Source organism: Nicotiana tomentosiformis, chromosome 5 (assembly GCF_000390325.3).
Source record: "Nicotiana tomentosiformis chromosome 5, ASM39032v3, whole genome shotgun sequence".
Lineage (NCBI taxonomy): Eukaryota > Viridiplantae > Streptophyta > Magnoliopsida > Solanales > Solanaceae > Nicotiana > Nicotiana tomentosiformis.
The window spans coordinates 40,525,209-40,597,297 of record NC_090816.1 but is presented as its reverse complement, the minus strand read 5'-3'; the positions used below and the strand labels follow the sequence as shown (position 1 = coordinate 40,597,297).

The 72,089-nt window shown below is 36.2% G+C and overlaps 1 protein-coding gene and 1 non-coding gene across 2 annotated transcripts; one reads left to right on the top strand and one right to left on the bottom strand.

Annotated features, from left to right (window-relative positions):
- The first annotated feature begins 14,719 nt into the window (after window positions 1-14,719).
- On the top strand, window positions 14,720-22,502 carry LOC104093729 (probable protein S-acyltransferase 19). The gene is made up of 9 exons (XM_009599527.4): window positions 14,720-15,234; window positions 16,619-16,732; window positions 17,320-17,727; window positions 18,720-18,788; window positions 18,895-18,966; window positions 19,040-19,168; window positions 19,273-19,353; window positions 19,552-19,752; window positions 21,061-22,502. Exons 1-9 carry the CDS (start codon window positions 15,190-15,192, stop codon window positions 22,096-22,098), a joined length of 2,157 nt encoding a protein of 718 aa, XP_009597822.1. The 5' UTR covers window positions 14,720-15,189; the 3' UTR covers window positions 22,099-22,502.
- Window positions 22,503-28,556: 6,054 nt separating this feature from the next.
- Window positions 28,557-28,700, bottom strand: LOC117276165 (small nucleolar RNA snoR137). Its single transcript, XR_004506391.1, has one exon. It is a non-coding gene; the product is annotated as a small nucleolar RNA snoR137 (small nucleolar RNA).
- Between the last annotated feature and the right edge of the window lie 43,389 nt (window positions 28,701-72,089).

Sequence of the window (72,089 nt, the reverse complement as noted above, 5' to 3'; positions counted from 1 at the left end):
ATTCATTATTTTCAAGAACTCAAATGTTTTTTTAAAATTTTATTTAAAATTCAGACAATTTCTTTTATATAATACCTACAACGTGGCTTTTATACAGTTTGTATTCATGATACATGGTACACACGCAGCGCGCGTATCTTGAGGATCTTTAAAAATAGATTTCATATTGAGCAAAACTGTAATTTAAATTACTTTCCTAATATTTTGGATCTTAAAAGCAAATAAAATTTTAGTTACTAATTTTTTTTTAAAACATATAGAGTCCTAATATATAGGACTTTAAAATCGATTAATATTTACTGTACATAAATTCTTTTCCTAATTAAAGTATGTAACATATTTATAATTAGTAGTACCAAAATTAGAATTTTTTAAGGCTAAACATTTACTACCACTACTTGTCAAGAAGACACGTAAAAAGAGTCCTTGGGCATAAAGTTTTTGAAAAATAAGTATAATTTGTTTATGTTTTGTTTCCTCATATTTAGTATTTTGAGATCAATTAAAATTTGGTTTATTAAATTTATCCTCTTTATTTGAACTAAGTCCTTATATTTAGAATTTTGATATCAATTAAGATTTAATCAAAATCAATTAAACGTTTATCTTATGTAAATTATCTATATCTATATCTATCTATATATACTATATTAAAAGCATAAAACCCCTTAGGGGAATGTCGTTCGCTTTTTTAGTCTTTAAAAACTGATTTCACATTGGATAAAAGTATAAATTAATAATTTTTCTAATATTTAAGGAAATACATTAAAATTATGGTATTAAATCTTTCCTTATTTGAACTACGTAGAAACTCCTAATATTTAGGTTATACAAATTTATTTCTTGAATTTTTAACATTGAAGTTTACTAGACAATGTAAATCACACATGAGCACATTAGGACGAGTAAGAAAATATCCTTAAATAAACGACATGCTTACATTTAAAAAATAATAATATTTCATACTAATAATATATAACATACTTTAATTTTTTATTTACATATTGTAATATATGGCTATATTAAATCACAAACCCAATACAATATTTGATAAGTGAAACATAGATAAAATACTCAAATTTATATATTGAAATTAGCAGTAAATCATACTATAATTTATAAGAACTTTAAGATTATTTAAAATTATAACTTCCTACATATTATTTTTAAATCTATGCTTATTTAAATAATTTAGGAAGTCAAATAATATTATTCATGTGATTTTTTAAGATTTATTATCATCGATAAAGGTTCACGTGCAACTCGCGTGCTCTAAGACTAGTGGTTAAATAAATAGAAAGAGAGAATCACCTTTTTTTGTAAGTTTAAGTTCTATGTATTTACGATTTAAAAAATATTTACACATTCAAGTTGCTTATCCATACTATATTAAAAGTACGGAGACCCTTAGCGAAATGTCGTTCGCCATTTTTATCCTTTTAAAATACCTTTTATAATGGATAAAATTGTAATTCAAGTACTTTCCTAATATTTAAGACGTTGAAATCAATTAAACCTTTGCATATGAAATTTTTCCTTATTAAACTAGGTAAGACAAAAATACATAAATATTTTACCTTATATATTATACTAATTGAAAATAGATGAGAACATTTTATATGGTGCTTTGAATTGAATTCTACTTTAATTGAAATATGAGGACATGAAATCGCATATTAAATTAATGTTTTTTTTAATACAATAGCGTCTACATTAAAATTGTTTTAGCATGGAACAATTAAATGTGCATTTAAATAATTCTTATTTTAGTCATATAATATAATTAATCCATATTCAATTAAGCAACCAGAATAATTATTTGATAGCATATTTAATCATACTAAATCGTAAAAGCCTAAACCTATATTATAAAAGCATGAAAACTCTATAGAAAATGTTGATTGACTTTTTATTCTTTAAAAATAAATTTCATATTGAATAAAAATATAATTTAAATATTTTAATAGTATTGTGGACTTTAAAATCAGTTAATTTTTTTTACTTATTGAATCTTTTTATTTAAACTATATAGGAAGTATATATATTTGGAACTTTAAAATGGATTATATATTGAAAATAAAATGTCTAAACTAATATGTACATACACCCGCAGTGAATTTCAATAATGTTTCATAGTAATTTGTTCGCCTTATTAAAATTTTATGTTTTAGTAATATTTCCTTTGCCACGCACGTTTCAACAAAGTTATGTAAATCATAATTATCTCAGGAACTAAAACCTTACTACTTGCATAACATTGAAACTTTTGAAAGGAGATAAATGGAGAAGACATAAGATTTAATTTTTAAATTTATGTTATATGAAAGTTTTTTAAAGAATCGTAATAAGAGTGTTAATTAAACATATGTGTATCTTCTCGCATGAACTTGAGAATAACTTTTGAATAATATTTTCAGAAAAAGTTTTAAATCTTCAAGGCTATGTGTGTTAACTGAAACTAAAAAGGAAGTACAATAACTGATAAAATTGAACTGATAAAACTGAAAAAATAGAAAATAATTTAAGGTGAATATATTGAATAATGATTGAAGACTTCATAAGCTTACACTTTGTTTTATAATTTAAAAATAATTTAAAACTATATATGTAATTTTCTTATCAAAAATTACTTACTAATATAGGGAACGCGTACAACGCCCGTACACTAAGACTAGTTAGTAAAAATAACACCTAAAACTCATGAAAAAAATAAATTGATAATCTCATAAAAATGGTAAGTATCTACTATCACACATTACACAAATTTATTAATAGTATGCAGATATTATTTAGTATCACTGTATATAATTTAAATACTTTTTCTATTGGCTAAATTATTAACTTTCACTCCAGATCAGTTTAGCACCTATTATCAAATTGTAAATTGAGGGGCACGCCAGGTAGACTAATAGTCTGTTTGGCCAAATTTTTTTTAAGCAATTTTTTTTTTGTTGTTAAAAGTATTTTTTTTTCTAAAATTAAGGTGTTTGGCCAAACTTTAGGAAAGAAAAAAGTATTTTTTGAGGAGAAGTAGAAGCAGTTTTTGAGAAGCAGAAAAAAAATAGCTTATCTCCAAAAGCACTTTTTTTAAAAGCATTTTTAAGAAAAATACACTTAAAAGCACTTTTTAAAAGCTTAGCCAAACACTAATTGTTACTCAAAAGTACTTTTTAAATTAATTAGCCAAACACAAACTGCTTCTCAGCAAAACTACTTTTGAGAAAAGTACTTTTGAGAAAAAATACTTCTCAAAATAAGTTGACTTTTGTAGCTTGGTCAAACATGCTATAAGTAGCCAAACACAAACTAATAGTATGTTTGGCCAAGTTTCGCCAATCCTAGAAGCATTTTATTTTTCAAAAAAAGTATTTTTTTGTCAAAATTGAAGTGTTTGGCCAAGTTTTTGGAAGAAAAAAAATACTTTTGAAGAGAAGCAGAATCAGTTTTGGGAAGTAGAAAAAAGTAGTTTCTCTTCAAAAGTACTTTTTTGAAAATTATTTTTGATAAAAAATATACTTAGAAGCAGTTTTTAAAAGCTTGGCCAAACACTAGTTGCTGTTTAGAAGTGCTTTTTAAATTAATTAGCCAAACATAAATTGCTTCTCACCAAAAGTACTTTTTTGAAAAGTACTTTTGAGAAAAACACTTCTCAAAATAAGCTGATTTTAGAAGTTTGGCCAAACAAGCTATAAATTGGAAATATGTACTACAACTAGGTAGGTCCGCTATAAAGCCTACCGGCCAGAAAGTCCTTAACGACGAGAAAGCCGACAAAAAAAGGCTATTCCATAACCGACTCTTGTTCCGAGTCGAGGGGGCTTGGCTGGTACCAGGCTCTAAAAGAGTTTTCTTCGAGTGAGCGGTCTTTCTATCTTTTTAGGTTGCATGCCCAAGGTACTGCTTTTTATAGATTGAGATGGATTGATCTTCACTATCGTGCCTCCTCCTTGTACAAGTTTATGCTAGGGCAGTGCTTAATATGAGTTTTCTCCTGCCCCAGACAGCTTCGAGGTTTCCATCGATCGATTACAGAGGTTTCTACCACTGAACTTGCTTATGCTCCCTTTTGATCGAGTGTTATTTCTATAAAGAAGATTGAGTAGGAAAATATTGAATTGACTTCAATCGAGATTGCCTCGGCTTCTTAGGCATATGAGGAAGCGGCCTAACATGTTTTCAATCGAAATCCCAATCAAAGACAAGTTCTAACAAAGCCAGGATCTGAAAGAGAGGATTCACTTTCCGAAATTCCAAGTGACATGATTCCTCCTTCAGAAGCTAAAGTTGAATGATCGAAGTCTCCTTTAGGTTCAGTAGAAGAGATCGAAGCGAATTCATCAATTCAACCATTCGAATGGTCTCCCCTAAGATTGACCTCTTTTCCAAATAAACCGAACCTCGATACCACATTCATCAAAAAGATATGGCCATCTCTCTATGTTGCACAACCCCTTTAGATCGTTCTATTCGTGCTTGAAAAACGACCCCATCGTTCCTTTTAATGGACATTCTTAGCCATCCTCAGAGGGTTAACACCCTATAGATCAGATCGTGAACTCTTTCACACCCTTAGTTTCACTTGGTTGGGGTAGAGTTTCAGCCTGCCTTTCACCGAATATAAAAAACCTTAGAGCTGCCTAACTTGCTGACATCCCGGTGAAGAGAGACGTTATTTGTGATACATCTTCAAATTGAGAGAGGGCTTTTCTCTTATCTCTCAAATTATAGGCATTGAAGCGATCGAGAGAAAGTAAGAAAACTATTGCACACGCACCACATGCGCCCTTTACTAATATAATAGAAGGTAAGGCAAAAGCAAGAGTGAAACTACGAGCTAAAAGTAGGTGTGCCTCTCTTATAAGAGAATATGATACCATCCCCCACTTTTGGCGTACTTGTTTGATGAGCTAAGCCTAAGCGCCATATAAGTCAAAAGCTAGCCTGAGACCTAATAAAGCAAGGTCGAAATCCATCCCTCTTTTTCCTGTATTTGACTAGTAAGGCTAATGAACGACCCTTTGATCTATGTCGTGGAAAGTTCAGCTAGGTCTGATTAGAAGTTCAAAAATAAGTGGAGCGAGGGGCTTTAGAGGGAAAAAGGGAGGGGGGAGCTTTAATTGAAGTAGGGACGGAGCTCTTCTTCTTACAGTGAAGTGACTTTCACTCCTCATAGAGAGTTAGAGAGCGTCAGTTCTCAGAGCGAGGCTTAGGCCGACGGGGTAGGGCGCGACCCCCCAATTCTCAACCCTGACCTACACAAGTGATTTTTTAACCCACATTTTGAAAAGTTCTGTTAGATTATTAGTAGCAATCGGCGACCTTTTCTTCTTTTACTTCACATAACTTTTCATCTCCTTGATAGCTGGAAGTTCTCCAAAAGTATGAAAATCTGGAGGACTTTGTACCATACATTCCGGTGTGGTTGGATTCTGTTCAACAACCCAAAGACTCGGAGCACATATTTTGTTCTTTCCACTGCTTGAAGTGATTGTTACGACCACGAAGAAACGATAAATCCCAACTACGAATATATAAGAGCCAAAATTGCTAAGGGCATTCCATCCCGCATAAGCATATGGATAATCTGGAATGCGACGTGGCATACCTGAAAGCCCTAAGAAATGCATAGGAAAAAAGGTCATATTAACCCCGAAAAAAGTGATCCAAAAATGGATTTGACCTAAAGTTTCAGAGTATGTACGACCAAAGATTTTACCTACCCAATAGCGAAATCCTGTAAATAAAGCAAAAACGCCTCCCATAGAAAGTACATAATGAAAATGTACAACCACATAATAAGTATCATGTAAAGCAATGTCTAGCCCAAAATTAGCCAGAACTATTCTAGTGAGTCCTCCTATGGTGAACAAAAAGATGAACCCTACAGCAACTAACATGTGTGTTTTGTATTATATCGACCCCCCCTCCCCCCACATGGTAGAGATCCAACTGAATATTTTGATTCCAGTGGGGACATCTATGATCATGGTAGCTGCGGTGAAGTAGGCACGAGTATCAACGTCTAAGCCCACAGTAAACATATGATGAGCCCAAATAAGAAATCCAAAAATACATATACTGTGGCATAAACCATGCCTAGATACCCGAAAATCGATTTTCCCGAAAAAGTAGAAACGATATGACTTATGATACCGGATCCAGGCAGAATGGGAATATACACCTCTGGATGACCGAAGAACCAAAAGAGATGCTGGTATAATATGGGGTCTCCCCCTCCAACGGGATCAGAAAATGTTGTATTAAAGTTTCGATAGGTTAATAACATGGTAATTACCACTGCCAGTACCAGAAGTGATAATAAAAGTGGGAATGCTGTCACTAGAGCGGGCCACACAAATAGAGGTGATCTATGTATAGTCATTCCAGGTCCACGCATGTTGAAGATAATTATTATAAAATTAATAGAACCTAAAATGGATGAAACACCAGATAGATGAAGACTAGAAATTGCTAAATCAACTGCTTCTCCAGAATAATTGGTAATACCACTTAAGGGCGGATAGACCGTCCACCCAGTGCCGCTACCCAGTTCTACTAAGGCTGAGCTTAATAGGAGCAAGAGACTTGGAGGCAACAACCAGAATGAAACATTATTTAATCGTGGAAATGCCATGTTAGGCGCACCTATCTGAATCAGAACAGACCAATTACTAGATCCATCTATCATCGCCCGCATAACCATAAAAAAGATCATTAAAAAGGCGTGAGCCATTATTAAAATATTATAAAGTTGATGATTCCCACAAAGAATTTGATCGCCGGGTCATGCTAATTCCATATGAATCAGTACTGAGAAGCATGTGCCCATCACTCCAGCAATGGCACCGAAGATAAAATAAAGAGTCCCTATATCCTTGTGGTTAGTGGAGAACAACCATCGGACTGGATTTGTTTTTCGTCTTCAATCCTAGAAGCACTTTTTTCTTTTTTAAAGTTGAAGTATTTGGCCAAGCTTTTAGAAGAAAAAAGTGCTTTTGAGGATAAGCAGAAGCAGTTTTGGTGAAGCAGAAAAAAGTAGTTTCTCTCCAAAAATACTTTTTTCAAAAGCACTTTTGAAAAAAATACACTTAGAAGCAGTTTTTAAAAGCTTGGCCAAATACTAATTGCTGCTCAGAAGTGCTTTTCAAATTAATAGCCAAACACAAAATGATTCTCACCAAAAATACTTTTGAGAAAAACACTTCTCAAAATAAGCTGATTTTTGCAGCTTGGCCAAACATGCTATAAGTAGTCAAATGCAAACTATTTCTGAAAAGTATTTTTGAGAAAAATCCAAACACACTATAAATTGGAAACATGTACTACAACTTGGCTTTCTTCTTCTTTTTTCCGTGTCTTTCCTTCAATTTTTCTTCTTTTCTTTTTTGTTTTACCTTTTCCCATGCTCCTTCTGGTCACTAAGTGGGCGTTTGGACATAAGAATTGTAAAATTCTAAAAAAAAAGTGAGAAATTTTTTTAAATGAAAATGGTATTTGAAATTAGAGTTGTGTTTAGAAATGAATATAATTTTGGATTGTTTTTGAAGTTTTGTGAGTGATCTGAGTGAAAATTTTGAAAAACAGCATTTTGGAGTTTTTCAAATTTTCGAAAAATTTCAAAATACATCTTCAAATAAAAATTCGAAAATTTATGACTAAACACTGATTTCGAAAAAAGTGAAGTTTTTTCGAAAAAAGTAAAAACTTTCTTATGTACAAACGGGCTCTAAGATTCTCTTTTGTTATTTGAAATCAGTTTAATGATCATCTCCCCAAATTGACGTATTCTGAATTATATGCGCATCCTGACAGCGGCACACCTATGCAGTAATTAGAGGGGTCATCGAGACCCAGAAAGTTCGGCAAAAATTTCGTGTATATATATAAATATTTTTTAAAATAATGATATTTAGTAGTGACAGTCGATATACAAAACAGATTTTGATTAACTGCAAAAGTACATCCCCAATCTTCAGATATTGGGTCCACCTCTGCACATCCACTGACAAAGTAAAAAATAAAAAATATAGTGTATTACATTATCACTGCAGTTTAATCTAATAAAGTAGTGTATTACTTACTACATATTTCAAATTATCTTATTAGATTTGTTATGACAAATTACATGTAATTGTAATTTAACTTAATCTGATTATATACAAATCTATACCCAATCAATAAAATTAAACTCTGATTGTTACACAATCAATGAGCATAATACTATTGTTTTTGTAAGAACATTATAAAATATATACACTGACATAACAAAAGAAAGATTTACATCATTAGATCACTTAAAAGGTAATTAAAAGTAATTTTTACACAAATATCAATTAATAACGCGACAAAAATAAGAAGCAATCTTTTATAACATATTAAAATATACTCATTCTGCAAAAGTTTTTACACTATCAAAATATATATTCTCTCTATTCGGATTTATGTGATAGTGTTTGACCGTGTACGAAATTTAAGAAAGAAAAACTTATGAAATTTGTGATCTAAAATAAGCCAAATATGTTTGAGTGACAATAAATCAGCCTATTAAGGTTTATAATGAATATTTTAAAATTAAATTATAATTAAATATAGAAAAATATTATTTAGTATGTCATATAAAATGGCCCAAAAAGGGTAACTTAAATCCTTATAAAAGAATTAGTGTTATGAAATAAAAGCAATTTAGTAAAACATGAACAAGAACAAGTTATGAAATAAAAGCAATTTAGTAAAACATGAACAAGAAATAGAGATAGAGAGAAGGAAGAGTATTTCTTCTTCAATTGTGTGTATTTTCCTATCTATTACAAGGCATTTATATAGGCATGAAAAGTGAAGAAAAATATGTCATTGAATATGTCATTAAGCATAAAAATATGTCATTGAATATGTCATTAAGCATTTGAGAAGATCATGGAGGAAGAGTAGACATCCACCATAACTTAATTTTTCTTATAATACTCCCCCTTGGATGTCCATAGATAATGTGCCTCGTTAAAACCTTATTAGGAAAAAACCCTATAGGAAAAAAATCCTAGTGAAGGAAAAAGAGTACACATATTTAGAAATACGCCTTTTGGTTGCCTCGTTAAAAACCTTGCAAGGAAAATCCAGTGGGACAAAACCTTGTAAGGGAAAAATAGTACAACATGTATTAACTCCCCCTGGTGAGAGCATCAATTCACATCCTTGAGCCTTCGCATCCCAATCTTGTACGCTAGTTTCTTGAAGGTTGACGTCGGTAGTGATTTGGTGAACAAATCAGCCATATTATCGCTTGAACGGATCTGTTACACATTGATATCACCATTCTTTTGAATACCATGCGTGAAAAATAACTCCGGTAAAATTTGCTTTGTCCTATCCCCTTTTATGAATCCTCCCTTTAATTGGGCTATGCATGTTGCATTGTCTTCATACAAAATTATGGGTAGTTTGTCACACTTCAAACCACATTTGTCTCGAATAAGGTGTATTATAGACCTCAACCATACACATTCTCGACTTGCTTCATAAATAGCAATTATCTCAACATGATTAGATGACGTAGCCACGATTGATTGCTTAGTCGATCGCCAAGATATGGTAGTGCCTCCATATGTAAACACATAGCTTGTTGAGATCGAGCCTTGTGTGGGTCAGATAAATACCCAGTATCGGCATAACCAACAAGATCGGGACTACAATCGTTGCCATAAAATAATCCCATATCGGTAGTCCTTTTTAGATACCGCAATATATGTTTGATTCCATTCTAATGTCTCCTTGTAGGAGCAGAGCTATATCTTATTAAGACATTAACTGAAAAAGCTATGTCAAACCTTGTAATGTTAGAAAGATATATTAGTGCACCAATTGCACTAAGATATGGTACTTCGGGACCAAAAAACTCTTCATTATTTTTATGAGGTCGAAATAGATGTGCTTTATCCATATAAAATCGCGTTAAAATCTTTTTAGTGTATGTTGATTGATGAACAAAAATTCCATCTTTCATATACTCAATTTGTAGACCAAGACAAAATTTTATCTTTCCAAGATCTTTCATTTCAAATTCTTTCTTTAAATAGTCTACTGCTTTAGGAAGCTCCCTAGGAGTTCCAATGATATTTAAATCATCAACATACACGGTGATTATAATAAATTTAGATCCATATCTTTTTATAAAGACACAAGGACAAATTGAATCATTCTTGTACCCTTCTTTCAACAGGTACTCACTCATGCGATTATACCACATGCTCCCTGATTGTTTCAATCCGTATAAGGATTTTTGAAGCTTTATTTAATAAATTTTTTGGAAACCTTAATATGATTCAAAATAATTTAAATCCTTCAATGATTTCCATTATACGCATATCACGTTTTTCTTGTATTGCCAGATTAAAACCTGAAATGGTGACATCCACCACAGGAGAACATGTCTCTATATAATCAACGCTTGGATATTTACAAATCTTCTTGTGACACAAGTTGTCTTTATGTCTATCGACTTGACCTTTTTTTTCGCACAAGAACACATTTATATCTCCACTGGCTTTATACTTTCAGGTGTTGGAACTATTCATCCAACTTCATATTTTTCAGGTGAAATCAATTTTTATTGCGTATTTTTTATTTGGCCAAACTGTCCAAATTTCATGACAGATTTGATCTCAAGATCCTCGTCAATATTAATAATATTGAGCGCTACATTATATTTACAATATCGTCAACGATCATTTTATATCGGTTCTACTATTACCCAATAAAGACATAACTTATTGAGAACTTTTTATCTTATTATTTTCAGGTACCTGAACCTCTCTCATGAGGTCTTATGAAGTGTTATGTCGTGGTGCTCTTTTAGAGCACTTGCCTCCTTATTATGACCATCTTGAATATTTGCTCCTCTCCTTCTTCAAGGAGTTTTATCTTTGGAACCGATTAGTCTATTATGCTTCATGCATGCCATAGACTCTATTCATTATGAACTTTATTTTATTTGGAGCATTAGCAGCTGGATATGACATTTAGCTTTGGGTCAGCAAATACGCCTGACAATATTTTACAAATGAATTATCACTTGAACTTCAAGTTCATATTTTCTCGTACGAGGATCTAGATGTACTCATAATAATTCATTACATGCATTACTTTTTTTAGCTGCCCATTTTCTCCCATATTTTTGGGATCACCAACACATATCCCTAGCCTTATTTGGGGATCCATCTTTGTGCATTGTGGTGGAATAATTAAATCATATAGCACATTCATATTTCTAGATAGAAATTATTTGGTTCCTGACCCTGAACCGATTGTGATAGGGGAGAACTTATCATAACTTGGCTAGATGCGTACAAGTACTGTTGTATATTAAATAATACATCACATACCCAATTTTATTTTGGCAGTTTTGTTCTCATAACCAATGGTTTAGATACAATTGGAGGCATACAATTTCTGCTAAACCAACTTGGATTTAAACCAGTATTATCAAGATAAATCATCATAATTTATATTCTGAAACTGTGCTCTAATAATTTGAGCAATCAATCTTGCAAAAGCCAAACTGCAAGTTGATAACAAATGCACATGTTACCATGAAATAGATGCATCTATTAAAATCATATAATAGTAAACGGTCCACGTGGAAGGTGACTGAGCCCATATATTTATCACATTTTATTCGTTCCAAAAATCAAGGGATTCAATCCCAACCTCAACTGGTATATCATGAGAATAAGCAGCATAATTGTTGAAGAATCTTATATTTCTTCAATATATGCCAATGTAATTTTCAATTAATTTTTCGCATCATAATTGAATCGAGATGGTCAACCGGTCATGCCAACTAATATTTATTTCAGTAAACCTCTAGTTTACTTGTGGCTTGTGATTGCATCATCATGCTTATACTTGTGTAGTACAAATAGAAGAAAAGGCAGGTAACCTTTCATATTTACCCGGTATGATTATAGTAATATAAAGATATTCAATCTTCTTTTCATTTAAAGTCTCAATATGCCAACCACTTTGGCTAATATATTTGTAAATCAAAATGTTTCTTTTGAGACTTACTACAATATTAATGTCATGAACAATTTGATTCATCCTAGTAGTAACAAATTAATTCTTTCAGAGCTCTTAACTGCTTTTGTACTACCAGATCTTTTGTCACGCCATCCATATAATGAATGTCTCCTTCACAAAGAGAATCATATCATAATAATTGTCATGTTCAAAATCATCATAAGCAAAATAATTTCTTGCTTTAATTTTGCTTTTAATAACTTTCATAAGGCATGACAAAATATTTTTGGCGTATCACCTGTATGTGACCAATGATATATTCATGTAACTACACAGTAATATTCATTATCTTTCTTTGTCTCAAACCTCCCTTAGAGGTGAGTTGTAGTATGTATCCAATCATGCATTGTATGTCTTTATTCATTACTTTTATTACATATTGCTACATTCACCTTCAGGAATGAGCCTGCATTCTCAATGCTTATCACAAGTCACATTCTCTTAAAAAAATGGAGTATAATTATCGTGACATACTTTATAAATTTTTCATACCATTTTGATGGTAAATATTTCCTTCACCTTTTTGAAGGATTACATCGAGAACCCTTATTGTTCTCCTTTTATAGTTACCATAATGAAGACAAATTATTATTTCGTCCCTTTTCATGTCTTCGTACATTCATACAGTCATGAAAAATTATTTTGTCGTCTTTCAAACTTATCATATATTGTTGCCACATTCACTTCACTGAATGGAGCATATCAAGTAGGGCGGGCTTCATGATTCTTTCATCTATACTGTGCATTGTGACTCAAATCCAATACTTTACCCATATAAAGGTATGTTAGGCAAAATGTGTTGGGACTCAAACCCAACTCTTATCATTATAGTGCACCAGAACTTAAATATGTCTTAACTAGTTGCATAATAGGCCAAAGTACAAGATTAAATTATCAATTTTGTGGTCAGAAACATAAACAAAATTAGTTATAACAAGATTTAAAAATGTAATCACTTTTTAAGGTTGTAGGACGAAAACGTTTCATTCCTTCTAAGTGTTATCACTTTTAGATTTACGTGAATTCAAATAGAAGTGCATTCAAATAAATACTACATAATTTGTTAGAACACTTACCAATTTTGTAAACGATAAAGCAAATCAATAAAGTAAGAATAAAGACTAGGACTTGGAAGCATCTATATAATTCTTGTAGTACTTCCAGTATCTACATATGCGATCCAATTCACATCATAATATATGGATTATAGATGATAGTCAAAGGCTAAGATTGACTGTAAATCAGAATATCTATTATGCTTACAACTATCCTGCCACAATATTATGTTTATTTATGCATGCATTTAACCAACTATACAGGAATAGTACCAGTTTAGTTCTATTCATTAAATATTACCATAGTAACATTCATCTTAGCGTGAAAAGGGTAAAGGGCATATTGGTTGTCTGATATCTGCGCACATATATGTAAGCACTATTCAGCACGTTAAATATAAGTTAAAGAATTGAGTAGAGAGTACCTGTTTCAAAACTTAATTAGAAAATATATATTCATGCATTTTGATTTGGTTCATGAATAGATCCCTTGAAGGATAGCCAAACGATAACTAAAAATTCATATCAGACGTCAAGAAAGAATAAGCAAAAACTATACTTGCCAATGCAGGACTCGCACACTTTCAAGCTATAACAAAATGGAAATAAAATACTGAAAGCTTATTGTGAGTTATCATGGCAAAATAGAAAAATTTTGAGATTAGTGAAAGATAAAAATAAAAATATGAATAAGCTAGAAAGATGAAAACTTATCTTGTATTAGTATCCAGCCCATTGACTTCTATCTTTATTTTGTTTGATAGCCACAGAATTGTTGGTATAAGGATAGCAAACACAAAGCACAGTCTATGCCTATATGGAGGTGTACGAAAATGGGAGCACAGTCGTGCTGATAACGTGTTATGAAATAAAAGTAATTTAGTAAAACATGAACAAGAACATGATATGAAATAAAAGCAATTTAGTAAAACATGAACAAGAAATAGAGATAGAGAGAAGGAAGAGTATTTCTTCTTCAATTGTGTGTATTTTCCTATTTATTACAAGACTTTTATATAGGCATGAAAAGTGAAGAAAAATATGTCATTGAATATGTCATTAAGCATAAAAATATGTCATTGAATATATCATTAAGTATAAAAATATGTCATTGAATATGTCATTAAGCATTTGAGAAGATAATGGACGAAGAATAAACATCCAGTTTGATTTTTCCTATAATAATTAGAACCTTAATTTAAAAAGAATGTTAGGTCAGCTCATATGTGACTTCATTCACTCAATTGTAGTCACAAAAGATACTAGTACAGCACAAAGGAAGACACCAAAAAAGAAGAATTAAGGGCAGTGGGTCCCATTCACAACAGCCCCCAAATTAATGTACAATTCCACTATCTTTCCACCAAGAAAGGCACCTTCCCTTCAATCACTCTCTTTTTCCTCTTAACCCTCACTCTGTGTTTGTGTGTGTTTGTGAGGCCCTTTCCCCACTCCATAACCACTCTTTTTTCTTTAAACAACAAAAACATAGCCCTTTACAGTCAACTCTTTACCCATCTTCTGTCCCTTTGTTTTGTCCCTTTTGTCTCTCACCAAACCTCTCAATTCTTGTGTAATATTTGTATTTTCCTAACATTCTTGCCCCTTTTTTGTTTTTCTTTTTTAAAAAAAAATTGTTGTAAATTCTTGAATGTCAGAGCTAATGAAGAACAAGTGCTAACATTTTGAACCAGAAAGGTGGCAAAGTTTCTATAATTTTGAGTGTTTTACTTTTTTTTTTCTTCTAAATTGACTCATATTTGGAGAAAAAAAGTGGGTTATAGTTTTTGGGTGTTTTGGAAAGAAAGGAGAAATTTCTTGTTTTGTTTTCTCTTCTTTCCCATTTTTTGTATTTCCTCAAGTATTATTGCCTTTTTTGTGAATGAACTTTTTGATACTTGTAAATGTAGAATGTTAGGGCTAATGAAGAACCACTACTGAAAATTTGTACGTCTGATATTTGGGGGAAAAAGTGGGTTAATTGGTGTTTTTGGAGAAAAGGGGAGAAAAATTATCTCTCTGCTTTGAGTTGAGTCTAAGTGAAAGTGTGAAAAAGTGAATAATGGTGAGGAAACATGGATGGCAGCTACCAGCACACACCTTTCAGGTCTGATTTCTGTTGATAATTGCTTTCCGATTTGATAATAATTGTCCGTCTGATTGCTTTATTAGTAGTGATTACTCATTGATAGTAGTGACCTACACTTCTGGTTCATTCTATGGTAAGTTACTTGTGAAATTTGAGGAGTTCAGTTGTTAAGAAGGTGCAAGTAGCACTCATTGAGGATAGAGAGAGAGTCCTTTGAGATGGTTTGGCAGGACATCAGCCTACAGATGCACCGGTCCGTAAGTGTGAAACTATGGTGAGTGAAGGTGATAATAGGGGGCGGGTAGACCTAAAATTACATGGAAGTAAGTTGTCTTGGAAAACCTACAAGCAAAAGATCCATATAGGTTATATGTACCAGTTGGGAATATTATATATATATATATACACACACACACACATATATATTTTTCACTTTTATTTATTTGGTATTGATGATAACCTGAGTTGAGCTTAAATGAAGCAGTGACGATGCATATTGCGGACCCAAGCTTGTTGGGACTGAGGCGTGGTTGTAGTTGTAGTAGTTAAGGCTTTTTCAGCAATTATATTGTGCACAGCTATGAGGATTAGAAATTGTTTTATGGTCTATCCTTCTAAGGTGGTTTTTCTGTTTTTATACATTAATGAAATAAAGCTCATGAAGAAAGGAGATACAACAAATGTAGCTTAAGGCAACTATACTGTCAATGGTTAATAATAAGCATAGGCTATGTCTTTTGAAATTTCAGGTTGCCAACCTTCGCAAAGGACATTGATATCACTAAGGATAAATGCAAATCCTAGATGAGTTTGTTTGGATTAAGATGCTATTGAAGTTTAACTTGAGAACAACTAGGAATTTGTAATATGAAACTTGGTTAACTTGAGAACAACTAGGAATTTGTAATATGAAACTTGGTTCCTTTTTCAAAAGTTTGCAAGTTTTCCCCATAAAGAAGAGAAGGACGAATAACTTGTCAATTTTGGCGACCTCTTGGCACTGATGATCTTTTTTCGGATAGGTTAATCCCCAGCAGTTGGAAATTAAGAAATGGATTTAGGAATATTTAAATGAAGGGAAATGGTCAATATTAGTTAAGGACAACCTTTAGGTAATTCACATTCTTGAAGTAGAAAAAGAAATGCATCATGTTTCTGACATTCAGGAAACTTGTGAGTTGTGACAATGGAAAATTAGTTTTTCACCGTATAATCCTGACATTGCTCGGTAATTTAGTTTACAGATCTCAGTTTTTCTTTCTTTTGCAACCATTGTAAATGTTCAGTGATTTTCTATCATAATGTAATGGCAATGGCCTTTCGAATTTGGCTTAGTTGTGTAAAATACTTCAGTTGTGCCTGTGCAATATGTGGCCTAAATGTTGGACTCTTGATTTTGCAGGTTGTTGCTATAACTGTATTTTGCTTGTTAGTAGTCGCATTTTATGCTTTCTTCTCCCCTTTCCTCGGAGGACGCATTTGGGAGTATGCTTCAATCGCAGTTTATTCACCAGTGGTATGTGATACGAGTAATTTTATACGTATCTGCTATATATGCATCTCTTGCATCTGTTTTCTTTAGCTGTCAGTTTAGAAAAAGACAAACAAAATCTTGAGCATTTGGTCTTGAAAGGCTTTTTGGAAAGTATCGTCTAGTTGGTCATTTTTCTGAACTTCAATTATGTGTATCTGGATCTTCATCCATCATTTGGCTAAATGCTATTATTCTCATCCTAGTGTTGCTGGACATTGTTGGGACGACCGTGGAGAACCTGCTCTGATTCTATTACGTGTCTCTGATCTTCATTCATTATTTTTGCATGCTAATTTGTCCTAATCTATGTGACAAGCTCTCTGTTTTAGGACATCCCCAAAATATGACTATTTGGTCAAATTCAAATGATTCGTGATATGATGTTTCTACAATGAAACAAACTTTTAAAATGGAAAAAAGAACTTTGAAAAAAAATTCATTCTATTACTACCATATTATAAATCAAAATAGCTTCTTAATCTCCATGTCTCGTCAAATATTGGTTAAAATCAGTGTTATTTTGTAAATTTATTTAACTAAGGTTACTTGATCCTTATGTCATATTGCAGGCATTGCTTGTTTTTGTTCTTTATGTTCGGAGTACTGCAATCAATCCTGCAGATCCAGGCATTATGTATAAATTTGATTCTGGACGAATGAATAACACCAACTCAAATCATGGATTGTCTGCAAGAGATCTGCCTGGGAAATTTGATGAACATAGTAATGATGCACGTTCTTCTCTGTCGTCAGCTTCAAGAAGTTCCATTGGCGCTGCTAACGCTATCAAGAAAGGTCGACTAGAAGCAGAGAGATTAGATAAGCAAGTGGTTTCTTTGAATAGAAAGTCTTCTTGTTGTAGGATTGGAGGAGTCTTTTGCTTTTTATTTGTACATGAGGATTGCCGCAAAACAGATGGAGCTGCTGAGGAAGTGGCAGGTGAAGATGCTCTGTTTTGCACATTGTGCAATGCTGAGGTAGATAATCTTTTTTTTTTTTTTGTGATGATTTTATCCCGTGCTTTTCACCATTTGAGATGGGCATAGTTTGAAGCTTGCATGATACCCTAGTTGCGGAAAGTAATGCATGAAAAGTTGCTCTTAGTGTGTTTCATAAGCCACAAGAGCAAACATTTCCATAAGTCGATAAAGGCTTGGATGCACATTTTAGAATTCACATGTATAACAGCATAAGATTGAAAACAACCTTACTGTCGTGGATGAAATATGTTGATGCAATGGTATTATGCCGATATCTTAATATCATATGTAATATGTGGGAAAACTATATCTATGCGTGCAACTTAACATATCATTGACGATGACACTGAATGGGGATTTCAAGTCAGGAGATGGACTGGGAATTGTCTTTCTTGCATTGAACTGTGAAAATAAAGAAGAATGGAAAACTTGTCTTTAATGACAATGTACTAGAGGAGCTCCTCTAATAAGAGTCTTAGGCTACTTTATTGTAAATAATTGTTCTCAATGCACGGTAAGGTAAGCGATTATTTTTCACAAGTAAATACATAATATTCTACATCCTACCTATTCTGAACCAGACACATTTTAACATATAGTTTCATACATTCTCTCGACTTTTAACTCTTCATAGACTATTTCACAACATGATCTGCTGCACAAATTGTTCAATTATATACAAATTGAGAGATTTGATAGTTTATAAATATGGACGGGGTAGGTACATCCATGTGTATGCAGAAAAACTCAACATCACATGGCCATTTTATGCTCCTTCTGTTTCTGTCCTAGTTTTTCATTATTTTATTTTTTTAATAACTGAGAACTCTCCGAGATAATGCTAGTTCTGTTTCTGTCCTAGTTTTGTGGCTTAGGCATGTGACTCAGTGCAGATTCCCATTGTGGGATATGTAGACCACTTTACATATCTGCTTGTGGACGACGTAGGCATAGCTCCCTATAAACTCTGACTGCTTGGTGTGTTGCAGGTGCGTAAGTTCAGTAAACATTGTCGAAGCTGTGATAAATGTGTGGATGGATTTGATCACCATTGTCGGGTATACATCTCAGTCATCTATGGTACATCTTATTCTGATTTCTGTTACGGAACCCACTTTTTTATATTTTTTACGAGGAAACTAACCATATTTATTGAATGGACAGTGGCTCAACAACTGTGTTGGGAGGAAAAACTATGTTACCTTTATATCACTGATGGCCACCAGCTTGGTCTGGGTATGTTTGAGGCAAATCAGTTACAACAGAATGATTGTGTTTTCATCAGTGAATCACTCACACTTTTTTGCAGCTTGTTACTGAGGCTGGAGTTGGAATTGCTGTTATGGTACGATGCTTTGTACACAAAAGGAATATGGAGGCTGAAATTGTTGATAGACTAGGGAATGGTTTTTCCCTGGCCCCATTTGCAACTGTTGTGGTAACTTTTACATGAGATATACTTGCACTGATCACTATTCTGACTGGTTAATGAGAAAAGAGTGCATGTTCATAATTTGTGATGCACATTGACTTTTTATGCAGGCTGTATGTACAACAGTTTCATTGCTTGCTTGTGTTCCTTTAGGCGAGCTTTTCTTTTTCCACATGATACTGATAAGAAAGGTAGATTGTTGATGATTTCTTCTTTGTAGTTTGAATTGGAAAATGAAGTTTTTGGGACAATGTCAAGATTTGAGATTTTGCCTAAATGCCTATATCTTTAACCACAACTGGAGCATGTATAAAGGAGGATTATTGAGTTTTGAAGATCTGCAGTGAAAACTTATTCTGATTCTTTTTTCAAAATTACCTTGCTGTCAGGGCATTACAACGTACGAGTACGTCGTAGCTATGAGGGCCATGAGTGAGGCACCGGCGGGAGCATCTGTAGATGAAGAAATGCCGAACATTGTATACTCTCCATCAGGGTCAGCTACAACTGGCTTCAGCGGTGGAAGTTCTTTGGGCCTGCAATACAAAGGAGCATGGTGCACCCCTCCTAGGGTGTTTGTTGATTATCAGGTATTATTAGTATCAATTGAAAAAGTTTTAAGTACTGAAAGTTCAAGTCTCCGTTGGTTAGCAAAGAGGATGCCTTTATCCTTCTTTTGTTTGCTACTTTGAAACCTATACTCCTGTTACATGGAGCATCCCTTAGAAATAGTGAACCTAGGGCCCGAAGAGTGACAATTATGTCCTTTAAGATTAAAAAAAAATACATACTCTCTCCGTCCAATTTATGTAAACCTGTTTGACTGGCCATAAAGTTTAAGAAAAATGAAGACTTTTGGAATTTGTGGTCCTAAACAAATAAAAAAGGTGGCCAGAGTATTTGTGTGGTCATAAAAGCTTCTCATTAAGGGTAGAATTGTAAGTTTAAGTTAAATTGTTACCAAATTTAGAAAGGGGTCATTCTTTTTGGAACGGACCAAAAAGGAAATAGGTTCACATAAACTGGAACAGAGGGAGTATAATTTTAGTTAAAATTTATATTTCTTATCATAAAAGTAATCCATGGAGGCTAAGTTTCTCCTTGAGTAGTTTTAATCTATGTTGCCTGAAGTCTTAAAAAATGCTGTGTGGTGCGTGTTGGATCCTCCAAAAGTAATGCTTTTTTGAGGATCCGATACGGGTGCTGCAGCATTTTTGGAGAGTCCAAGCAATATAGGTTTTAATTAATGAATTACCCTGCCTGGACCCGAATGGTTCTGTTAAAGAATGAGGCTTATGAAAAAGAAAGGTTTAAATTTGGGAATTCTGATCAAACGAAATCACATAACACTGACCTCATGGATGATTGATCCAAAATCTTTCTGTAGCTCTCTCTTTTTGGTGTGATACTACAAGATATAGAAAAAGTTGCTTGTCTCTTTGTTGTCTCACAACCTTCATTGCCACCGCCTCTAACTCCCATTTATCATTATTATATACCTAGAAATTAAGTAGTATTTTTTTGGTTTCTGCAAACTCCAAAGTTTCTAGAATTTCAAAATTAGGCATTTTTTATTCTTCCAGAGTTCATATTACTCTGCTGGGTGGGTGCATCATCACTCTAGACACGGGTGCATTAGGTGCTTTGTTTGCCATTTCACTATCCATTTAGATGGGTGATAGATTTTATTCATACGAAAATCCTATGCACAGTGTTACTTTGGGACTTTCTGTGTGCCATACATTTAACAAATTACTCTCGATGGCTAAGCTTAAATAGTTATATCTGATGTAATGTAGTATCGGTGTCCCACATCGGGTAAATACAGAGCCTGATGTTCTGTATTTACCCAATGTGGGACTCTCTGATGTTCTGACTGTCTTTGAATTGATGACCAGGAAGAAGTTGCACCACAGTTAGAGCCTGGAATGGTCCCATCAACAGTTGATCCGGATGCAGCTGGTTTTGTTGAAAAGGGAAACAAGGGACCTAAGCGGCCTGTTAAGATCAGTGCATGGAAACTTGCAAAATTGGATTCCAGTGAAGCCATGAGAGCTGCAGCAAAAGCTAGAGCATCCTCATCTGTTTTACGCCCTATAGATAACCGTCGTTTTGATCCTGAATTGAGCTCCAGTGAGAACATGAGTGTCAGAAGCAGTATCAGTGCTGATACGGGAGGAAATAGGGACTTGAGAAATGAATTGAGGAATTCACTTGCTCCTAGTCAAGGTAGCCGGGATGAGTATGAAACTGGAACTCACAGTGTCAGTAGCTTTAGCAGTCCGAGCCATGTGCATGAATCAGTCACACTAAGCCCTCTCCCACAAGCTCACAGCTTAGGCCATCTCAATGCTGCCATTGCCCCAGAGAGGGCCCGGACTTCTCGGGCTGCACTCCCTAATCATAACCACCAAGTCTTACATTCTTCAGAATTTGATGAGAAGATCATGCAGAGGAATAGTACCACCGATCCGTTATTGCTTTCAGCTCCTGCCCCTGCAGCTTCTCTGCTCAGAGATGTTAAACGAACGTCTGTTGTTTGGGACCAAGAAGCTGGAAGGTATGTGTCTGTTCCGGTATCAGCTTTAGATGCTCGTACAAGGCCGTCCATGCAAGGAGGATCATCAAATCCTAATGCTGGATCTGCTAGTAATGACAAGAGGCCAGCCCCTCTCCCTCGAGAACCTTCACAGCCTCCCGCAAAGCCTCCAGTCGAGCAGTCAGAAAAGCTAACATATACTGGAGAGTCAATATTCTTTGGTGGTCCACTTTTGCGCGGTCCAATTAAGGACGGACTGATAAATGAGAGGGGCTCTGGTAGAGATGGCCAAGAGAGGCTGCCATTTAATTTGCCTCGCGAATCCAGGTTCAAAAGGGATGCTGCTTCCCATCAACTTCCCGTGTTCATTCCTGGTGATTTCGAGTCAAATAAGTAAAACTTCCGGGACTAGCAATGGATGTTCACTTTGCATTTGCCTTTGCATAGCAAGGGTTGAACAGAAGAAACCCCTCGAGCTATAGCTGGTTTTGACATTCCAGGAACCTTGCAGTCTGTTGCAGCCACTGTACATTCCGAGGTTCCGGTGGTTTCTTCTCGACGGATTGTTTAACTTAACACGACGGAAAAATGAATGTAGTGTTGAGGAGATGCACTCCTAGTTCCCTCTCTGAACCTTTTGTATGTAGAGCTGAACTTGAATGGTAGAGTTAGCTTCTTGTAGCAATTTTGCAATGAGAAGTCTCCGACTTCATTACCTTTTTTCTTTTGCCTGAAATCAGACTATATTACCTGCATGGTGCAATTTGGTTCTTATTTTATGCCATATTTATATTACCTGCACGGTGCAATTTGAGTTCCAGACCATTGAAAACCCAATCCAATTGTGTGTGTGTGTGTGTGTGTATATATATATATATATATATATATATATATATATATATACAACAAATCAGATATGGACTATGGAGACTCCTAAAGTTGCCATGATTTTTCATTTAGACATTTTAACCAGATCTTGTTCTGATTGAATACTTATAGTAGATTGTACCAATCAAACACATTTCGCATTGGCTTGAAAATATCTCAAGCTCGTATATGTAAGCGCTCGTTTAATAACTTTAGTGTGAAAGATGAACCTAAGAAATCATTTAAATGGCTAATTATTTCATGTAAAGAGCGCTTGAGGTATTTCCAGGTTAGTGCAAAATGTGTTTGATATTTGCTACTAATTTTCACCAACAAAAGTACTTAGTTTTGTCCACCAAAATTTGGACAAACGAGAAAAATCAGCCGAGGTTTGAATCCTAATCTCTCATAAGTTTAATCCCACTTTATTAGCTGCTAGACTAGAAAAATTACTATATTAACCATTAGACCACACCTTTTAAGATGCTTTTTTTGGCACCTGCCCTTTTACTTCCAAGTTCCAAGCAATTGCAGATGTAGTCATGAGTCATTGACAGATTTTCACTTGGATTATCGATCAACTAAATACATTTAACCTTTACTAACAGAAATATCTCTTTTGGTCTCTCAAATAACCAATTCTCGGAAACTCAAAATACGAGTAGTAGGAAAAAATGATACTATTAGTATAAAAGAAGATATACTTACAGATTTACCTATATCTATCAAGTCTACGATAATTTATTAGTAGAGGTTTTATTGATTGATGATTATAGTCAATTAGTTGTAGTACCAAAAAGTGATACTCTCTTAATATATAAGCACTCGTTGAGTTATTTACCCCTTTAGTAAATAGTAAAATTGTTAAAAGGTGTACAAAGCTATAATAAGTCAAATATCATAGTAGGGATGAATATAAATATATAATTATAGAATCAGCCAAGTACCATACTAATTTTAAAATAAATTCCAACACTGGAGTATTTTTCAATTTTTTAAAAAAGAAGAGCATTTGTCAACAGATAGACCAACTTCTCAAAGCTTATTTAATTTGTATAACTTCCTCACGTTCATATCTTTTAAGGAAAGATTCTTTTGAGTTGAAAGTTTTTTCCCTCAAGCTACCATTTAAAATGGTTGTTTTAATTGCTTTTATTTTGCATTTCCTTACCCAGCTTTTTTAAAATTAGACTAGGTGATAACAAACAAACTAAAGATCAAGGAAATAAAAACTAAGTAAAACAATTAAAGATAGACATTAGAATTGATAAAATAAAGGTAATAATTAGATCAAGACTTAATCACCTCTAGGGAGGGAGGGTAGGGTGTACGCAAACCTTACCCATATCCGGTGGGTAGAGATACTATTTCCATTAGACCCTCGGCTAAAGAAAAGATAAAAAGAAGCAGTGACGACAAACAATAACAAGAACAAGATATTAAGAAAACCGAAGCAAAAGATAGCAATGAAACAGTAGGTAGTGACAACGATCTAGGAATAACAAGATACCATACTAATACAAAAACTACCGATATGGGAAAGAAAAAGTAAAACGCTCGACTACCTACTATCCTTCTACTCTAATCCTCGGCCTCCACACCCTCCTATCAAGGGTCATGTACTCGGTAAGCTTAAGTTGTACCATGTTCTACCTCTACCTCTCCTCATTCCCACCAAGGACAACTTCTCATACCTCCTAACTGGGGCATATGTGCTTCTCCTCTTCACATGCATGAATCATCTCAGCCTTCTCTCCCGCGTCTTAGCCTCCACGAGGGCCACTTACTCATTTTTCCGAATATTTTCATTTCTAATCTTATCTATCATGGTATGCCCGCACATCCATCTTAATATCCTCATTTCAGCTACTTCCATCTTCTGAACATAAGAGTTCTTGACTGGGCAATACTTTGCCCCATACAACAAAGTCAGCCTAACCACTTTGTAGAATTTATCTTTAAGTTTTAGTGGTATATTCTTATCACACAGGACACCGGATGCAAGCGTCTATTTCAATCACCCTGCTCCGATACGATGTTCTTATTCTTCTCTTCATTCAAGCGTTTATGAAAGTATGCATGTCATCTTCGTCTGATTTGTGCCTCTTCCAATAGAACTTTGTCTTCCTCGTATTTGATACACTTCACTTGCTCGAGGTCATGGGCCTTCCTTTCTCTGACCTTGGCTAGCATGTACAACTTTTTGTCCCTCCGCTCGACCCCAAGTTTCTCATACAAATGTCCAAACGCTGCAATCTTAGCCGCGGTAACTGCTAACTTCGCCTCTTTCTTAGCCTTCCTCCTATACCACTTCCTGTTCGTCTTCTTCTCCTCATCTACACTCTCAATTAACTTCAAATACACCACTTTCTTGGCTTCTACTTTTCTTTGGACCTCTTCACTCTACCACAAATCCCTTTTTGTGGCCGTCAGAGTAACCTTGCGAGATCCCTAACACCTCTCCCCGGCTACTCCAATACAGTTCGATGTTGTAACACTCCATAAATCCAGATTAGTTGTGGATGCGTTAAATGAGTATTAATGTGACCTTTTATACACGTGAAGTCCTATCGGGATGAGTATGGTTGAAAATAATTATTTTAGAATCAAGACCGAGAGTGAGGTGCATAATATTCAATAGAATCGACTAAGTTTATGGGAGGTCCGCCTTATAGCCTTAGACAGTGCAAGGCCATGAAAACTCATGGCCATAGACAATGCAAGGCCATAAAAACTCACGGACATAGACAGTGCAAGGCCATAAAAACTCAGCGCCCTAAACAGTGCAAGGCACTGTAGTTTTAGCGCCTCTGATGGCGCCTTGCACAGTTATTTTGGCGCCCCTGACGATGCCTCACGCCGATGATATTTATCCGAGCTACTTTTATTTTCTCCTCAATTTTTGGGACGCGTACACTTATTTAAACCCTACCTCGTTCCCTACAACCCCAAACCCATACATTTGCTCTAGAAAGGGGAGCTCTCAAGAACCCAACTTCCCCAAGATCTCTCCATCATCCAAGGTAAGTTCTAACGATGATTCTAAGTTAATTTCAATTCTCCAACACTTTATTAACATGGGTAAATCCTTTCACTCATTAGATATTCGATCGAGACACCATTGTTGAGAAAGGAAACCCTAGAACTCGAATTCAAGAGGAGTGAACTATGAAAAGGTAATGTTTCAACTCCCTAATCATTTATAACTATGAATTGATGAATTTTTAGGAGAACAGTGAATGGGTTTGATAAAGAGAACCATAAAAACTATGCTAGGGTTTTGGATTATTGAGTTATGATTGTTGTAAATATTTGGGTAATGAGAAATGGTGTTAGTTACATCTATTTGGGATTGTAGAATCACCTAGAAGTAGTAGAATGAGAACTTGGTGAAGAAAAGACCAATTACTAAGGGATATGAGGCTTTACACCCATAAGGTGTTGACAAAATTCCTAAGTTACTCAAACAGGAGCATTAATGCTAATATTGGTTCCTCTTGATATATATATTGACATAGATTATCGTTGAAAGAGGCGACGAACATCGTGATACTCTTTAAAAAAGGCCAGAGGTAAGGTATGTAAAGCTAACTCTCTTTACGTTTGAGAATGTTTATGATTCTCCCTACGTCCCATTCTTTATGATTGTTACTAGTTTCCTTAGAAAGTAATTATGACTTAGTTCCATGAATTGTTGTAGAACTTCTATTCTCTAGATGGAATAGTTTCATAATCGTTCAATCTCCTATGAGTTTCAGTTATGACAAATCAATTTATTATAAATACATGTCGTAGTCTAGTTCTATTCAGCATTCCAGTATTATGTAACTCGATATATTTCAGTATTTTAGTATTATATATTGGAGTATGATTCTCAGTTCCTAATTCTAAATTCCTGAATGTTGAACACCTGTATTTGGGCCTGAGGCCGCAGTTAATGCTTTATGCATCTTTGGGCCTGAGGCCGCAGTTTATGCTTTATGCATTTTTGGGCCTAATGCCGCAGTTATGTATATGTATACTTGGGTCCGAGGTCGCAGTTTGTGAACATATATATTGGGCCTTAGACCACAGTTTATTTATTCAGATATATAGGTGGTTCATCATTTAAAAGAGGAAGTATTCATAACCTTAATTCCTTTGTTAAGTTTAGTTATCAATTATCATTTGAGTTTCAGTTATCAGCTCAGTATCAGTTTTAGCATTTATATTTCTTTCTTTCGGTTGCTTTACATACTAGTTCAATTCAAATGTACTAACGTCCATTTTGCCAGGGGCCTGCATATCACAATGCAGGTCATGATTTACAGGTTGACGACTCAGAGCGCTAGGATTCACGTACCAGCTATTTGGTGAACCCCAGTTCTTTCGGGACATTATCATTACTTTATAGTCTTCAGTATTTTTAGAGTCAGTGTTTTGAGTACTTCATTATAGGCTTCATTGACTAGAATAACAGTTAAACATAGTCACAAGCTTTTCATGTTAAACAATGTTGACTACTTATATGTTTCAGACTTATATTGGTGTTCACACTTTAATTTATATCAATCAAATTTTCAATATATAAGCATTCAATCAGCTGGTTCGCTCGGTCATATGTAGTCAGGCACCGAGTGCCGTGTTATGTCCAGGCTCAGGTTCGGGGCGTGACAAAGTTAAACTCCACATAACACTTGCGTCCCCACTGCTCTTCCATGCCCCCACAACCAGCAATTTCGATCCCTGCTCCTGAGCTTTGACCTTGGTCAAGGCTACCCACATGATCCTAAGATGACTACGCAACCCTCTTCTTCCTCTTCATCGTGACCTATATATCCATAACCAACAGGCTATGCTAAATCCTAACAATCTCATTCTGGATAACCTTATGATCTGTGATCTTCCCAAGGAGTAGATAATCAATCTGTGTCCTATTACAATCAATTAAAGCACCTAAAACTATTAGAAGCCTTATGAAAAAGGAATAACTCTTGCAGGTTGCAAAATCCTAACCAAAAGTTTAAATGCAACAAGTTCACCTTAAATTTTACAATGTTCAACAACATTGCTAACATAGTCTATAGTGAAAATATACCCTTCTACAATCAAATTTTTTTTTTAAATATATCCTCATTATACTCTTAAGTCCAAATATACACTCATTATACAATCAAAAAAAGTTTTAAATGTACCCTCATTATACTCTTTAGTCCAACTATCCAAATATAGTATGTTGTTACACTTTAAATCCAAATATACCCATATCATTATACTATTGGTTCAAATATACTCTTTTTCCATTATAAATCCAAACATCCAATCCTATGTAGTACCCACTTGGCTTGCCACCTCAACTATTCATCTTCTCCTTTGAGTGTTTTGAAAATCTCATCATATTTTATGGGCGTTTGAACATAAGAATTATAAAATTTTCAAAAAAGTAAAATAATATTTAAAAATTAGAGTTATAATTAAACATGAATAAAATTTTGAATTGTACAAACGAGCTTTGTCGTCATTCTTGGAAATCTCAACTTCCAAAGGATTTAGCAGTTGCTCTTCCTCATTAGATACTCACTAATCCGAAAATTGTTATGATGGAGTAAATAGTGGTTTAGGCTTATTGTAATCACAGCAGCCCGACATTGTTTTACTCATCGATTTCCATTTCGGGGGAATTAATTTGTCCTCCAACTTGAAGATTGTTGCTGTAAAAGATTGAATACTTATTCTATTATAAAAGAGTTAAAAAAAAGTTGATAAAATTAATTAAACAAAATAGAACATTAGGAAGGGTAAATTAATCATATTGTAATTCTTTTATAGAGAAAAAAAGTCAAACAAGTTTCTGAAATCGTCCCTAAAAGAATAATGATCAATATTAGTAAAGTTTTAATTACTACTCATTTTCCAATAGCTGAGCTTGGATCTGTACCAATTACTCAGAGACCCAAAAAAATAATCTGTAATGCGTCTAAACACCAAAACAACTAAGTAGAAAAAGAAAAATGTAGCAGGAGACAGGTAACAAGATGCAATTGATTGTGCACCACGCTGTTTAGTACTGAACACTTTGATATATGCTTCGGAAACTTGAACATCCCTCATTTTTTTTGTATTACTACGAGAGAGTTCACCATAAGAAGCAACACAAATAAGCAAAAGGGAAAAATCATGTCACAATCCAACAATTGACCCAACTGACAGAAAATCAGTTAACCATAAAATAGAAAGAAAAAAAATAGTTGGCATTGATATTAATCTATGCTTCCCTTGACACGTCCATTGAATATCAGTAAATCAATGCACGCAACGCCTCGGAAAGCAATTTCTCTAATCACTTTTTGATACACTAATTGATTAATTAACCACGGGCTATGCCGGATCGGATATATACTATACTAATTAAAAACGAAAACCTACCTTTTATGCTTGAGGACTTGAACCCTAGCTTTGGATCGCTTATATAAGCTGCTAGTAGCACAGGTTTTGGATGAAACCCTAATTGTTGTCATCAAAGTTTGGGCATTGGGCTATATGTTATCAAAATGGGCAGGTTAAAACAGGCCCATACAACTAAGATTTAATTTAAATGAATTATTTTCTTGTTTCAATTGCGTAAAATAACCATAACTCTTTAATGTAATTCATGTACAAAGAGAAAAACAAAAAAAATAATTTTAATTTTGTATTTATCAAGATCTAATAACAAACATGAATATTAAAAATGAACGAACTAAGTTTTACCCGTTTTAACAATTTCGTTTTAAATTAAAGAATGATCAAGAATATTAAAGTATATTGTCTTCTAATCCAAATGATAAATTCAATTAAAATTACTAATTGTTAATTGAAATGAGAGAAATGAGTTTCGATATAATGATGAACAAGAAACCGAAAATGGCAAAGTCCACAAAAAATAAATAAAAACTAATAGTTTTTAAAAGAGAAAACTACCTTCTATAGCCCCTCAAAATTTTAATAGCCCATATTTTTGCCCATTGATAGAAAATGACCCTCCGGCCCAAATATATTATATCTAATAGTACGAAATATCTATTTTGTATATTTTTTGTATATGGACAGTCTATTTTGTATATTTATTGTATAGTGACAGTTTATTTTATATAATGACATTCTATTTTGTATATTGTTTGTATAGTGACAGTCTATTTAATATATATTTTGTATAGTGACAGTCTATTTTGTATATGTTTTGTATAGTGACAGCCTATTGTATATAAATTATACAATGATAGTCTATTTTGTATAGTGACAGTCTATTTTATATATTATTTGTATAATGACAAGCTATTTTTGTATATATTTTATATATTGGCAGTCTATTTTGTGTGTGTGTATATATATATATATATATATATATATATATATATATATATATATATATATATATATATATATATATATATATATATATAGTGATTGGACACAATTAGTAAACACAATTGTGTAATTGAAATAATCGTCAAACAACACGTTACCTCATTAAAACTGAAATTAATTCACAGGCAAGACAAATAAGCATAAATAAAGCAAAACAGAACACTTCATTGATGTAAATACAATCTACTAAGCACATTAATTTCTTCGCTGCACCAATTTAACGTAAATGCACTACTTACATTAATCCTAAAGCCACATAAACTAAAAACCCACCTAAAATAGCAAAGTATATGTCTGTCACAAGTGCCACCTATATAAAAGCCACGCCAATTGTGCTTTTTTAGATGACGAAAATTAGTAAGTGCCTCGTTGATCTCTATGTAGCCCAAGCTCATCACTTCTCTTTTGAACTTTCTTGAGAATAATACCAAACAATACACACACTCTCACAAAAATAAAAATAAAAACTTAAAAAGAGAAACAATTCAATCTCTCTCTCTTTCTCTCTTTAAGCTTATCAACTATCTCTATCCATATCCAAGAACATCAATGGGCAAGGTTTGCTTTGCTCTTTACCCTTTTTTTTGTTTGGGATTTTTTTTTTTTTTTTTTTTTTTTGTTTTTTTGTTATAGGAAGAGAAGAAGAAACTAGAAGAAGTGACACAATTTATATAGTGACGGTAGTTCGTAATCTTCAAATTGAAACAAGGAATTAAGTCCTATGTGGTTGGTGCTAAAAGGTTTGTTCTGAATTGGGTATTTGTTGGCACATTGCAATGGGAGATTGAGTATCGTTTGGTCATAATTTAGCAGTGATTTTGGAGTTCCTGAGTTGTACCAACGCTCCTGGCTTTAGGTATGTATAATACGACGGCATTGAAGATCTCAAATTCCTGCTTCTTATCTTAGATTTTATTTTTCTATTTTGGAACTTGAGTTGGAATTGGAGAAGAGAGGTTTTTGGATGAAGGACAGAATTGTGTTTCCGTGATAGTTAGGTCGGTGGCTAGCCTTTTAATTAGTTTTGAGCTATAAAATGCATACTGCAATTTTATGGCTAGCGGCCGGCCATAAATGGAGTTTGCTCTTTTCAAAATCAATAATATTAGTCGGTACTCCTTCTATATTTAAGGATATTTTAGGTTCTCAAATTCTGCTCCTTTTACTTTGTAAATACATATGATGTTTTAATCTTTTTTAGATGTTACTATCACTAAAACTAACATTTTAAAACTCATTATAATATTAGATAATAGCCAAAAGCTCAAAGGAGAATTTGCACTTTTTGAAAGAAAAAAATATCTTTTTTGGAACTTTGATATAAATGAATACTTGAGAAAAAATTTAATAGTTAGAGAAAAAAATTATATAGTAAGATTAGTTTGGTTAAAAACCAGAAATTTGAATATGGAGATATCATATACATTCTTTAAGGTTTGGTTTAGAGATATGTGAAAAGCTTAAAGATAAATCAAAGTTAGAGCCATTTTATGAATGACGATAATAGTGCATTAGTCAAAATTAATAAAATAATACATTTGGAAAACTCAGTATTAGTACTAGGCAAGAAAAATAATTAAGATTATCTTATATTATTTTATTATTATTTAGATTTTAGTTTATAGTGAACTTTAAATTCAACCAGATTTATGTCCATTTAAAATTTTGATATATTGGTGATTGACAACATCTCTTTGTATTCAAGTTAATTATAGCATTTTTTCGGACGCTAAGGAAAAAGCTATGGGTTGATCAAAATCGGGGTTAAATGTATGTGTTGTTTGAATTTATATTTTTACGTTCATATTTTACTTTAAAATTTTATCCTATTAGTGTTTGCATTTTATGCTTGAGAATTTCTGTATGGCAAGATTTTTTCCTTTATTGATCAATCTAAATATGATTAATATTACTTATTTTCAAGAACTTACACTTTTAGATTTTTATTTTATAATTTTTTTGGTAACATTTTATATTATAACTTAATTAAATTATTTAATAATATATTATAATTTTTTTAATTATATATCTATTGAAATTGGTTCACGCGCAACGCGCGTACTCTGAAAATAATTTTTTTATTAAAAGTAGAGCTTAGACGATTTCATTTTCATTGTTAAGCTTTCTTTAAATAAGAAAAAAAAAAAAAGAAAAACAATGTTTAAAGAATTTTCTACTTATGAATCTCTATATAAATCTTCCATACATTGATGTATAGAGTTACTTGAAAAGTAAAAAAATACAAGTAGATGGGAATAAAATAAAATCTTGAGGGACAAAAAAAAAAGAGAACATTTGAAATGTTTACCTTATTTTCATGTTAATTATAGCATCACTCGTCAATAGGGAATAACATTGTTCTTTAACACAAAGAAATTCAATAAGCTCAGTAGTAGTACTATTTATCAAAAATATTAGAAATAAGATAAAATACGTGGAAATAAAATAAAATCTTTCAGGGGCAATTAAAAATAACAAAAAAAAAATGAGGTGAACATAGGAAAAATCAATAGGGAATAAAATTGTTCTTTAACATGAAGTAATTCAAAAGCTCAATAGTTGTACTATTTATCAAAAACTTTTATTTCGTGTTCATCTTGTGGTAGAAATATCGAGAATAATTTAACTGTTCAGTGAAGTTGTGCAAGCTAATCCGAACGGAGAAATATGAAAGGAGTATAAGCAAGGAGTTTCACGAACTATCTTTAGAATAATAATTTACATATGCTGCAAATAATTAAATGAAAATTCTATCCCCAAATATATATAATACCTACTTGACAAATCAAAATTGTTTCTTCTACTACAAGAACTCAGCCCAACAGAAGGAATGCTATGTTATGTTATCTTTGTTTCATTAGCATAGGCAATGTTAAGCGCTAAACGAATTATGTGTGTTATATTTTGTTTATCCACATCTTTTGTAGGTTGACTTATGACATTACGGAAGTATACATGCTAAAAAGTGGAAAAAATACGTGAGAAACGAAAAAACAAAAAACTAAGAACATTGACTTCTCTCTATATATATATATTAAAAAACTAAGAACATTAACTCTTCTCTCTCTATATATATATATTGAAGCAACCAGAGACCGACATCTCCTCATGTACAAGGCCTCATAAGGAGCCATCTAGATAATCGACCGAAAGCTGTTGTTCTAGGCGAAGTTTGCTAATGAAAGAAACGGATCCCATGAACCTCTGAAATCCATAACACAGGCACGTAACATATCCGCTAAGATCTGAATAGTGCACTCGGACTGTCTATCCGTCTGAGGATGGAATGTTGTACTCAACTCTATCCGTGTGCCCAACTCTCACTGTATTGCTCTCCAAAACTGTGATGTGAACTGTGTGCCTAGTTAAAAAATGATAGAAATGGATACGCCATGCAAGCGGATAATCTCACGAATGTAAATCTGAGCCAACCGTTTTGAAGAATAGGAAATCATCAGCGGAATGAAGTATGCAGACTTAGTCAACCGGTCCATAATAACCCAGACTGCATCATATTTCTTCAGGTCCGTGGCAAGCCTACCACAAAATCTATAGTGATACACTCCTACTTCCACTCCGGTATCTCCAATCTCCGAGTCAACCCTTCCGGTTTATGATGCTCATACTTCATCTGTTGACAATTCAAACACCGAGAGACATTAGCAATAATATATTTCTTCATTCTCTGTCACCAATAGTGTTATTTCAAGTCACGGTACACCTTTGTGATACCTAGGTGAATGGAATAGCGTGAGTTGTGAGCCTCCTCAAGGATCAAATCTCTAAACCCATCAATATTTGGAACACAAACCCGGCCTTGAAGCTACATAACACCATCATCACCAATCACAACCTCCTTAGCTCCACCCCGTTGAACCGTGTCCCTCACACCATCAAGTGAGGATCATCAAACTGGCGAGCTTTGATATGCTCCAACAACAATGACTGAGCCACAATGCTAGCAAGAACCCGATTGGGCTCCAAAACATTCAATCTCACAAATTGGTTGGCCAAAGCCTGAACATCTATGGCTAGTCGCCTTTCTGCTACCGATAAATATGCCAAACTGTCCATGCTCTCAGCCTTCCTACTAAATGTATTGGCCACTACATTGGCCTTCTCTGGATAATATAATATAGTGATATCCTAGTCCTTCAACAACTCTAACCATCTCCGCTGTCGCAAATTAAGGTCTGCTTGAACATGTGCTAGAGACTCTGATGGTCGGTATAGACCTTATATGGAATGATGTATAGATAAATCTTTAGCGCGTGAACAATGGCTACCAACTCTAGATCATGCACATGGTAAATCTTCTCATGAACCTTCAACTATCGAGACGCGTAGCCAATCACCCTACCATCCTGCATCAACACCGCGCCAAGCCCAATAAGCTACGCATCACAATACACGATGTAAGACCCCGAACCTGTAGGCAACACCAACACTAAAGCTATAGTTAATGCAGTCTTGATCTTCTGAAAGCTCTCCTCACACTCCTCAGACCATCTGAAAGGAGCACCCTTATGGTTCAATCTAGTCAAAGGTGCAACAATGGACAAGAAACCCTTCACAAAACAGTGATAATAACCCGCCAAACCCAAGAAACTCCGAATCTCTGTAGTTGAAGACGGTCTAAGCTAATCCAGAACTACCTCAATCTTCTTCGGATCTACCTTGATCCCCTCACTAGACACCACGTGGCCCAAGAACACCACCGAATCAAGCCAAAACTCACACTTGGAGAATTTAGCATATAGCTTCTTCTCCCTCAAAGTCTGGAGTACGATCCTCAAATACTGCTCATGATCCTCTTGGCTGAGTAAGTACACCAATATATCATCAATGAATACTATGACGAAAATAATCAAGATATGGTTGTAACATACTGTTCATCAAGTGTATAAAGGTTGTTGGGGCATTGGTCAGCCAAAAAGATATCACTAGAAACTCGTAGTGACCATAACGGGTCCTGAAAGTCGTCTTCGAAATATTTGTATCCCAAATCTTCAACTGATGATAACTAGACCTCAAATCAATCTTCGAGAACACTCTAATACCCTGAAACTAATCAAATAAGTCATCAATACGCGGTAGTGGGTACCTGTTCTTGATTGTAACTTTGTTCAACTACCTGTAATTAATATAGATCCTTATAGTACCATCCTTATTCTTCACAAATAGAACCAGTGCACCCCAAGGCAACACACTAGGCCTAATGAAGCCTTTATCAAGTAATTTCTGCAACTGTTCCTTCAACTCTTTCAACTCAATAGTGATATGTGATACAGTGAAATAGAGATGGGCTGAGTGCCCGGTACTAAGTCAATAGAAAAATCAATGTCCTTGTCGTGTGGTATGCCTGGAAGGTCTGCTGGGAGCACATATGAGAAGTCTCTCACTATCCGAACCAATTCAATGGTAGGAGTATCAACACCAATATCCCTCATGAAGACCAAATATGCCAAGCATCCCTTCTCAACCATCCGTTGAGCCTTCAAATGTAAAATCACTCTACTAGGAACATAATCCATGAAGCCTCTCCACTCCAACCTCGGTACCCCCGGCATCACCAAAGTTACGGTCTTAGCATGACAATCAAGAATGACATAGAGACAGCTAGCCCATGATCAAAATCACATCAAAATCAATCATGCTAAGAAATAAAAGATCAACTCTGATCTCATAGCCCCTAATAGTCACCACGCATGACTACTATACGCGATCCATAATAATAGAATCACCCACCAGTGTGAATACATGAACATGCATAACTAAAGAATCACAGAGCATATCCAAATAACGAGCAAAGTATGATGACACATATGAATAAGTGGAACTAGGATCAAATAATACTGAAGCATCCCTGTGGCACACAAAAACAACACCTGTGATCACAACGTCCGAAGAAACTACCTCTGACCTGACAGGAAACGTATAACATCGAGTCTGACCATCACCTAATCGACTTTCCCTTCTAGGGTGACCTCAAACTGTCTAAGTCCCACCACGAGCTGGCTGAGCGGTGGTGTAGTAACTGGTGTAGAAGTCATAGTCTGACCTCTCTGCTGCATGAGACCTCCAACAAAATGGGTACAAAACTTCCTCATATGCCCCAACTCCCCATACTCGTAACAACCTCGATCTAGGGATGACTGCGGAGCATGAATTGGACCTCGAGAACTAGAATAGACACTAAAAGAACCCGATACTGACGAACTGAACTGATGGAGCACGATACGAACTCTGAGTTGAGAGTGCACTGACATATGCTGAACCGGACGAGTACTGTATAAACTATGGCTAAATGATGCACAAGACAAGCCATCTGAATGGGCCTATAAGGATGACCTCTATCGTGATGTGACTGACCTCCAGACGAGGTTCCACTGAAACCACCTGAACCATGGGGCCTCTTGCCCTCCCGCTCCTCACTCTCAAGCCCGCGAACCTGCTCCAAGCACCTAGGAATCTCGACCACCTGGTCAAACCTAACATTTGTCTCGGCCTCTCGAGCCAAACTAAAGCGTAGGCCATAGTTGAGGCCATCAATGAACCTTCTGATCCTCTCTCTCTCTCAGTAGAAACCAACCATACTGCATCATGACGAGACAAATATGTGAATCTCATATAATACTGAGTCAAGTCGTACCCTCCTAGCATAGCTGCTCAAATTGCTTACGCAATTTCTCTCTACAAGTCTGTAGGACAAACTTCTCTAAGAAGAGAAGTGAGAACTCATGCCACGTAAGTGGTGCTACACCGGATGGCCTACTCAACTCATAAGCCCGCCACCATCTGTAGGTTGCCCCTGTCAGCCAAAATGTAGTGAATGAAACCCCACTAGTGTCCAAAAGACCCGTTGTGCGAAGAATCCACTGATACCTTTCTAGAAAATCCTGGGCATCCTCTGACTCTGCCCCACTAAACTCTGGAGGCTTAAGCCTCCTAAACCACTCCAACCTCCTTTTCTCCTCATTACTCATAGGTGGGCCAACCTCGGACCGAGAAGCAACAAGCGGCTGAATCGGTAACACCCCCGGTGTCTGAAGTCCCTAAGCTAGCTGCTCTAGAGTACATGCGGTGGGAGTCTGGGCACCTACCCCAGCCTACGAAGTGGCTGGTGCAGCTGGAATCAAAACCTCCTGAGCTAGGCTCGTGCACATAGTCAAAATCTGGGCTAGGGCTTCCTGAAGGCCAGGAATACTGATAGGCATTGCCGGTGCCTGAGTTGGTCCCACCAACTCAACAACATCTGGCACCCTCTCCTCAGCTGGAGCAACAAGTGGCTCCACAGGTGTTGCTCTGTTTGTAGTATGAGTCGCACCTTGGCCTCTACCATGACCCCTGCCTCTCACGACCTTAACTTGTGGTACTGCTGGCCGTCCGCCTAGTCCGATCGCACATGTCCTCACCATCCATGAGAGAATAATTGAGTCAAGTTTCAAACTTCAGAAATAATAAACCTACACAACAATAATGCAATAAAGTGAAGTTTCCAAAATGTTCGGTAACGAACTAAGTTTTACCCGTTTTAACAGTTTCGTTTTAAATTAAAGAATGATCAAGAATATTAAAGTATACTGTCTTCTAATCCAAAGGATAAATTCAATTAAAATTACTAATTGTTAATTGAAACGAGAGAAATGAGTTTTGATATAAGGATGAACAAGAAACCGAAAACGGCAAAGTCCACAAAAAAAAAGAACTAATAGTTTTTAAAATCAATAATATTAGTCGGTATTCCTTCTATATTCAAGGATATTTTAGGTTCTCAAACTCTACTCCTTTTACTTTGTAAATCTATATGATATTTTAATCTTTTTTTTAGATGTTACTATCACTAAAACTAACATTTTAAAACTCATTATAATATTAGATAATAGCCAAAAGCTCAAAGGAGAATTTGCACTTTTTGAAAGAAAAAAATATCTTTTTTGGAACTTTGATATAAATGAATACTTGAGGAGAAATTTAATAGTTAGAGAAAAAAAATGCTATAGTAAGATTAGTTTGGTTAAAAGCCAGAAATTTGAATATGGAGATATCATATACATTCTTTAAGGTTTGATTTAGAGATATGTGAAAAGCTTAAAGATAAACCAAAGTTAGAGCCATTTTATGAATGACGATAATAGTGCATTAGTCAAAATTAATAAAATAATACATTTGAAAAGCTCAGTATTAGTACTAGGCAAGAAAAATAATTAAGATTATCTTATATTATTTTATTATTATTTAGATTTTAGTTTATAGTGAACTTTAAATTCAACCAGATTTATGTCCATTTAAAATTTTGATATATTGGTGATTGACAACATCTCTTTGTATTCAAGTTAATTATAGCATTTTTTCGGACGCTAAGGAAAAAGCTATGGGTTGATCAAAATCGGGGTTAAATGTATGTGTTGTTTGAATTTATATTTTTACGTTCATATTTTACTTTAAAATTTTATCCTATTAGTGTTTGCATTTTATGCTTGAGAATTTCTGTATGGCAAGATTTTTTCCTTTATTGATCAATCTAAATATGATTAATATTACTTATTTTCAAGAACTTACACTTTTAGATTTTTATTTTATAATTTTTTTGGTAACATTTTATATTATAACTTAATTAAATTATTTAATAATATATTATAATTTTTTTAATTATATATCTATTGAAATTGGTTCACGCGCAACGCGCGTATATAAAATAAGTACACGCGCAATGCGCGTACTCTGAAACTAGTTTTTTAAAAAAAAGTAGAGCTTAGACGATTTCATTTTCATTGTTAAGCTTTCTTTAAATAAGAAAAAAAAAAAGAAAAACAATGTTTAAAGAATTTTCTACTTATGAATCTCTATATAAATCTTCCATACATTGATGTATAGAGTTACTTGAAAAGTAAAAAAATACAAGTAGATGGGAATAAAATAAAATCTTGAGGGACAAAAAAAAAATGAGAACATTTGAAATGTTTACCTTATTTTCATGTTAATTATAGCATCACTCGTCAATAGGGAATAACATTGTTCTTTAACACAAAGAAATTCAATAAGCTCAGTAGTAGTACTATTTATCAAAAATATTAGAAATAAGATAAAATACGTGGAAATAAAATAAAATCATTCACGGGCAATTAAAAATAACAAAAAATAAATGAGGTGAACATGGGAAAAATCAATAGGGAATAAAAATTGTTCTTGAACATGAAGAAATTCAAAAGCTCAATAGTTGTACTATTTATCAAAAAACTTTTATTCTGTGTTCATCTTGTGGTAGAAATATCGAGAATAATTTAACTCTTTAGTGAAATTGTGCAAGCTAATCCGAACGGAAAAATATGAAAGGAGTATAAGCAAGGAGTTTCGCCAACTATCTATCTATCTATCTTTATCTATCTATACTATATTAAAAGTACGAAAACCCTTAGTGAAATGTTGTTCGCCTTTTTTACCTTTTAAAAAATAGAGTTCATACTAGACAAAATAGTCATTTAACTATTTTTCTTTTATTTATGGATATTAATTTAATTATTTACCTAATATTTAGGAGTTCAAAACTAACTAAATTTTGTTTATTAAATTCTTCCTTATTTGAACTATGTAAAGTCCTAAATATAAATTTCCCCTTATTTTAATTATGTAAAGTAAATATAAAGTACACGTATCCAAAAGAAACTCTTATAATGCATAAATTATGTCCAGACGAATTCAAGGTTTGATATGCTAGATATGCCGAATTATTCATGGAGCTGCAAGCTTGGGCTGATATATCTGCCAAACTTGTTGATATCGTAGAAAAAAATCAAACAAAATATGCAAAAGTTATTCTTTCTTATTCGCCAATATAATTGTAAATAAATTAGTTGTCTCACAAAATACTCATCATCACCCAGCCTTATTCCGCACAAATCATATCACAAATTTACTATAATAATTCAAAAAATATAAGAATAATATTGGTTAACTTCAAAATATTGGACAAAGTAATCCTAACAACGGAGAATTATTTGAACAATATCTTTTTGGTTATTTTATTTTAGTTGGAGCTTGAAAAATAAATATTGTCAAAGAATACAAATAATTGTCGACCTTAAAGAAACCTAACCAAAAAACATAAATATTTAAGGTACCCAACAAATTAAAAATCTGTACAGTTAATTGCCATAGTCAAAATTAATTGACATACCAACTTTTATACTTTTAAAAAACGAAATTATTTCTTTAAAAAATAAAACGTCAAAAAAATTGTAGTTATATATATATATATATATATATATATATATATTGTCTAACTTTTAGTATTAACATGATAGTATTACCATAGCCCTTTCAGAACCCGTTAACTGCGCGCAACTTCATTATAATTATAGACTATTACTTCTAGAGAAAGACAATATATAATCATGCATCCAAATGTATGCACGGTTATATGCTTGGCAGAGAGAGAAACTTCTCTCCACAACACAAAAAGAGTAGATAAATCAAAATATCGCGCATGTATTCTAAGGATCAATGCCCCTCACCAAAGCACGTGTGCGTATATCATTGTGCCTGCGCTCACTTCTGGTATGTCAGACTCCGAAGGGGCGGATCCTGCCCAAGCGCTAATAAAAAGCCAATATGGCCTGCTGCAGCGTGCAGCCCGATCCAAATAACACTCTCAGCACAACTCAAAGGCCCACTTCAGTCATCAACCTCTCAAGTCTCAAGGGCTCTAAAATATCATATCACTCAGCCCAACAATACCACATATGGAACAACAACAACATGCAATGTAACATTGAATGATGAACTGAGACCGAGATATGATATGCAAATGAAGAATCATGACTGAGTGTATAATTACAGTTATGTCAGATAACCCAAAACGATAGAAATAACTTCATTAACTCTCAAACAAATAACCACATAGACTAAATATGATTTCTACCATGAATCATAGCCTAGTAAATCTAATAAGTAGGGAAAATACAGATAAAACAAGGTATGATAGCAACATAGTCCAAAAATCAACCCGGATCATGAATACCCCGGTGCATGCCCGCACGCCTGTCACCTAACATGTATGTCACCCCATCACATCACAAATAACATGGTTCCTAGGGATAATTACCCTCAATTCCAAGTTTAGAAATGTTACTTACCTCAAAACACATAAGTCAATACTCCAAAAAGCCCTTCCTACGCGAATCAGCCCCTGAACGACTCGAATCTAGTCACAAACAACTTAATATCATCAAATAATGTCGTAGGAAACAACTTCAAACAATAAAGCTTCGATATTTGTCAAAATCAAAAAGTCAACCCTGGGACCGTACCTTGGAACCCGGTCAAACTCACAAATTCCAAACACCCATTCAATTACGAGTTCAACCATACTAATTTCATCAAATTCCAACCTCAATTCGACCTTCAAATTTTCAATTTTCACTTTAAAAAGTTTTTACTAAAATCCTCCATTTTTTCATTTTAGTTCACCAATTAAATGCTAAAAGCAAAGATGGAATCATAAAATAATAACAAATCTAAGTAAAAAAAATATTTACCCCTATCCAAATCGTGTTTATCCTCTCTAAAATCGCCCAAAACAGAGCTCTCTAACTCAAAATGTGATATAATAAGTCTAACACTCGAAATAAAGTTTTAAACAATCTGCCCAGGCATTATCCTTCACGATCGCGGAAAGTCATTTGCGATCACGAACAACAAAATTCTCCAGCTGCTCAATCCTCTTTCGTAAACGCGACACCTTAGTCGCGAATGCTATGACCAAATGACCCACACCTACGCGAACGCGGCTAAGACCACGCAATCGCGATGCTCAAACGCGTGCCATCCTCTGCCAGTCCATCCTTCTACGTGAATGCGGCTCCCTGCTCACATACACGATGCACATTCTCCCTAATGCTTCACGAACGAGTCCTTCACTTCGCAAACACAAAGAACAGAACTCACTTGCCAGTAATTAACACTACACGATTATGACTCCCTCTTCGCGATCGCGAAGAAAGAAACTAGAAGCACTGAATCAGCAATCCAAACATGATGGAAATGGCTCGTAGCCCATCCAAAACACACATGAGGCGCTTGGGACCCCGTCCTATCACCCCCAACAAATCTCAAAATATAACACGAACTTACTTGAAGCCTCAAATCACATCAAACAATATCAAAATTACGAATCACACCCTAATTCAATCCTAATGAAACTAATAAACTTCCAACTTCTAAAACTAATGACGAACCATATCAAATCAATTCCGAATAACCTCAAATTTTGCACACTAGTCCCAAATGACACAATAGACCTATTCCAACTCCAAGAACCAAAATCTGAACCTGATATCAATAAAGGCAACTATCGGTCAAACCTATCAACCTTTCAATTTTTGCCAAAAAACACCAACCCAATCTACGAACCTCCAAATCCAAACACGCACATACACCTAAGTCCAAAATTACCATACGAAGTTATTGGAACCATCAAAACTCCATTCCGGAGTCATCTATATAAAAGTCAAACTCCGATAAACTCTTTCAACTTAAGCTTTTAACCTTGGGACTAAGTGTCCCAATTTATCCTGGAACTTCCTCGAAACCAATTCAACCACCCCGGAAAGTCACATAATTACAAATGAACATAACAGAGGAAATAAATGGGGGAACATGGCTACAATACACAAAACAATCGACTGGGTCGTTATAATAATAGAACCTTGGTTAACACGAGGTCATATTTACTCGTGAAGGTAAGTTTTGACAACTAGTTAGACTTATTAATTCCAACATTCGACTATGAATTATTTTGTGAGCCAAATGCGAGTTTTTCTAAGAAGATAGATTTAAGGATTATAAAAGTGAGAATCTCGGGTTAGACATCTGGAGGTATCTAGACCATGATCTGTACGGTGTTGAATGAGTAAAAGAATGAGACTCACACACAAATATAAGGTGAGAATACCATAACACATATTTCATACCACATGTACTAGAGACCATGGGATAATGGAAGAATGGATACATACTTCTTCATTGTGTGAGATCCTAGAAAAGTTATATTAACTTTTTTCTTAATACCCTTAAACCTTTTATTGTGTCTTGAAGTTCCAATCGGTGTTACTACTTTAGCATGTCACTAATAGTCAAGAGTAATTCAGTAATGTAAAGCATATCTAGAAAAATATTTATTTTGAAATGGATAGATTCGAGTAGAAATGGAAGACAAATAAAATTAACAACTTAACTTGTATTCATAGGTCGACCATTACACTTACCGTGGGGGTATCAAGTGTAATTGTGGATACAAAGTTAAAAATGAACTCGAGGTGACTCTTGAGGATTAGGGAACAAATAACTAGCTGATGGAGTAACGAATAATGACTAGGGTATTGCGAGTAATAACATCCTCATGGTAGTAGTGAATCCTTTACGTATGTGATTGAATTTCTATATAGAGCTTTAGTATAACCTTAATTGGTTTTGGAATGTTATAGCTCTTGTGTCACGACCCAAAATCATGTGACCGTCATACTATCCAACCCGGGTGACTAACCCATACTAGAATATCGATCTATATGTCTAATAGATGCATGCAGAAGACTTTTTAACATAATTATTTTAAATGATTAAAACCATACATATTGTTTAAATACATCAATTTCAATAATTTCAAACACATATGGATAACAATGTCTCTTTCATTTCATGTTATGTGAATAACCATCAATTACAACCCTAAAGAATACTAATAGTCTATGGAATCTCTAAGAAATGAGAATAAAATAAAGACTTTGAATAACCCCAACCAAAGAAAGTAAGATCAACATGACAACTACCATAAAATAGAAGTGGTGCCTCACCATACACCTCAAAAAGAGAGTCATCCTAGCCTCATTCGATCATCATGTACCATAACTAATCCTGAAATATGTAAAATAAGCGGGACCCTGAAGAGTGATGGCAGGCTAGAAACCCGTATATTATCATAGTTTTCACTCTAATCACTACATGTTACTTGTGGTTGAGCTTAAATAATGGTGATTTGAGCTTATTACGTATTTTATACCTTGCAGGAAATGATTCCAAGCTATTAAGATAATTTGGAGCTAATTTGAACAAGTTGGAGCTTTGAAGTCTGAGTAAAAGCCCAAAACATTAAGCAGAGATCACGTTCGGGGCACGAAAACTAAGTCTGAATATCAAAAAGTGAGAAAACAAAATTACTCTGAGAAAAATGCACTACTGCTCCGCGCCATGCTTAGAGAGGCACTAGTGAAAAATTCCTACAAAGTGGAAGAAATAAGCCTCTGAACATTCCCACTAATGCGGCGCATGGTGCGCCGCTCAGTGCGCCTTGGTAGTTTTAGCCCAACTTTTCCCACTTAGGCTTGAAAAGGATAGTTTTGTCCGGGCCCATTCCTACATGGTATAATGTCTCGACCCAAAATCTCACACGTCGTGATGGCGGCTATATCAATACTAGGCAAGCCGACAATCTCAATAAACCACCACATCTTTTAAGTTTGAAAATATAATATTTAAACACAATCCACAAATCTCGCAAATACCGATACAAACATTCCCAAAACCTGGTGTCACTGAGTACATGAGCATCTAATATGAATACAAGTTTGGAAAATATGATCCATAACAGTCTGAGACAAAATACAGTAAATAAGGAGATAAGGAAGGAGAGACAAGGTCTGCGAAACACGACAACTATCTCTGAATCTCCGAAAAATCAAATGTGCGAGAGAATTAGCACCCGCTATGTCTGAAAATACCTAGATCTGCACACGAAGTGAAGGGTGTAGTATGAGTACAACCAACTCAACAAGTAACAATAATAACTAAGGAACTGAAGATAGTGACGAGCTACACATTTATAGTTCACTTTCAGTAATTTCAGCAAGGAATAGACATGCTTTCAAATCCAACAGTTTAAGTCAAATCAATTTTATACAGTTCAGGTTCATGAAATCCGGATATAAAAATCTTTCAGAGAATTTCACAACAATGACAATAGCAACTAAGTGCAACAACAAATGAAAAACAAGTACAACCTCTCAGGGCAACAATCACTCAACTCATCACAACAACTCAACCATTTGGCGCTCAGCCCTCAACACTCACACTCAATGGGTACCCGCACTCACTGGGGATGTTCAGACTTCGGAGTGGCTCCTACAACCCAAGCGCTATAATCCGCACGTATATATATATATATATCTGGATTTGCATGGACAACTCATGTGCTATAGTGTATATATCTAGATCCACACGGACAACTCACGTGCTATAGTAAAATATCTAGATCTGTATGGACAACTCACGTGCTATAGTATAATATCTCACAATCAGGCCCTCGGCCTCGCTTACTCATAAATCTCTCCAGTTTCTCGGGCTCTCAACAATCATGAAATCAGCCCAATGATATGATGCATCAATAATGAACAATAGAGACTGGGATAAAATAATCAAGTAAACTGTGATTGAGTACAAAACAACAATTAAGCAGATAGTTCAACATGTACACGACCTCTGTGGGTCCCAACAGTACCAACATATAGCCTAAACATGATTTCTAACATGACTTACAGTCAAATTTCCACAACACATAGAGAGCACGTAGCTAACAACAAGTTATTCAACTTTACAGTTTCCGCGGGACGGACCAAGTCACAATCCCCTCGGTGCATGCCCACACGTCCGTCACCTAGCATGTGCATCACCTCCAAAATAATCACATGATACAAAATTCCGGGGTTTCATACCCTCAGGACCAGATTTATAATTATTACTTACCTCAGAGCGTGAAATTCTTTACTCTGCTAAGCCTTTGCCTCGCAAATCGGCCTCTGAATACCTCAAATCTAGTCACAATTAATTCATTTCAGTAAATGAAATTTATTGGAATTAATTCCATAAGAAAATTCTATTTTTTTTCCATAAAATCTGAAATTAAATCCCAAATTCGCCTGTGGGGCCCACGTCTCGGAATCTGACGAAACTTATAAAATATGACAACCCATCCTATTACAAGTTCAAACATACTAATTCACTCAAATCCGACTCCGAATCGGTATTCAAAACTCGAAAAGTTCTTTTTGTGACATTAAAGAAATTTCCTTCTATTTATCTGGAAGATTAGATAATCTTACACTAAAAATGCAGATTAATTCATGAAATATAACCACAAGGGAGTCAAGAACACTTACCCCAAGTTGTGTGGAAAAATTCCTCTCCAAAAGCGCCCAAACCAAGCTCCAAAATCCGAAAATGGTGAAAAATCACGAACCCTCAAACTTAAAGGGTTATGTCTAGTCAATCCGCACCTGCGGACAAGAGGCCGCACCTGCGACTCCCACTTCTGCGAAGAAATGGGCGCATTTGCGAGCCAGGCCACTTCTGCGGAGAGCCAAGTGTGGATGCGACTCCACATCTGCAGATAGAAATTCCGCACCTGCGCTGCCCGACTTCCTCACCATTTTCTGCTTCTGCGCCATCCCTTCACAGATGCGGCCTCGCAGATGCGGGAAAATTCTTCGCATTTGCAAGCACTGCCCAGTTCCACTCTTGGCCGCTTCTGCGACTGGTTGCGCACACATGCGGCTTCGCACCTGTGATCAAAAGTTTCGCAGGTGCGATCACACCAGTAGGCAACGGTCCCAGCATTTCCTTAAGTCTGAATTTGATCCGTTAACTATCCGAAACTCACCCGAGGCCCTCGGGACCTCAACCAAATATACCAACAAGTCCCATAACATAATACGGACTTACTCCAGGCCTCAAATCACACCTAACAACATTGAAACGACGAATCACACCTCAATTAAAATTAATAAACTTTGAACTTTCAAATTCTATATCTTGTGCCGAAACACATTCAAATCAATCCGGAATAACTTCAAATTGTGCACACAAGTCATAAATGACATAACAGAGGTATTCAAATTTTTAGAATCGGATTCCGACCCCGATATCAAAAAGTCACCCCAGTCAAACTTCCCAAATATTCAACTTTCGACATTTCAAGCCAAATTCCACTACGGACCTCCAAATAATTTTCCGAACACGCTCCTAAGTCCAAAATTACCATACAGAGCTATTGGAATCATCAGACTTCAAATCCGAGGTTGTTTATACATAAATCCACACCCGGTCAACTTTTCTAACTTAGAATTTTTCAATTATGAGGCTAAGTGTCTCATTTCATTCTGAATTTCTTCCGGACCCATACCAACTAACCCGGTAAGTCATAAAATAACTGTGAAGTATAAATTGAGCAGTAAATGGAAAAACAGGGCTGTAATACTCAAAACAACTGGTCGGGTCGTTACATATAAATACATCAAAAATACAAATTTTAGAGGACTTTTGACCTACGGAAGACTGGAAGAGTATTGAAGACTCAAAGCACAAGGATTCGTCATTCTTTCCTCAACTCAACACCCAAGTTTGGATTGAATTCATATTTTCTTATTATTCAAATTTGTTTGTGATTAATTTCTCCATGAATATAGAGTAGTTTACCTTAGGGTTTGATGGATATGGTGTTTTGATTGATATTTGTGGATTTTAACTCTAGTTTTTTGCTTGAATTCGTTTATGCAGCTTTGAATTGATTGCAACTTTATTCACAAGTATTTAATCGAAAGAGGAATATTGTGGTGATTATCTTGCATTATTTTGTTTGGTTTAATTCAGTGATTTTCTTAAGTAATCGAAAGAATTTGTTGAATTGTTGATTAAATCAAGTTAGGAGAATATGTGAGAGACGTTTTCCTGAAGACCATTCTATTAATGCGTGCTTGCATATTTTCACAGTGCTTATATTAGTTTACCTCATAGAGTTAAGATTTAATCGAGAGAGGAGTCTTGATTATACGTTTGAACTAATCATCAAGAGAATTCGTGAGAATCATTAGAACATTAGAGTGAATTGAACTAGAGTTTGATCCTAAATAGCTATCTTGCACCTATTCTGTCAAGACCCTTATTTCTCCCATTGATATTTTATTGTTGCTCAACTCTTGTTTTCCAGTGATCAATTATTAATTGTTTTAGTTTCATAGTGTGTTAATCATCCCGGATAGCGTTAGGCTAGAAATTACTTGAACATTATTTAAATCCAATATTTGTGGAGATGATAATCATAACTATACTATCTTTGTCTAGCGAGCATTAATTTCGTGTTGTGTTTGCACTCGTCAAAGAGGGGCCCTTGAGGGTTGAGTACACCACGATAATACTCAATAAGTGTCATTGAATCTCTCTAACTCAAGTTCATGGGACAAGATTTTACAAAAATAATGCAACCAACATTTGATATAAAACGATATCAATTATATCAATTGATGCTCTTTAATTTTAAATGAAAAGACACAATCATGATACAAACTTTTAAAATATTTATATAAATCCATGATTTTTATAAGAATCATGGAAAACCATTTCAATTTCATTAAGTCATTGAAATCACTTTCGGCTCTTTAGGCCTAAATATAACAAAATTATCTTTTACCTTTTCACCGGGAATAGTATACCGGTATCGACATAATAAACAACCACTAGGTGATCAACCTAGCAACAAGTACTTGACCCTACTAGTCTGGGCGGCTTGCAGTAGTGCCCTACGAGTCAATTTAACGTAATTACTTTAAGTAATGATCATTTGTCATCACAATGGGGTACTTTATCCCACAAACCTTGGCTTAGCCTTGGAATGTATCTCTACATCGGCACGTATAGTTCCATGGCAACGAACTCAACATTCGAACCAATCTCGCCAATCTCCACTAGTAAGACTCAAATATTTGATATTTTAAAAATAGATTCATAGCATATTAGCTTCAATGGATTTATTTTTTTTAATCATATTATAGCTCATGAACAAACTAAACCATTCGAATAAAAATAATAGAACACATGATCTTTTTCATTTTAATTCTTATAGAAATTTAACATCCATCTTTCAAAGATACAATGAGTGCTAATCCATTAATCAAGTTTTAAGGGAAATACTTTTTATAAAAATACATCTTTAGCACTCAAATATTTTATATTCTTTTCAATACATAAGTTTAAATAAAAATTATAATATTTGCCTCAAGCATCATTTGGTATCAAGTATTTAAAAACAAGAATTTTCAATTATAAAGCAACAAAATCTTCTTTATGCAACGTAACTCAAAATACATAGTGACATCATTTCCCACTTGTCTCCACAAGTACAAATGCATATTTACAAACAAACTCATGTAATAACTCAAATATGACTTTAGAGAAAACCCCTCAAGAAAAGTAAGTTTTAATCAACTTACCTGAAGTCCAAGCTCCAAAATAATAGTACGACGTTCCAATTCATTTAGAACTCTCAAATATCGCAAACAAGCCAATATCTACATTAGACATCCCCATACATCAAAACTTATCCAAATATATATGTCTATATCCATTTAGGGTTCACAAGTTGACCGTAAGTCTTCAACAAGCTCAATTCACCAATAAAAAATCTTTTTTATCCTTAATTGATTTCACCATTGGCCTTTAAGACCTAATATATGTTATACGACTCAATACTTAATCATGATTAAGCTATTTAAGCACTAGAATCACCAAACATCTTAATAAGATTCAAAAATATACTAGAATCACCAAACCCATTCAAGAACCCTAACTCACAATACCCATTTTAAGGACCAACATAATTCTTTAACTAAATGGTACTTACTACTTCACCATACATCCCAAATACTTAATCCATAGTTGTATTTAAGTGTAGGGTAGACAATTTACCTCTTGTATCTCAAACCCTAACTTGAACTATTTTGAATGACTCTTGAAGATCGGAGGAATCCCTATGAATTTTAATCCATGTAGATGTTAATAATATAATTAACCATTGTTAATCCATCATAAAAATGTCATAAAACTCATCTTTGAAGTGTATTTGGGTTGAGGATACTCCACCTTCTCTCTAGAATCCAAAACTTAGCCAAAAATATTACTATCTTTTTTTCTCTCCACGAACCCCTTAATTTTATAGAAAAATAGGCTGCATAGCCTACGTTGATTGGCTACTCAGGCTGCATAGCCTACGCAAGCTCGTGTAGCGTACGCAGCTTAAGACTTCCCTTCATTTCCATTCTGTTTTTGCCTACGCAGTCTGCGTAGGCTACACAAGTATACTGTAATCCCTTCCTCCCTCTTAGCTCAACCATTCCAAGCTATTCCTTTATCCATGCAACTTGGGGACCTTCAACCCTCATGACATTTATGCCTAAGTATTATAATTTTTTCGTTACCCTCGTGTGGGTCCACACATACTTTGAGGTCTCGTTAATTATTCTTTTAAGTTTGAATTATGCTTTAATCTTATTTGGATTTTTTTGAGGCTTTATAATCTCCCCCACTTAGAAATTTTCGTCCTCAAATGTCAAGCCGATGCCATAAGCATGTTCAAATATCCAATCATAACCATTCTAGACCTTTGTACCAAATGGCTTCTTATTAGTCATCCTTTTTGACTAACTCTCAATTCTCAAAAATTTGATAGAGTCTTCTTATGGATCATCCTAAAATTTCCACATGTAAGTCAACCACATGAATACGATATACATAAATCACATCGGCCCCACACTGTTCACATGAACAAAATGCACCTCTATGTACCAATTAACAAAGTTTAATACACTTTACCAAACACAACTGATTATAATGCAAGTCTCAGAAGGAAATATAAGGCACATTACTACAATATTTAAGCCTAAGCTCCATTTTCTAGAAATAAATAGGGATATCATTTCTTCATGTCATATTAGGCTTCCCAGGTTACTTCTTCAATATCTTGACTCCGCTATAAGACCTTAATCGATTCTATCTCTTTTGTCCTCAACTCCAGACTTGTCTATCAAGTAGCAATAGTAATATCCTCATATATTAGTAACTCATTTATCTCAATGGTTCGCGGCAAAATGACATGTGCGAGATCTCTTAGACACTCCCACCATTACAATAATAAGGTATATACCCGATACTGGTCTAGCCACCATAGGTAATAAGTGAATTAACTACATCAATAATGTGTCGAATCTCAAATCATAAGCAAGTTTAATAATTTACTCACTCGCTTCACAGAATAAGCGTGATGCACATAAAACTAAAAGAAAATTCTAAGAAATAAACATACTTGTAGTCATGTACAAGTGAGGGTATCTGATTTTCACATTCCCCATGAGCCTTCCAAGTGGCCTTCTCGACATCATAATTATGCCATAATACTTTTATGAACATATGGTTACAATTCTCAATCCACAAACTTGCTTCACAAGAGTCTCAACCGATTCTTCCTCGTAAATGAAACTATCATTCTCAATACATGAACACTGTGTTTCCTCCAAGGTTATTACCTCATTCACCACATGAATCACATGTACCTCGTCGTTCATAAATTCTCATATTTAGGCAATTATAAGATCAAATCTACTAAGGGTAATTTCGATAATAATGCAAACTCATATGTGACCCCCACTCATTCTAGAAACTTCATACAGCTTCTAAGAAGTGTGCTTTACCATATGAGCCTCATTACACTCTTCATTGGCGATTTTCGTTTAATAACACCACGTCATATTTCCTAACTGTAACGACCCGACCAGTCGTTTTGAGAGTTATAGCCCCATTTCTCCCATTTACTGCTCATTTCATACTCTATAACTATTATGTGAGTTGCTGGGGGTAGTCGGTTCGGGTCCGGTAGGGTTTTGGAAGGAAATGAGATGCTTAGTCTCATAGTTGACAACTTAAGTTGAAATGGTTAAGGTGATTTTGGTCTAAGGAGCATGTCCGGATTGTGAATTGGAGGTCCGTAGTGGAATTAGGGTTGAAATGGCAAAAGTTAGATTTTTGGAAAGTTGGACCGGGAGTGGACATTTTGATATCAGTATTGGATTTCGATTCCGAAAGTTGGAGTAGGTTCGTAATGTCATTTGTGACTTGTGTGCAAAATCTGGGGTCAATCAGACGTGATTTGATAGGTTTCGACGTTGTTTGTAGAAGTTGGAATTTCTTAGTTTCAATAGGCTTGAATTGGGGTGCGATTCATACTTTTGATGTTGTTTGAGGTTATTTGAGCATTCGACTAAGTTCGTATGAGGTTTTAGAACTTGTTGGTACGCTTGGTTGAGGTCCAGGGGGCCTCGGGTTGATTCCGGATGGTTAACGGATCAAAAGTTGAAGTTGAGATATTGCTGGAGTTGGACCTCTGCCGGTGTAACCGCACCTACGGATCTTTGATCACAGGTGTGAACTCGCAGGTGCGCGCTGACTTGCGCAGGTGCGAGTTTGGAGGGGAGTGTGCAGGTGGTCGCAGGTGCAAGGAGTTTTCCGCATATGCGTGGCTGCAGGTGCGGTGAGAGGCACGCAGAAGCGGAAGGCACGCATGTGCGATAGGGAATTTCGCACCTGTGTGACCGCAGATGCGGCAGGGGGACCGTAGAGGTGGAAGTGGGCAGACGAGCTTGGTCCGAATAAGCGGATTAGATGCTCGCAGAAGCGAGACCGCATAAGCGGAGTGAGGGACCGTAGGAGTGGAATGAGCCGCAGATGCATGTGTGATGTCGCTTATGCGATGCTGCAGATGCGGTTAAGTGTCCGTAGAAGAGGAAAGCCTGGGCATATTAGTAAAATAAGGGTTCGTGATTTTGGTTTCATTTCAAACATTCCAAGCACGGTTTTGGGAGATTCTTGAGAGGGCTTTCGAGGGGATTCTTGAGGTAAGTACCCTGTGCTAGTTTTTGATCAATAATCTTGCTTTCCCATGAATTGTTTGTCACGACCCAAACCGATAGGCCGCGACGGGCACCCGGTACCTTACTCAACTGAGTACCAACATAACGTATCTTTTCGTATCATAGTATTATAGGTAAATGAGACAAAAAGGTTGCCGTGAGATAATTAGAATAAAACATAAGGAAATACTCGTCATAGGATGATCCAACATGATGTACCGACTTATACATATGACATACGGGCCTATAAGGCAAGTACGATCCTTTATATACTAAAAACATAGGCCGACAAGGCCATACAAGTATCTATATACATGACATATGTCTACAAGCCGCTAAGAGTAGATAAATACTGTAAAGGTCGGGACAAGGGCCTGCCATACCAATCAATATATGCCCAACTCATACTGATCAAATAAGCAACTTCAGAGCAAATGGAGCATACAAATACCTTCCGCTGAGCTGATAGCCTACTTGGGGACTCTCAACCTATCTATCGGGACCTGTGGGTATGAAACGAAGCGTCCCCAGGCAAAAAGGACATCAGTACAAATAATGTACCGAGTATGTAAGGAATGAAAATCAGTAAATAAAAGACATGAGAGAAACATGGAGTAAAAGACTCAACATGTAAGTCTGCATAGCTCTGTGAATCGTTTCTTATTAATAGTATCATGTATATGCGTATAAATGTTATACCATGTATAGGTATATGCGTACATAACATCATCAAGCCCCTAAGGGCATCCCATCATATCATCTCGGCCACTGTGGGCAAATCATCAACGTATACCAGTTGATCAGGTGGTGGTGCGTATATAATACCGTAACCTTTTTCCATATCCCATATACATATAATATATGCGTATATAATGCCATCTGGGCATGGGTCAACGTACATGTATGAATGAATGAAATGCATAGGAAATACGTTAATAAGATTTCTCGGAATGTCATAAGATCAATATGCCTTTCGGATAAACTTTATCAAATACGTATTTTTCTGAGGCCCATGAACAGGAGATATAATAATAATTCATATAGGGAATCAAGAAAATAGGCCCCCCTAGTACTTCTATGAATAGAGTCATTTATGAAAGCTGTGCGTTTGCTCTTTTCGTTTGTATCGTATGAATCATGCCAAAAAGAAAGAAGGGATAGCCTTAACATATCTGAACCAATTCTCTTGACAGTCCCTCTAACATATGTTAATTGCGACAACACACGTAACGGCGGATCGAAGTAGGGGAAATCCGTGTGATATTCTTGAGAAATATTGTACCGTACACCTTTAGAATCGCAATTTCACTCTGCTATAATATTAAGCAGTTTCATATGAATTCATTTTTGGAGAATTCATCCGTTGCTTAGCAAAACATAACATCCCACTTAATGATTTAGGAGATCTCTTATAGCTTGTGTGTTGTGGTCCCCACTTGATAAGGATGACTTTTGCCCAAAATCCCCTAAAATGCCACCTAATATCCAAACCAAAGAGTCACTTATCACCTAATTGACTTGCTGCCAGGTTGGGGGCCCTTTAGGCTTATCCACAATTTTTCCAATAGATTTATTAACTCATTAATCTCCCACTAATCAACAATTAATCAATTATCCACATAATTAAGAGTTATCCCAAATTACTTAAAATACTACTCACTTTTAACATACCTCATACACCTTACTATCATAGTCATGTGGTACCGTGTATGGCACTAGTCCATAAATACCGGGTATTATAGCTCGGATCGTATTTTATCCCAAATTGACAACCTTTGACGAAACTCATTTTCTTTCACTCGTTTACCCTTTGACCTTCACGGCTTTACTTATTGCCTGTTATAAATAGCATAAATGCTTATAACGTCAAAAATAATCTCATTCCCGAGATCTACAATGATTAACTTATGACGAAACTTTAACGTGCGAGAATGCGAGATGTAACATCTCATTTCCGATCTTTCATCAATTTACTTATGGCGTTCTTTCACGTACGAAAACATGGGGTGTAACATCATTCCCCGCTTTGAAACATTCGTCCTCGAATGTTGGCTGTGGCACTCATCTGTCTTATAACCGGATAGCTCTTACGAATGGTTTTAATACTGCCCTTTCCATCTAGGCAACTGTTCCGTGAAAAAATCCAAAGTCCAGGGCATTCCCACCTTTAGGCCTCTTTCTCACACCACGGCAGTCGAAATTCTTCCAATCTCGTAACTTTGCTACCTTCTATAATGCAGTCTGCACAACTTTGTCCTTGTATGTGCGCCTATGCGACTCATCTCTCATTTTTCATCTAGCTTTTAGCTAATCTCTAGGCCTCACTTTGTGAACGTATATAGAATTATGACAAGTTGTACCTTTGGGCGTCTATGGCTTTACTACATCTAAGTAGGTCATATTATACCATAACTCTTATATCGGTTTACTGTTACTAAGGTTTGCTACCAAACTCCAGGTTACTTTCGTTGCTTATCCTATATGTATAAATCTAAGTCCTTTAATCCCTTATTCTACTACCAGGGCAGTATTCAATCTCTTCTAAATGCTATTAGTCTTAGACTTCTTTGAGTTCATTCAGGCTATACTGAGCTTTTTATAACTTAGAGAAACCAATAGCCCTCTTGTTTTCATGGGCTTAATCCCGAGGAATTATTCATTCTCGTCACATTCTCACTTGCCTTTCCTTATCCTTACTCATGTCTTCCTAAAACCTTGTCGCTTTACCATACATTAGCTTGCGGCCTACACATATCTATTTATACTACTCGCAACATTCCTTCAACTTGCTTGCACCATAGATTTCCTTGTGTTATTCTGTCACGACCCAAAATCCAACTAGTCGTGATGACACCTAACCCAACCCGTTAGGTAAGCCAACTATTCACTATCCACTTCTAATGTAATTTAACCAGACAATTATTAAAGAAAATATATGAAACCATTACATCTCCCCAAGAACTAGTAATACAAATCATGAGCTTCTAAGAATAGAGTATACAAAGCAGAAATGAAATAAATACATAGTATGTTTGAATAATACATAAACAGAGCTTTTATAAATCTAAGGCTACCCTAAACAAGAGGCAACTACAACAGAAATGCAGGTACATCTTCAAGTCCCGCAACCATCGAGCACAACAACAACAACAGCCAATATTTGCACGCAATGTGCAGAAGTGTAGTATCAGTACAACCAACCCCATGTACTGAGTAAGTAACAAACCTAGCCGTAAGTTGAAAGTAGTGACGAGCTTCTACCAAGAGCGGTTCCAAAACCAATAGTCCACAACAGTTTATAACAACATAAAGCAAATAATTCCAGAAGCAACTCGGAGATAAAATGCTCAGTCAAATCATGATTTCAAAAATAGTAGTTCTTCCTTTCAAATACATCAGTGAAAACCCAAATCGTTTGCCGAAGTTGCCAAAAATATGAATAGTTTGAAAACAATAATTTCTCCCAAAAATCTTTTCAATAATAAATAAGATGTTTCATTTTCCTTCCGGATAACCCGTGTAAAACAAATGCATCACCATGCCTATCTGTAAAAATGTGTGAGAAATCATGAATGATGTGATGTTGTACAACATAAGAAAAAACAAAATACATCTCTATGCCTCTATGTCATGTGTGCATGCCAATGCGATGCAACTCGGTGATAAAATCATAAACAGCCCCTCGGGCAGAACATCACTCATATAAAACCCCTCGGGAAAACCTTACAGTCACTCATGCCTCTCTGGCATACCTCACAGTCACTCATGCCACTCGGGCATACCTCACAATCACTCATGCCTCCCAGTCACTCAGCACTCAGTAGATACCTGCGCTCACTGGGGGTGTGTACAGACTCCGGAGGGGCTCCTTCAGCCCAAGCGCTATAATCTGCACGGACAACTCATGTGCTATAATAATAAAGTATATAAAGCATGATGCAGGCGGGATGCCCTGATCCACACTAATCCTCACAATCAGGCCCTCTGCCTCATTCAGTCATCAATCTCTCCAGTCTCTCGGGCTCACAATGTCATGCAAATAGCCCAAAAATGATGATATGATGTATCAATAAATAACAACAGAGATTGAGATATGATATGCAATGAAATGAATATGACTGAGTATGAATTTTCAGTTTAAGCAAATAATTCACAGCAATATGACCTCTGTGGGTCTCAATAATACTGGCACATAGCCTCAACATGATTTTTAATATACTTTTCAGCTCAATTTCTTTAACTCATAAAACCACATGGAAAATGCCAAGATCATTTAACTATAAAATTCCACATAAACAATTATATCACAATTTCTATAGTGCACGCCCTACACGCCCATCACCTAGCATGTGTGTCACCTCCCAACAATTCACATAATATATATATTCAGGGTTCATACCCTCAACTCCAAGATTAGAAGAGTTACTTTCCTCGAACAAGCTAAACAATGCTCCAGAAATCCCATTATACACGTATCAACTTCTAAACAGCTCGAATCTAGTCACAATTAATTTGATTCAGCTCACAAAAATTTATAGGAATTAATTCCATATCAAAATGCTAATATTTTCCACAAAATCCGAAATTACGCCCTAAAAATCACCGTGGGGCCCACGTCTCGAAATCTGATGAAACTAAGAAAATACGACAACCCATCCAATTACAAGTTCAACCATACTAATTTCACTCAAATCCGACTCCAAATCGGTATTCAAATTTATAAAATTCGTTTTGTGACATTATAGAAATTTCCTTCTATTTCTCTTGAAGATTCAATAATCTTACACCAAAAATGAAGATTAATTCATGAAATATAATCACAAGGGAGTCAAGAACACTTACCCCAAGATGTGTGAAACATTCCTCTCCAAAATCGCCCAAATCGTGCTCCAAAATCCGAAAATGGGTGAAAATGTCGAACCCTCGAACTTAAAGTATTCTGCCCAATAGATCCGCACCTGCGGACAAGATTTGCGCACCTGCGCCTCCGCTTGTGCGAGCAAAATGTCGCATTTACGGACTTCACTCGCCTGTCTAGTTTCCACTTCTGCACGCTTCCGTCCGCATCTGCGCTCATGCAGGTGCAAAATTTTCCCTCGCACCTGCGACCAATGCCTCACAGCCCTCTGCCCGCATCGGCGCTCCTTCTCGCGCAGGTGCGATTCCGCACCTGCGAAGCTCCTTCCACACCTGCGCACCTCGCTTCAATGTATCCCTACTCGCATTTGTGAACTCGCACCTGTGACTACTTTTTCGCAGGTGCGATTATACCAGAAGGCTTCAGTTCCGGCAGTCTTCCAAATTCAAAAAATAATCCGTTAACCATCCGAAATGCACCCGAGCCCCTCGGAACCCTGTCCGAACCTACCAACAAGTCTCATAACATAACAAGGACCTATTCGAGGCCTTAAATCACACCTAACAACATCAAAATGACAAATTACACCTCTATTCAACATCAACAAACTTGAACTTTCAAATTCTACATCTTGTGCCGAAACACATCAAATCAATCCGTAATGACTTCAAATTTTGCACACAAGTCACATTTCGTATTACGGACCTATTCAAATTTTCAGAATCGGATTTTGACCCCGATATCAAAAAGTCAGCCCCCAGTCAAACTTCCCAAAAATTCATCTTTCGGCATTTCAAGCCTAATTCCACTACGGACAACCAAATAATTTTTTCGGACACGCTCCTAAGTCCAAAAATCACCATACGGAGCTATTGGAATCATCAGAATTAAATTTCGAGGTCTTTTACACATAAGTCGACATCCGATCACTATTTTAACTTAAGCTTTAAACCTTGGAACTAAGTGTTCCAATTCTTTCCAAAACCTCACCGGACCCGAACCAATTGCCCCGGCAAGTCACACAATGACTGTAAAGCCTAATTTGAGCAGTAAATGGGGAAACATGGTTGTAATACTAAAAATAACCGACCGGGTAGTTACATATTCTTGAACATCAAGCGAGACATCGCATCATCTCTAACTCTTCTTTACTATCTTAATTAGACCTCTCAATACCTACAAACCACAGGCTGGAAGATATGCCACTAATGACACCGCTACCATTTCTGGATACTGAATCCCAGTGCTTCTAGCCCTCTATCAGAAGTATAGATTATTCACAGCCTTCTGCACCTGAGTATCTCGTACGTTGTTGACCTTTACCTTACTTACCTTAAAATCTCGCATCACATCTTCTATCTCTTTCATGACCTCCCTTCCATATAGGTATAATTCACATCCACAACTTGAAGATCTATTATAATACTTGCACTTCTGGTGCATACACAATCCGACGAGCTTCATACTGACTTCTTACGAGGCTGGTACTCTTCTAACTGGCTTTCTCGTAGAGCCGTTATAGAATATGGTTGTTGTACTATCTCTCATGTACCTATGATATTAAGAGTGATTCTTCAATGTTATCAATCATGATTTCTATAATTTTCTGGGTCCAATAATCAGACTCCTAGTTTACTTAGTTGATGTAACTCTTTAGTTTCCTCTTCCTTCTGATCTACCTTTATGTAGGCTTAAGCTATCTCCCGATCTATGGCTCATGATATTAGTTATTACTTTCACCTTTCATGGATGCTATGGAATATCCATGATACAATCTTCTAACAATTCAATCCTTTATCTATGACCTGGACTCAATTCTTTCTTTTAACTTATACCGGAGTCTTCTACGGCTGTATGATTATCAACATATATGTTGCATGGATAATACTCTGAAATCTTAAGTGCGTTCATAACATAACTAACTCTGGATCATTGATCGAATAATTCCTTTCGTTCCTTCTTAGCTTTCTTTATACATAAGCTATTACTTTTCCTGGTCTTACTGCCCCTTGTTGCGTGCATACTTAGATTATCTTAGTTCCCACGTATGCCAGAATTTTTGTGCAACTCATACGATCTCGAATATTACTTTTGATTTTACTTCCCGTTCATTAGCACCACTTTCTTATGAAGTGCATACAATATTGTAGTGAGACCGCTATTACAAGACCATTTCTCCTTCAAGTTACTATGCTCAGATTGAAGCCTTCTTCCTTATTTCCTTAGCTAATCTTTTGTTGTAGTATTTAGGGAGGACCCTCTGGCTCTTGTAAAGCTGCGAGCTTATTACATTGTATACTCGACAGAATTTGATGTCCTTCCTCGCCTATAATTATCCGTAGTTACTTACCTCTATGCCCTTGTGCTTGTAGGGTTGTTTCTGAACTGATATTTTGACTGTCTTCCCATTGACACTCTCTTTTATTTTCGTAACACTCATATGATACCTTTAACTACCCTAACTCCTATCTGAATATTTATCAAGGATCATAATGTCATATCTGCGAGACTGAATTCCCATGTTGGGGTTCACTATGTTTATCTTGCACGATCTGTTGATTTGTCTATATCCTCTTGTCTAGCCATAACTAGGCTCTTCCTGAATCAACTGCTAACTATTCGTTGGCCCATTCTCATATCAATATTCCGCGTAATCTTTCTTGGGTTTTTTCTTTTATCTTAACTTACGTCTCGCACTGGCTCCTTATCTATCAATAACATCTCGGGCCGAAACCCTTACTTCCTCTTTGACGTCGTGTTTGCATAATGTTCTAGAATCATAGCATATCTGTAGGATTTGAATAAGTAAAATCTCATCCCTTTCTCATTTTTATCGCATTCTTCCTTTACCATTCCGTAGTTAGTAAAACCACTTAATTCTGACTTAATTCCACATCACTCCATATTTTCCCCCTTTAGGGGAGTACTAAGATTTAGTGCTACGATGATCTACCTATTGATGTTTTACCTCTTCATCTTTGGCATCTTTTCATATCACCGATGATCCTTACTTACCTTGCGGTAATCCTTCTGTACCAAGGATAAAAAAAATTCCTTACTCACAAGGGTGATACTTAGTGTAACTGGCACACATAGCCTCTTAAGCTTAACGTTGCTCACATTGCTTGCTTTAGGGAAGCGTCTTCCTGAATGACCTTTAAAGGTTATTCTTCTGTCGTCCATTCTATTATCGCCGAAACACAATATGAAATTCTCATGATGTCGACTATTATCAAATCACTCAGTCCCTAATTCATATTTACTTTACCTTGTTCACCAGCCCATACTGATTTGTATTACTATGAGGTCTAACTTTTCCTTCTGGTAATCACGTTAGAGTCACGAACTTATTTCTCGAAATGAGGATATGACTTTGTGGCCTATACTCTTTTGTTGTCTCAAGGCCTGTCACCTCTCATATTTTCCTTCCTTTGACTATAGACTCTGTCATACTATCATTTTTTTGATCTACCGTTGTCATCTATGTATCACATCTTATTCATAATGCTTCATTAACTCTCTTCTTATTTCGCTGCTAACATTTCTGTCTATCACTTTATTCTGAATACTTCAACAAGTCATTCTTTTGCTTTTAGCTCCCCTTGCTCCATCCACTGGCTCTTCGAGGTTGCCTAATATTCTCTCTCTACTAGGACAAGAGCCACACTAAGATAATATGTATCGCTTCCAGGCTTCCAGTGCCTATCTTTCTAGTACTCATATCTAGCTATACTATTGTAGAGTGCACCATCTGGGTGTCTTACAAGGAGATCTATTAGCACATTTGCAATATCATTCAGAAATGTCAACTAATGCTAACAATCCATCCACAATTTTGGGTTACTCTAACCCCAGCTTGATCCTGATATCCCATCCTTCTCTTAAACTATATCTGTCAGCTCCCATAGGCATAATTGAGATGGGTGTGGCTAATCGTATATATCTCCATTAATGTTGAAAGTAACTAGAAATGCTTATATTTATCTACTTGAATTGTAACTGTTAATCTTCATTAACTGGGTACCTCGTACCCTTCTTCACCTTGCTTCTTTTACTTGCTGAAACTTGTATCTACCTTCTAAATCTCTCATTTCTGTTCACCATATGGGTGGATAGATATTCTTTCCTTAAGTCTCCTTATCAAGAAGCTTACACTTCTTAGTACACACATGATCTGCTGAAGACTAGGGCTGCTTATCGGGCGGATTGGGCGGTTAATTACTCTTAACAGTTTGGTTTAACGGTTATCGGCTTTTAAATGTATTAATCCGCTAGCCACCCGATAAGATATCAGGCGGATTAGTATCGGTTTAGCTCTTATCGGGCGGTTATCGGGCTGCTTATCGGCCTAATTTAATCTATATTGTGTGCATTAATTGTGTGTTGACTGCCTAGCATACAAATTCAGAATAGGAAATTATACATTGAGTCCAGACATACATGTCTGTTAACGCCTACATAAAAATGATGTAGTGTGTCGTGTGTTGTAGAGCGAAAAAAGCAGAACACATTGTAGGCTACATTACATCCCAAAGCAGACTACATATGAGTCCAGACATACATGTCTGTTAATGCCTACCATTAAATCCCAAAGCAGACTACATTACATGAGTCCAGAATACATATTTCAAAATGATTAATCCATAAATGAGCAGACTACACATAAATGTTTGGCCTGCAGCTAACGCTAAACAGTGCTTGAATTTCTGCAGCTTCAAAGTTCAAACAACAACTTCAAATTTCTAACTTAAACTCTCAACCAAGCATATCACGCTATATCATTAACCATACAAACAACACCGAGCAAAAGGCAGTTATGTATAGAAATAGGGATGGATTATAAGCAGTAAACAATTTACAGGAAACACAGATATGCTCTTTCCCTAGAACATAATTCAAGACAGTACTATCGTCAATATTGTGGGATAAAAGTTGTGGCACAGCATTGTTGTTCTTCTACTAAACATAGACCACAAGCATTAGTTTAAGAAAACAAAAGCAGAGGTGAACCATAGACAGCAGCTTAACCAATCTTGTTGTAGGGTGGGAGAATAAGCTAAGCTAATAGCTGGAAGAAGTGGAAGGATTTTTGATATTTAATATATATATATATATATATATATATATATATATATATATATATATATATATATATATATATATATTCTTAACGGGTTAACGGATTATCCGTTAAGAAAATTGAATAATCCGCCCCCAAACCGATAAGCCGTTAATAAAAAATTTTTAATCCGTTCCCCGTCCGTTAAACCGTTAACCCGATACCAATAAGCCATTAAGCTTCGGTTTCGGTTCAGTTTTCGGTTTCGGTTCGGTTTTGAACACCCCTACTGAAGACTTCACATTTACTCATCATAAGCATCATGAAAAATTGAGTTCCTCTGACTCAACTCTTCCACATCCACATGCAATCTCTTACCAACTGTCTTTCTGGATGTAGGTATCATTGTATTATGAATAAAAAAGAGTTTAACAGTTTGAATTCTTACAACTTATATATACCACACGATCTAGAGTAAGAAGAAAGACTGACAGTCCTAAATGCCCTGTAGCCTCCTGCCTATAAGTGTGGTGCACAACACACCCATAAACAAGACTCTACTAGACACGGCTTGCAGACTCCCTAGGACATAACTGCTATGATACCACTTTTGTCACAACCCAAACTGATGGGCCGCGACGGGCACCCGGTAACTTACTCAACCGAGTACCAACGTAACATATCTTTTCGTATCATACTATTATAGGTAACTGAGACGTAAAGGCTATCGTGAGATAACTAGAATAAAACATGAGGAAATACTCATCATAGGATGATCCAACATGATGTACCGACTTATACATATGACATACGGGCCTATCAGGCATGCACAATCCTTTATATACTCAAAACATAGGCCGACAAGGCCATACAAGTATCCATATACATGACATATGTTTACAAGCCTCAAAGAGTATATAAATATCATAAAGGTTGGGACAGTACCCCACCATACCAATCAATACATGTCCAACTCATACTGATCAAATAAGCAACTCTGGAGCAAGTGGAGCGAACAAACATCTTCCGCTGAGCTGGTAGCCTAATTGGAGGACTCTCAACCTATCTATCGGGACCTGCAGGCATGAAACGTAGCATCCCCAGGCAAAAGGGACGTCAGTACAAATAATGTACCGAGTATGTAAGGAATGAAAATCAGTAAATAAAAGACATGAGAGAAACATGGAGTAAAAGACTCCACATTTAAGTCTGCATAGCTCTGTGAATCGTTTCATATTTATAGTGTCATGCATATGCATATAAATGTTATGCCATGCACAGGTATATGCGTACATAACATCATCAAGCCCCCGAGGGCATCCCATCATATCATCTCGGCCACTGTGGGCAAATCATCAACGTATACCAGTTGATCAGGTAGTGGTGCGTATATAACGCCGTAACCTTTTCCCATATCCCATATACATATAATATATGCGTATATTATGCCATCTAGTCATGGGTCAACATACATGTATGAATGAATGAAATGCATAAGAAATATGTTAATAAGATTTTTCGGAATGTCATAAGATCAATATGCCTTTCGGATAAACTTTATCAAATACATATTTTTTGAGATCCATGAACAAAAGATATAATAATAATTCACATATGGAATCAAGAACATAGGCACCCCTAGTACTTCTATGAATAAAGTCATTTATGAAAGCTGTGCGTTTGCTCTTTTCGTTTGTATCGTATGAATCATGCTAAAAAGAAAGAAGGGATAGCCTTAACATATCTGAACCAATTATCTTGACAATCTCTCTAACACACGTTAATTGCGACAACACACGTAACGGTGGATCGAAGTAGGGTAAAATCCGTATGATATTCTTGAGAAAGATTGTACCGTACTCCCTTAGAATCACAATTTCACGCTGCTATAATATTAAGCAGTTTCATATGAATTCATTTTTGGAGAATTCATACGTTGCTTAGTAAAACATAACATCCCACATAATGATTTAGGAGATCTCTTATAACTTGTGTGTTATGGGCCCCACTTGATAAGGATGACTTTTTCCCAAAAATCCCCTAAAATGCCACGTAATATCCAAACAAAAGAGTCACTTATCACCTAATTGACTTGCTGCCACGTTGGGGGCCCTTTAGGCTTATCCACAATTTTTCCAATAGATTTATTAACTCATTAATCTCTCACTAATCAACAATTAATCAATTATCCACATAATTAAGAGTTATCCCAAATTACTTAAAATATTACTCACTTTTAACATACCTCATACACCTTACTATCATAGTCACGTGGTACCCTGTATGGCACTAGTCCATAAATACCAGGTATTATAGCTCGGACCATATTTTATCACAATTTGACAACCTTCAACGAAACTCATTTTATTCCACTCGTTTACCCTCTCACCTTCACATCTTTACTTATCGCTTGTTATAAATAGCATAAATGCTTATAATCTCAAAAATAATCTCATTCCCGAGTCTACGACGATTAACTTACGACGAAACGTTAACGTGCGAGAATGCGGGATGTAACATCTCATTTCTGAGCTTTCATAAATTTACTTATGGCGTACTTTCACGTACGAAAATATGGGGTGTAGCATATTTTCACCAAGTTGGTGTGTATTTAAGGTGTAAATTAGGAGTTTGAGGTTAGGGATTTAGAGAGTTTGATTTGGGGATTTGGGTGACGATTTGGTGTCGGATTTTGATAAATTTAGTATGGTTGGAATCGTGGTTGAATGGTCTTTTGGGTTTTGTTACTTTTAATGGATTTTGAGACGTGGGCTCGGGGGCCGACTTTTGAGTCCATGTTTGACTTTTGATTAATTAGTTCGTATTTTTCTTTTGGAATTGATTCCTTTAGCCCGTATTGATTATGTCGAATTGTTTATGGCTAGATTTGAGGCATTCAGAGGCCGTTTCGCGAGGCAAGGGTGTGTTGGAGTAGAGATTTGCTCGGATTGATGTAAGTAACACTTCTAAACTTGGCTTTGAGGGTTTGAAACCCCGAGTTATGTGTTATACGATTGGTGTTAAGGTGACGCACATGCCAAGTGATGGGTGTGTGGGCATGCACCGTACAAACTGTGACCTGGTCATTTCCATGAAACTGTACAGTGGATTTATCTTGTTGATATCCGTATTTTCATCATGTGATAAAGTAATTGAGCTGTCAATCATGCTAGAAATTATGTTTAGGCTATTGCTGGTATTGTTGAGACCCATACTAGTCGTTTCTTTGCTGTTGACTTATTGATTACATTGATATTTCGTACTCAGTCATATTTATTCATTGCACATTATTTCTCAGTCTCTATTGTTATTTATTACTATGTCATATTATCAGTTTGGGCTTGTTTCACGACACTATGAGCCCGAGAAAGAGACATTGGAGAGATTAATGACTGAGTGAGGCCGATGTCCTGATTGAGAGTGACAATATGGGATCGAGTTGCACACCGCAATATGTTTATTGATTTATGTCTGGATCTAGCTTATTATAGAGCTTGGGCTGAAGGAGTCCCTCCAGAGTCTGTACACCCACCCCAGTGAGTGCAGTTGATTATTTTGAGGATGGATCTTCCCTGGATATGGATCTTGTCCGAATCATTTATATTCGGGGATGGATCTTCCCCTGGGCTAGATTGGCCTTATACAGTACTGAGTGACTGACTATTAGTCGATATATATATATATATATATATATATATATATATATATATATATATATATATATATATATATATATATATATATATATATATATATGGGATGGATCTTCCCTGGGCTGGATTGGCCATATACAGTACTGAGCGATTGAGTATTCTGAAAGTGTGAGTACACGAGACTTTCAGTTTGGTGCATTGCATAAAGCATGTGCATTGGCATGTAGATGTAGAGAGGTCATACTCCTCATATCATTCGGAATTTGATCTATTTTACTTGAATTGAGTTTAACTGTTGAACTTGGAAGCATGCCTACATTCCTGTACTGTTATTTCTATGTTGAATTGTACCTGTTGAGTTCATCACTACCTTTCAGTCCAAAGGTTAAATTTGTTACTTATTGAGTTGGTTGTACTCACGTTACACCGTGCACCTTGTGTGTAGATCCAGGTGCTTTCGGTCACGGTGGTTGCTGAGTTGTGGAGTTTGGATTTTCGGAGACTATCGAGGTAACTGCTTGGCGTTTCACAGATCTTGTCTCTCCTTCCCTATCTTTCCACATATTATATTTAGTTTCAGACTATCATAGATAGTATTTTCCAAACTTCTGATGTATAGATGCTCATGCACTATGTGACACCCCAATGGTTGGGAACTTCAGTGTTATGTTTTGGGTTTCTATCCCATTTATGAGAACTTTTATTGTTTAAACTGCTTTCATTCATTTTATGTTAAAAGTGTTGGAAATATTTTAAATGTTGGCTTGCCTAGTACCTCGATAGGCACCATCACGACAAGTTGGGATTTTGGGACGTGAGAAGTTGGTATCAGAGCCTAGGTTACATAGGTCTCACGAGTCATAATCAGGTTTAGTAGAGTCTTGCGGATCGGTACAGAGATGTATGTACTTATCTTTGAGATGCTGCTAAACCCTTAGGAAACTTCACATTCTTGTATTCTTGTCATGCGAATTTGTTGATTTCGGTCACTAAATTTATGTTGTTCTATTCTCTTACAGATGGTGAGGACACATGTTACCGGGCAGGACGGACAACCACCAGTACCACCAGCTAGGGCCGCGAGAGGCCGAGGTCGCAGTAGGGGCCGCGACAGGGGCCTAGGTGAAACTCGTACAACAGCTAGAGAAGCACCTACAGATCCACCAGTTGCTCCATCTTAGGAGCAGGTTCCAGTTGCGGTTGAGCCAGTGGGGCCAGCTCAGGCACCAGCTGTGCCCATTGTGATTTCAGGCCTTTAGGAGGCGTTAGCCCAGATATTAACTGTTTGCACTGGCCTTGCTCAGGTGATTTCGGCTCAGGCCGCAATAACTACTTCTCAGGCCGGGGGAGGTACTCATACCCTCGCCACGCGTACTCTAGAGCAGGTGATGCAGAGACTTCAGACAACGGGGGTACTACCAGCCCAACAGGGATGCCTCTGTATTATTTGACCCTAGTTCCACTTATTCGTATGTATCATCATATTTTGCTCATTACCTGGATATGCCCCGTGAATCCTTAGTTTCATCTGTTCATATATCTACACCGGTGGGCAACACCATTATTGTGGAGTGAGTATATCGGTCGTGTGTAGTGACTATTGGTGGATTGGAGACTAGAGTTGATCTCTTGCTACTTAGTATGGTTGATTTCGACGTGATCTTGGGTATGGATTGGTTGTCTCCATGTCATGCTGTTTTGGATTGTCATGCTAAGACCGTGATGCTAGCGATGACGGGGTTGCCAAGGATCGAGTGGAGAGGTTCTCTAGACTATGTTCCCAACAGAGTGATTTCATATTTGAAGGCCCAGCGGATGGTTGGGAAGGGTTGTTTATATTATTTTTCCTTTGTGAGGGATGTTAGTACTAATACTCCTTCTATTGATTCTGTTCTGGTAGTGCGAGATTTCCCAGATGTGTTTCCTGCAGATCTGCCAGGCATGCCGCCTGACAGGGATATTGACTTTGGTATTGACTTGGTGCCGGGCACTCAGCCCATTTCTATTCCACTATATCGTATGGTACCAACTGAGTTGAAGGAATTGAAGGAGTACCTTCAGGAACTTCTTGATAAGGGGTTTATTAGGCCTAATGTGTCGCCTTCGGATACATTAGTTCTGTTTGTGAAGAAGAAGGATGGTACTATGCGGATGTGCATTAATTACAGGCAGTTGAACAAAGTTACAATCAAGAACAAGTATCCTTTGCCGCGCATTGATGATCTATTTGCTAAGCTTCAGGGAGCGAGGTGTTCTCTAAGATTGACTTGAGGTCTGGGTATCACCGGTTGAAGATTAAGGACTCAGATATTCTAAATACGATATTCAGGACCCGTTATGGTCATTACGAGTTCCTTATGATGTCTTTTGGGCTGACCAATACCCTAGAAGCATTTATGCATACGATGAACAATGTATTTCAGCCTTATCTTGACTCGTTTGTCATAGTGTTCATTGATGACATCCTGGGGGTACTCTCGTAGCCAGGAGGAGCATGCCCAACATTTGAGGATTGTGTTGCAGCAGTTGAGGGAGGAGAAACTTTATGCAAAGTTCTCCAAATATGAGTTTTGTCTTAGTTCAGTGGTGTTCTTGGGGAACGTGGTGTCAATTGAGGGGATTCAGGTGGATCCGAAAAAGATAGAGGCGGTTCAGAGTTGGCCCTTATCGTTATCGGCTACGGAGATTCGGAGATATCCCGGCTTGGACGATTATTATCGTCGCTTCATGGAAGGTTTCTCATCTATTGCATCACTTTTGACCAAATTGACCCATAAAGGGTGGTACTTTTAGGTGGTCGGATGGGTGTGAGGAGAGTTTTCAGAAGCTCAAGATTGCCTTGACCACAACTTCAGTTCTAGTTTTACCTTCAGCTTAAGGCTCTTATACAATGTATTGTGATGCTTCTCGGATTGGTATTGGATATGTCTTGATGAAGGAGGGTAGAGTGATTTCTTATGCTTCGCGCTAGTTGAAGCCTCATGAGAAGAATTACATTGTCCATGATTTGGAGTTAGCTGCCATCATTCATGCATTGAAGATTTGGAGGCATTATCTCTACGGTGTGTCTTGTGAGGTGTTTACAGATCATCGAAGTCTCTAGCATTTGTTCAAATAGAAGGATCTATATTTGATGCAGTAGAGATGGTTGGAGTTGCTAAAGGACTATGATATCACTATTTTGTATCATCCCGGGAAGGCCAATGTAGTGGCCGATGCCTTGAGTATAAGGAAGGTGAGTATGGGTAGCCTTGCTTTCATTCCTGTTGGTGAGAGACCTCTTGAAGATGATGTTTAGTCCTTGGCCAACCAGTTTGTGAGATTATATGTCTCGGAGCCTAGTCGGGTTCTAGCTTGTGTGGTTTCTCGGTCTTCCTTATATGATTGCATCAAAGAACGCCAGTATGATGATCCACATTTTCTTGTCCTTAAGGACACGGTTCAACACGGTGATTCCAGAGATGTTACTATTGGGGATGATGGAGTATTGAGGACGCAGGGTCGGATTTGTGTACCTAATGTAGATAGGCTACGTGAGTTGATTCTTGAGGAGCCCACAGTTCGCGGTATTCCATTCATCCGGGTGCCGCGAAGATGTATCATGACTTGAGGAAACATTATTAGTAAAGAAGAATGAAGAAAGATATAGTGGGGTTTGTAGCTCGGTGCCTCAACTGTCAGTAGGTGAAGTATAAGCATCAGAGACCGAGCGGATTGCTTTAGAAGTTAGAGATTCCATAGTGGAAATGGGAGCGGATCACCATGGATTTTTTAGTTGGGATCCCGCAGACTTCGAGGAAGTTCGATGATATTTGGGTGATTGTGGATCAGCTGACCAAATACACACACTACATTCCAGTTGGGAATACTTATTCTTCGGAGCGATTGGCTGAGATTTACATCCGCGAGATTGTTCGCCTTCACGGTGTACAGTGACTATCATTTCAGATCGGGGCTCGTAGTTTACATCGCAGTTTTGGAGAGCAGTGTAGTGAGAGTTGGGCACCCAGGTTGAGTTGAGCACAACATTTCATCCTCAGACGGACGGACAGTCTGAGCGCACTATTCAGATATTGGAGGACATGCTACGCGCTTATGTTATCGATTTTGGGGGTTCTTGGGATCAGATTCTGCCACTTGCGGAGTTTGCCTACAACAACAGCTACTAGTCAAGCATTCAAATGGATCCGTATGAGGCTTTGAATGGGAGGCAGTGTTGATCTCCAGTGGGTTAGTTTGAGCCATTTGAGGCTAGGCTATTGGGTACTGACTTGGTTCAGGATGCTTTGGACAAGGTTAAATTGATTCAGGAGCGATTTCGCACGACACAATCTAGACAGAAGAGCTATGCTGACAGGAAGGTTCGTGATGTTGCTTACATGGGTGGGGAGAAGGTTCTGCTCAAGGTTTCACCCATGAAGGGTGTTATGAGGTTTGGGATGAAGGGCAAGTTGAGCCCTCAGTACATTAGGTCGTTTGAGGTACTTTAGAGGATTGGGATGTGGCTTACAATCTTGCTTTGCCACCTAGTTTGTCGAGTGTGCATCCATTGTTTAATGTTTTTATGCTCCTAAAGTATGTCGGCGATCCATCTCATGTTTTGGATTTCAGCACGGTCCAGTTGGATGGTGATTTGACTTATGATGTGGAGTTGGTGGCCATTTTGAATCGGCAAGTTCGAAAGTTGAGGTCAAAGGACATAACTTTAGTGAAAGTGCAGTGGAGAGATCAGCCAGTTGAGGAGGCTACATGATAGACCGAGCGGGATATGTGGATCATATATCCACACCTATTTGAGACTCAAGGTACATTTCTAGACCCGTTCGAGGATGAACTTTTGTGTAAGAAGGGGAGGATGTAACGACTCGACCAATCATTTTGAGATTTATAGCCCCGTTTCCCCTATTTACTTCTCATTTCCTACTCTATAGCTATTATGTGACTCGCCGAGGTAATCGGTTCGGGTCCGGTGGGGGTTTTGGAAGGAAATGAGATACTTAGTCTCACGGATGAAAACATAAGTTGAATTGGTTGACTGAATGTTAATCTACGAGTAAACGTTTCTGGAATGGAGTTTTCATGGTTTCGTTAGCTCCGTTATGTGATTTTGGACTTAGGAGCGTGTTCGAATTGTGAATTGGAGGTCCGTAGTGGAATTAGGCTTGAAATGACAAAAGTTGGATTTTTGGAAAGTTAGACCGGGAGTGGACTTTTTGATATCGGGGTCAGATTCTAATTCCGAAAGTTGGAGTAGGTTTGTAATGTCATTTGTGACTTGTGTAAAAAATTTGGGAACAATCGGATGTGATTTGATAGGTTTCAGTGTGATTTGTAGAAGTTGGAATACCTTAGTTTCAATAGGCTTGAATTGGGGTGCAATTCGTGTTTTTGATGTTGTTTTAGGTGATTTGAGGGCTCGACTAAGTTCGTATGAGGTTTTAGGACTTGTTGTTGTGTTTGGTTGAGGTCTCGGGGGCCTCGGGTTGATTCCGGATGGTTAACGGATCAAAATATGAAGTTGAGAGATTGCTGAAGTTGGACCTCTGCTGGTGTAACCGTACCTACACAGCTTTGATCACAGGTGCGAGCTCGTAGGTGCGGGCTGTCTTGCGCAGGTGCGAGTTTGGAGGGGACTGTGTAGGTGGTCATAGGTGCAAAGAGTTTTCCACACCTGTGTGGCCTCAAGTGCGGTGAGAGGTGCGTAGAAGCGGAAGGCGCGCACCTGCGATAGGGAATTCCGTATCTGCATGAACGCAGATGTGGCAGGGCGACCGCAGATGCGGA

Bases quoted from the DNA above. Each gene is read 5' to 3' on its own strand.
- LOC104093729 (XM_009599527.4), top strand. From the start codon at position 15,190: ATGGTGAGGAAACATGGATGGCAGCTACCAGCACACACCTTTCAG. The intron at 15,235-16,618 runs GTCTGATTTCTG...TTGATTTTGCAG, and splicing joins TACCAGCACACACCTTTCAG to GTTGTTGCTATAACTGTATT. The intron at 19,753-21,060 runs GTATTATTAGTA...ATTGATGACCAG, and splicing joins GGGTGTTTGTTGATTATCAG to GAAGAAGTTGCACCACAGTT.